At 41.4% G+C, this 55,745-nt stretch overlaps 1 protein-coding gene across 2 annotated transcripts; it reads right to left on the bottom strand.

Moving 5' to 3' along the window:
* Window positions 1-19,812: 19,812 nt before the first annotated feature.
* mdfi (MyoD family inhibitor) lies at window positions 19,813-47,252 on the bottom strand. 2 transcript variants are annotated; one of them, XM_080460649.1, is made up of 5 exons: window positions 46,684-47,252; window positions 45,479-45,671; window positions 33,777-33,920; window positions 24,510-24,881; window positions 19,813-23,772 (listed from the first exon to the last, which is right to left on the bottom strand). In XM_080460649.1, the coding sequence occupies exons 2-5, from the start codon at window positions 45,630-45,632 to the stop codon at window positions 23,516-23,518; spliced, it is 927 nt and encodes a 308-aa protein (XP_080316775.1). In that variant the 5' UTR covers window positions 45,633-45,671; window positions 46,684-47,252; the 3' UTR covers window positions 19,813-23,515. The 2 variants fall into 2 exon arrangements, with proteins under 2 accessions (XP_080316775.1, XP_080316776.1); XM_080460650.1 differs by having other exon boundaries at window positions 46,852-46,863.
* Between the last annotated feature and the right edge of the window lie 8,493 nt (window positions 47,253-55,745).

Genomic DNA, 55,745 nt, shown 5'->3' with positions numbered 1-55,745 from the left:
CCCTTGCGCCCACCTTGTTCTCCATTGTCCATACTTCATCAGTGAGGGAGGCTGCTGAGGGGCATTCTGACTGACAGGAGGCACACAGCACTCGGAGCAGGCCTCTGTGGGGACCAGCCCGGGCCAGCACAGGCTGATGGGACAGCTTTCTAATGTTCAGCAAGGGGGCAAAAGTAGAAGAAAGCATCTTTACGGCTGCTGAAGTCAGATCTCAGAACGAGTTTGTCCCCTGAGACGGGGAGATGCTGAGATGTGCTGTGACCTAGTGCCGCTTCGAGAATGCTTCGTGATTACAGCATTTCTCAGCTCTTAGGTGGTAAAACAGTGAAAACTGATCAACGTTGCTTGCGGCAAGATAAAAGTTGCTCGACGTGGTTTGACCTTCCTGAGTTGTGCTCCGTGTGAAAGAGACTGTCTGTGCGACCCTGCCTGGGGATGAGGGCTAAACCCTGGACAGAGACAGTGTTCAAAGCCCAATTTATCGTCTTAAAGAGCAAAGCATACATTTGCTTAGTAATCAGAAAGACAGGCTTTCCAATTACATTTCCTGTGCTATTAGATATTAATGACATGCTGGAGAATAGCCCTGGCCTCTAATCTGCAAGATTTAATCCCTGGAATGAAACCTGACACCCGTGGAGGCTAATGAAATCATCCTTTTAATCCAGGGAAATGTCCCCCATAAGCCCGCAGCTTTAGGAAACCACAGGATGCATGGCGGACTGCGCAGCGGACAACACGGAGCGGGATAAGTTCGGGATTGGAAGGGGAGACGCAGAGCTAAAAGTAGAAGCTGTTATGAATGTTAAAAAAATAGCAAGACAAACAGATTCGACATGAATGGAGTACGTGAAAAGGCGTGGAGCAGCCGGAGGTCGCAAAATTATAGTGTAGTTCTGGCTTGTGATTAAAGATGAACCAATCTTTTTGACATTTCTCCAGAACACAGAGATGCTTGCACACAATGCAGGAGCTCCCGCTCCCTCCCTTTTTCTTTTCTGTCTGTCTCTCTCGCTCTCTCTCTCTCTCCCTCTCTCGCTGTGGCTGTGTGGGATTGAGTTGTTAATTAGAATCGTGGCCAGGCCAAATGAATTCAGACCTTCTTCCTTCTGTAATGGTGCTGTAGACCCCAAGCTGTGGGCTTTAATTCTCCTCTCATCAGTCTGATGGAAAAATCACCTCACTGCCATTCAGCTCTGCCACTCATTAACCAAGCCAAGAAAAGGTGATAGGCACAATGGACAATTTTATTTATTTATTTATTTTTTCTTTGTCGTCTCTTTTTTGAAGGCACACACATATGCACATAAGTCACTGTATCAAAAATGTGTCCATATGTGTGTGATTTTAAAATGGAAAGGGAAATGGAAATATATGTAAAAAAAAAAATATATATATATATATATATATTTACATTCCATAGAGTCTTCCCCAAAAAGACTTTGGACTAAATAAATACAATGAACAAAACTGGATCAAAAAGTCGCTACTGTATATGTGTGAGTCCAAGTCCCTAAATACTTCTGAGGGTGGAGCTGCTCTGCTTGTGTGTATTAACAGGCCATGTGTGAGGCATGAGGGTCGAGTTGTGATATGCTTAACAGCCAATTTACAAAGGTCAGGTGAGTGGGATCAAACGGGTGGGAAGATCACACCTCACACTCCTAAATGAGAAACAATCATCCCTCCAAAGGTCACACAGACACAACCAAGGATTAGAATAATAGAGCAGGCCTTTTGCTCCTACTTCTCCCTCTCGTTTGCCTCTGCATCCTCTTCATCTGTACAAGGGACGAACGGAGAAATTGGAAGAAAGTATTTTTCTCTTTTGTGTTTTTCTTCAGTTCATCCTCATTTTACTACATTTTCCTATCGATCTATACCTATATTTGAATTTTTGACCATTTGAATGTAATGACTAAATGTTATGAGCTCTTTAAAAGTGAGTTTCATTCATAATGTAATACAATAAAACTTAAATAGAATGTGATTTTTCTATATACATTTTATTTGACCAAAGCATTATTATTATGTTGTTTCTACTTGTTGATTTATTAGACTTTTAGAAACATTTTGCATATTTTAAAAATGGATAAATGCAACACATTACACACTCTGCAGTGCAAGTGTATTCTTTATTCTAGTCCAATTTTACATATAAAAGTCAAAAAGAAACAACTAGCAAAATATGGTTGCTGAAAATACTGTCAGGGTTCATGCAATATAAATGTAAATGCAGTTTTATTAAAAAAAAAACCCAACATACTCGCGACATATCATTTTAATGATCAATTATTATCTAAATACTCACCAAACTCAACATAATCAGATTCAATTATTAGTCTGTTTGTTTTTTTTAAAGATTTTTTTCCACATTAAAATTGCTGTCAATCTAAAACAAATATTGATTGCTGACATCAAAGGTCCCGTTGCCTCGAGATATGAACCAGCATGAGCAGCTTGGTCCCGCTTGTACAGAAAAAACTGACAAGCAACAACAGGGGGCAGTGTTGGGTCATCCTAAACACCCAACTCCCTGTCCACTTCCCTCTTTCTGGTTCTCTCTCTTTCTATCCCTCTCTCTCTCTGGCCACAGTCCAGTCTCGCCACCTTTCAGGATTAATTACACTTTTTCAATTAATGTTCTAATGAGAGCTGCTGGTGCAGAAGTCTGATAAGCCAGTTAGGAAGTGAAGAAGACACACACACACACACACACACACACACACACACACACACACACACACACACACACACACACACACACACACACACACACACACACACACACACACACACACACACACACACACACACACACACACAGTGAGAGAAGTACAGTGATTGATTGGACATAACAGAAGCTGATGGAGTTGATACTGTGCAGTTAGTAGCAGGGATGCAAACTGGACCAAACCTGGACCAAGGTGGACAAATGCAATAGTGGCACTTGTGAGGGGGTCAAATACAACAGATTTTAAAACGCATACACATTCACACACACATACAGCACATTGAGGGATACTCGTTTTACTGACACAAACCTGCACATCTGCAAAGTAGGTTTCCATGGAAATGAGCTCAACACACACACACACACACGCACACACACACACACACACACACACACACACACACACACACACACACACACACACACACACACACACACACACACACACACACACACACACACACACACACACACACACACACGTGCGAACTTTGCTGGCACGCACCAGGGGACCTGTCAAGTATAAATTAGTGCCGTTGATGTGTCACAAGATGCCCCCGAAGGTCATTAATTGGTCAGTGATTGGAGGTTGGCATGTCATTTATATGAAGATAATTTGCATAAGGCAGTGGAATACTTTTCCCCTTAAAAGCATTCTAAAGATTCTATATGCTGAAGCTGACTAACTAGCGCTGCTTCTTCCTCTCCCCGTGAGACTGCCTACTCCTGAGTGGCTGCAGATTCATGTTTTAGACAGAGCCTACTACAGCGACATGCGGAACATTCCTTTCATTTATTCCCCTGTTCGAAATGTCATAAATTCAATCTGTGCGTTTATGATAATTCGGGGACATACATCCAACAGCCGTTAATTAGGAGTAAAAAAAATATTTTCATCCAAATGGAAACGTTTGTCTAAGTTTAGGAGGCTTTACAATTCTTCTCCTGTGCTCCGGACAATGCCATTTTGAATATGCATGGCTTTTTTGTAGTACAATACATTCATATTATCATTTTAAAATAAGTCACAAAAGGAATAAGTACATTTTCAATGGACGGAAATGAAAATCAATGGAGATCTGATGAATCTTAAAGGGGCCCATTGTTGAAGAACCAGAACCAGATTGAAGGTCAAAGGGAAAAAAAAATAAAAAGAGGAAAATCCCTGACTTTTTCGATGACATCCTTTTGAAACTGTGAAAGCTGACTGTTCTGGGAGGACAAAGGAGAAGATAATGTGTGTGTGTGTGCGTGTGTGCGTGTGTGTGTGTGTGTGTGTGTGTGTGTGTGTGTGTGTGTGTGTGTGTGTGTGTGTGTGTGTGTGTGTGTGTGAGAGAGAGAGAGAGAGAGAGAGAGAGAGAGGGAGAGAGAGCATGCATGAGTGAGGGAATAGAGAGCCGAAATATAGTTTTTAATTTAAAAACACTGAATGTGATTCTGACTTTCACTAATCAGAGCAAACCATTACATTACATTTTACACTTTTAAAGATAATAAGAATTAATAGTGTCTTGTCTGTATATGCATTACTCCGAATATGCATTAGTATTAGTTTGTCAAATTAGAATACCATTTTCTCTCATGTACTTACATAGTCTTCACCAAAGGAGAATATGAAAGTGTGAGTGTGAGAGATTACTTTTCTTGCCGCTGCTGCTCCCTCTCCTCCACACAGACACACAAACACACACTTCCTCACTTTCTTTCCTTCTCCCTCTGTTAATTTTCTCTCTCTCTCTCTCTCTCCCTCCCTCTCTCTCTCTCTCTCTCTCTCTCTCTCTCTCTCTCTCTCTCTCTCTCTCTCTCTCTCTTCGTCTCATTGCCCCATAACCACAGAGAGATGAGTTCAAGCCACCATTAAAGCGTTAAAAATTTAAATATATAAAAAAAAAAATCTTAACGCTCTTTTTAATTAAAAAGGATCCTAATAATCCACATCATATTATACGTCGCAGATTCATCGGTCAATTTAATAACAGTGAGGCTTTTGGATCTTAATATCTCTGCTACCAGGTTTCCTTCATAACTGAGAGCCCGTGTTAATTACAGCAGAGCCTAATGGTGGGGAATATTCAGGGCCTCTCCATGTTTTGATAAATGGCTTTCCACTAAGATTTATTCCTAATTATCTCATTTGTCTTTCTCCATTACTTTTTATAGCTTAAATTTATGAAGTCATTAAGACGTTAGTGGGCCTGATAATGATTAGGAGAAGGAATTGTATGAAAGTGAATTATATGAAAATGATTATGGCTAAAGGAGTGTTTAAAATGAGGGCTGCGGAAGCCTGGACGTGTGCTTGTCTGTGTGTGTGCGCGCGTGCGCGTGTGTGTGAGTGTGTGTGTGTGTGTGTGTGTGTGTGTGAGGTACATGGCTTTGTTTGAAGGTGGCGTGTGCCCTGTCCTGCCCAATGGATGCTACCACCACATTACACCAGTGGAAATAAGCATGATGAAACATCTTTGTCACCCGCTTCATCCCTCTGTGTCTGTCCTCTCCCTGCTGGCCCCCTTCAGCTCATATCTGGCCTCCATCTATCTGTCTGGTCCAACTGTATTAACGTGGGGCAATGTTCTCTCCCAGCCGTGAGAGATGATGTCTTTCTTCAACGCACGTCTACAGATACACACTGAAATTTTTTATTTTTTTTTATCAGTGCAATTGACTTGAGTTTAATTTCATTTGCCTTGGAAGGTAATGAAACATAAATACTGAGGGCCGCCTCTGCCTATGGGGGGATACAGTTTTATAGTGCAAGAATTTAGTTTGCTTGCTGCCGTCGTTGACACTGTGGGAAATGGCAGCTCTTATCTCTGGTTTGGTCTAAAAGGCACTTGTATGAAACATTCACAGTTTATAAAAAAAAAAAAAAAAGCCCATTTCTAGCAGAGCTCCCCTCTTGTCATTCTGGCCCGTCGTTGTGTCACAGCAGTCCGCCTGCACCCTCCTGAACCTCCACTTCCCACCGCGGCAGGCTTTGTGCTGGAGATCAGAAGAGGGAGAGCAAACCCCTGTTTAATGAATTAATTATTTGATTATTTAATCATCCAGATGAAGAGCGTCGTTAACACTGGTGTTAATTAGCCAACATCTGGGCGAGTCAGCGAACCAGCCACACAGAAACAAAGAGGAATACCAACACACACTCCATCTTCCCCTCTGTGTGAGGTGGCATAAACTACATCGTTTGAATCAATGTCTCAATGATCTTTTTGTTTTGTGTAAAAAGAGCAGAAACTGATTTTTTTTTTGTCTGTGGTTGTTAAGACACACTGAACAAGGAAAAGTTTCTATAAATATATATATATAAAAAAACCCTACATTAATAATACTTAGTCTTCAGATAGAATTCAATTTGGGTTTCTGCTTAATCTTTTTCCACCTTCACGTCTCACTCTTATGCAGTGCTGCTACTTGCCATTGGGAGGAGCAATGCCTTTTCTTTTGACCTCAGAAGACTGACTACTTGGTTTCTGTGCTTAACAGATCTGCCACCCAGTTGACCACTATACTATTACTGGCAGTGCAGACGAGCAATGTGAAAGCTTGCACCTTCAGTGATGGCAGCATTGGGCAAACAAAACATCTGGATTGTAGCACAGTTATGTCATGGATTGAGTCAGATCAACTTGAGAACAACATTGGGACATTCTATTTCATCATTTGATCTTAATTTCAGTTAAAAGTTTTGAATCAGATGTTTTCGCTGGAAGAAAACAAGCTTTGGACATTGAACATTACAAAATCACAAAGTTGATCTGTAAAGGGTATACACCTTTGTCCGTACTCAACTTAGGGTAGCTCCAGCCTCGCACAATTCAAACTGGATGAATGAACGATAAATTAGGATTTAACTGGTTGACTTGTTTGCAATATGGTGCACTTTAGAGGCTTGACCAGTCCTATAAGGCATTATCAAAAAAAGGAGTACAAACCATAGTGCCAGTAGTACTTACCATCAGGAGATACTGCCTCTGTTGTAGCAGTTTTATGATGGCAGAGCAGCTGCCACATCACAACTGAGCACTGATGTGATTTCCATACCATCACTGGACACCAATAAACTCTTCACTGTCTCTTGCACTCTTAACACTCTATATGGAAAAGTCTTGTATTTAATTTTGAATGTGCTTCCATTGTGGGAGTCCACATGAAGCATACCCGAAGGTCACACGATTCAGTTTTTTTTTTTCTTCTTCTTCTTCCTTAAGGCAAGTGCCTTGTGTGTTGAGAAAGAGAGGCATGGTCTATTGAAAGACAGCAAATAGCAGAGGAGGCGTGGAGGAGGAACAAGATATTTGTGACTCTCTAGGCTGATTAAGACCACTTCAGTGTGCTTGCTGCTACTTCACACCAGTAGCAGCAGTGTGTGTGTGTGTGAAGAGAGAGAGAAAGAGAGGGATAGGTAGAGGGGGTGAAAGAGGGATTCCCTTTAATTGCAATCATTCAGGCAGCACTGCAGGGATCTACATGCCATGTATACAATTAGGAAAGAGTAAGAAAGTAAAGGGTGTGCTTCTGTAGCCACCTTGCGTTATTGTAGTCTCACCGTGACGGACCTGAAACACATACAGAGTTGAATTACTCATAACCCGAGAGAAGCGATTGCTTGAAGGTTTGACTGAATTAGAGTGAGAGCGCTGTGTACTGATTTCAGTGTGTACGTGTTTGTGTGTATGCTTTCCGCTGCCGAGGTTAATTGAGACACACAGCTCATCCCTGCCCTGATGAGGGTCAGAGCACAGAGGCAGATCTGCATCCCATTAATCTCACCCCAATTTATGCTGCCACACACTGTCAGTCGCAAACCGACCCCCCACCATCCCCTCAGTCACACACATACACACTCTCATACCCATTAATTTAGGCCCAATTTGTGTTGTCCTCAGTTGCTGTGATGCATAACACACACTCTTCACACAGGCTTCATGATGACAAATGCACACAATATGGTTACACCAAAACTTTATTTTTTTTTTTAACACACAAAGGCTGCAGCAGCTCTAACAGTGTTAATATCATACAGATTTTTTTATTTTATTATCATCAGCACTGTGTGACCTGCTGGGTAAAGTGTGAAACCAAATGACCTGCAGAAAGCAAAAATCTCATCCATCACCTTACAAACACACACACTCACACAATTTCTTACATCCTCTATTATACTGGCATAAGTTCCTAGCACAACGCTGGCCTGACAGAAGCTAAACCCTGCAGCACCCAGAAAAGGAAAGGCAAATTAACCAGCTTCACTCTAACACTGAGGGACCATTAGAGTCGAAACGCCTGGTCTCCCTGGCTAGTTTTTCCTCTCCATCCTCTCCCTCGTTCCTCTCTCGTTTTCTCACTCTCCAGCAGGAAAGGTTAACTGTGAGAGGTTCTCAGAGACACTCCAGCAGACACACAAGTGATCTTTCCTTTAATTGGCTTTTCCACTCCCCTTCTCCTCCTCACTTCTCCCCAGCAGGTCAGTGCCGTAGACTGCAGGACCTGACTGAAGAAATGCACACACACACACACACACACACACACACACACACACACACACACACACACACACACACACACACACACACACACACACACACACACACACACACACACCTTGCCCTGTGCATCAAGTTCTCAGTTCAGCATCGCTGCCTCTGTGTGTGACTCTACGCACGTGAGTGCATGAGTGTGTGTGTGTGTGTGTGTGTGCGTGTGTGTGTGTGTGTGTGTGTGTGTGTGTGTGTGTGTGTGTGTGTGTGTGTGTGTGTGTGTGTGTGTGTGTGTGTGTGTGTGTGTGTGTGTGTGTGCACCTTTAAATATCTCCATCCCGCCAGTCAATCTGTCGTTAGTAGTACAGAAGGAGTGGAGCTGTGTAATTGAGCTATCTGGCTCTCGGGCCTCCACGATGTCCTCAACCATGAAGCAGCTGACACCATGACTCTGCTCCTCACTGTCACACCGGGAGGGCATACAGGAAAATTCAAAAGAGGAACACTGACGGGCATCAAGCCATTATCAGCCTTTTCTTTTTCATTCATTTTGCAGGATTGAGTCTTTAAACTCAGCTTTCCTCTTAAAAAGGGAATTACACATTAAAAAAGCATTTTCGAGCAGAAAATGAAGATGTGGAAGCCATTAGAGTCAGACTTGCTTGCTTCAGACTAGATTGTGAAAGAGATGCATGTATTTTGGCAACATTGACGGCAATTGTTTCAGGACTGGATCTGAGTCGAAGCTGAGTTTGTGCCATTGAAAACAAAGCAAAAGTTACCAAAATTCTATAACTTCTCGTCACATCTGGAAAAAATATCTAATTATGTTCTTCTAAACTCAATCTGGCAGCAAGCAGATCTTGATAGGAGAAAGAGAATCACAGTGTGAAATGAGCTACACGCTACACTGACTTACCTATGGTAGTCTAGAATTAGAGCAAGATGACTAGACAAGGCCATTCAGACGATCGCACCCCAGACTCAGTTATGCCGACTATTCGGTTTCATCTCGCTATATGTGCCAGGCCGCGACATAGCCATTATCCACAGGGTGCAATGTGTGAGAAGACATCATTACCAGCTGTCTGCAGAGTTGCCTCTTTCCCCTATCTCTGCAGACACCATCCCATCTAACGGCCCGGCATGAGGAGAACCGGAGCAGAGCCAGCAACTGAGAACAGCCTCATTCCCACCTGCCACAGAAACAGATAGGACACTGAGATAGCCGCAGCCTACTGGTGACTTACTAACCTTTGCTAGGCTGATAATAGAGTGAGGCTCATGAGTCATCAAGTCACCAGTTCAGATGTTCAGTCTCCATCTTAGCTGCTGGACTTACTGTGATAGATTAATCACAGCAGCGTTGAAAAAGGAAATTAAGTCAGCCCGTCACTAACAAAATTGTATGAAGGTAACACATAGCAATTTACTTTTGCAAACTATTAAACAAATCGATATAAAGCCGATAATTCCAGGCAACTATCTTAATTCGACAAGAGAGCCAAAAGGCTACAAGTGGCTCTGTCAACATGCCAACATTAAATAGGAATTATTTTCAGTGAGTGTAAAAGCTGATGAGTTAATGTACATCGGACTGGACCCAGGACTCGACCACCAACACTTTTTTTCCCAGACAAATCAATACTGTACTTCTAACCACACCCCTAATACATTTTTCATTATCAAACAAACTCCTTATAAAACAAAGGTATAGGCAATACATTTGAACTGAGTGGGTTATCCACAGTACATCCAAAACATCTACTGTTGTGGTGAAAAACTTTCAATTCGTAATGCGTCTCTGTTTGTGTCTTGCTTATTTTCTCACATGTCCTTAAACCTGCACGTTTGCTTTCCTTCATCTATCTATTTTGTTTACATACATTTGTAGGACATTGAAGTAAGTGTTCAAGGACTCTGGGTCATAATCAATGGCCATGTAAACTCTTCGCAGAAAAGTCTCTGAGTTCACAATCGATTAAGGGTTTTCTCTCTTCTCACTGTGTAGTGAGACAGCTCGGATGGATTCCGTAAAATCAACATTAATAGCTTTGTTTCAAATCATAAGTCAAAGTGAGTGAACATATATGTTTTTGAGCCTTTTATCACCAGCTTCCAGTAAATAGCAGTGACCTGTAAGTTATGGAGATCATTAATCTCCCCGTAGGATACTGCTGTTGTAAAATAAATAAGGTTTGGATTTCATGGTTCTCACTCCCCGTGTGAATTGAAACGTGTTTTGTGATCTTTCTGTAGAAAGCAGTGGTTACGATCAGCCTTGATGGAGACTTGTGATGTGGCGTGACTCTATTTGAAAGCTGTCCTTGCCCTAAGGTGGACACATGACAGCAGGTGGGCAACTACACAAGAGCAACAAGCAGGGAAAGGAAATGGAGTCTGGGGTTGTCAAGGCAGCGAGAGCGTTATGACCCAAACAGTCTGTGCTCTGTGGGATATTACCCCAACCCTGGCCGCCTTCTGACCCCCGACTCCCACCTCCCTTCAGTCTTGCAGAGGTGTAGGTCTTACATTGAAGTCAACCGGACCACATCTTGTTGAACGTGTGCCATGTCAGCCCCTGACAGTGCAGTTACTCGCTCTCCTTTGTTTGTAGTCATACATGCATGCACAGACAATGGTCAGAGGAGCTGCTTCAGACGAGGAACCGGAAACCAGTGTTTGTGTTGACAAGGCACCCCTTCCTGTGTGCTCCCTGAGGCTGACCACCCCCACCTAATCATCTGCGTGTATTTGCTTCTGGATTGAATCCCGCCCACCTTAAGACAAAAAAAATTCTCGCCATTTTTTTCATCATTCTCACTGTTTTTTTTAATAATCCGAGCTGTGTCACTCCCTCCTTCCTTTTCTCTGCTTTTACTGGCTATAGAAAACAATGGAGTGTTGTTAGTGGATTTCACCTTTATAGGCACATTCATTCTTTTCTCCAGATGACCTAGTAAATGTACTCAAATTGGGTTTTTTCAACTGGCAGCTCAGGGCTCCGGGTTTGCAGTGGGTCATTTGGTGAAATAGACAGTACTGTGTGTACCAAAGCCAAACAGAGACAGAGCAGAAACCAGAGAGGCTGTTTAGACCCGTGAGATGTTGACTTGTTACCATTGCATTTTGTGAATGTGTGTGTGTGTGTGTGTGTGTGTGCGTGCGTGCGTGCGTGCGTGCGTGCGTGCGTGCGTGCGTGCGTGCGTGCGTGCGTCCGTGCGTCCGTGCGTCCGTGCGTGCGTGTGCAAAAGGACAAGGCTCTGGTCTGTGCTCCCTGTTTGCTTAAGGTGGCATGAGTCAGCTTGACTCAAAAACAGGAGCCTGTTTTTGTGTGGCCTGCCAACTCCCTGTCTGACATTTAGCGAGCTTTTGCGTTCACACTTTTTGCACACACAACCACACACTCACTTAGCGGCAAGTCAACATCACCACTCAGAGCCAAACTGCCCCTCTTGGCTCTCCATCGACCCAGTGTTCACTTTTCAACTCTGTCATTTTCTGAGCTCCGATTTCCACCAAAGTAATAATGTGTCAATAAATTGTGTTTTTGTTCACATTTTTCATAAGGAACGGGGTACCTGAAAAAAAAGAATGGTCAGAATGAGACTTGATCGAGCCGAATGCAAAGATTAGTGGTCAGAAGCAAGTGATAAGAAGAGGTTATGATACTGTAGAGATTGAGGGTACATGTGATGGCCTGGGCAGCACAGAAGAGTTGAGACCTTAAGCTCATTACGAGGTTTGGATTGAGGAGGGAGGATATGCATGTGTCAGGACGACGGGTTTTCATATCTCCTCCTCTCCTGTGCCCCTCGAAGTAATGCTGCTGTGGTTATGAGGAGCTGGAAGGGTTTGGCTGTAGGCCAGAAGTTGCATAATCGTGTCTTTAAACCAGCAGGGTGCCATTCCTCAACTCAGCTCTCTTTTCCTCTACCGCTGTCACCTCAGCTCTTAATCTCCTTCTTTTGTGATATTTCTAGATTCTTTATTATAATAGTGCTCCTTTTTTTTTAATTTTTTTTATTTTCTGTGTGTCTCTCAGCTACCAATCTCTGTATTCATCATTGTCCTCAAACACAACCCAAAAGTATAGGCCACAATAAATCTACCAATTTATTATTTGTTAATTCTAACGTGAGGACTTGCTACAAATAGTCTATTGCTGAGATGTGACTGTACTGTCCAAGTCATTTGTTTCTCTACTCATCTATAGCCAAAGATTTCATTGACTCGCACTGTTGTGTGTTGGGACCAATTCCTGTTTTACAATAGATATCATCCCAATGGTATTTCAGTTATTATGGAAGTTACTAGGATCGCTCTGCACCTAATCCGGGACCAGTAAATCTGATCTGCTCTGTTTGCAGCAATACCAGCATAACCTGAAAAAGGGAACACTCTTCTACGTCTACAAGTAAACTACAGGTAAAGAAAGTTTTTTAATTAAACGCAGGACAAATTGCAGTGTCTGAGAAAAATCGCGATTAGATATTTTTGCCAATTCACAGATCTCTAAATAAATACATATTAGCTTACCTTTATAAAGCCTGTCTGCAGTTTATTTCAGCTGTTTTGATTCTGCATTTTGGAATCATTTTGTTTCCACTTGTTGTATTTCAAGGGCCGCTAACACCCACATTGTGAAGCATCTTCCTCCAACTAAATAACCTCCTGAACCAATGTGGTGAGCCAGCTTGAGTCTGTACTGCACCAGTGTTTGTGTATTTCACATTGACTCAAGTTGAAATCACAAGTGAAGGACTACATTCCTATCCCCCTCCTTCTTGTGCGCGTGTTGTGATCTCATCACATAGGTGACATAGTGATGACGGTTACGTGTCTGGTCGAGGCCTTGCTCCCTTATCATTCTGGCAGTAGTGCTGTATAAAACAGCATCCATGATGGTCTCCATAACATTGCGAGAAATCTCCTCATGAATCAACAGAAGCTCCCTCGTCTGTGCTTGTCAATACACTGCAGTGTACTTCCTTGTGGCCTGTGTGGGACTGATCATGCTCTCACTGTGAGGGGCTGAGATTGACAAGTTTCGGAGTGAATATGAGATAAGACTGACCCATTCAGTGTTGACAGTTCGGCGGTTGTGTTCTCCTACACTACAATAATAGATCTTTCTGCACACTGAAACAGACTTTAAACAAATTGAAGTTACTAAGTAACTATTTAGTTTTTTTTATATCAGATTAAGTTAAAGAAGTAACGACTAACTGTAATCAAATACGAATTTCAAATGTTTCCCTTATACTAGTGAATACAGAGTCTTTTTTCCACATTCAGTGAGTATTTCTTACAGCGTTCGGGACTCAACTGTTTAAGGATTTTACCCAGCCTGTTCTGTTTAATCAGCCTGTAGATTTCTGACTAGAGTTTGAAGATGTATGTCTTCAATAGTTACAAATGAGCTTAAGACTGAGTGCCATAGGAAGGGAACCATTTGGAACATGCTGAAAGATACACTAACACATTGTTGGTTCTAGTCTTGTCGTGGGATTTGTTAAGAACAAGGAAAATGTTCTCAGGCTCCCATTGGAAATATACTAAGGAAATATACTTTTAGATGTATCTAAAATGGGCACAAACTGAGCGATATGAATTCTGGAACTTGAATCACATTCTGTTGTCATTTAACAAAAAGTTTTTCGACTCTACATTTGTCTGGCCTCCTATTTTGCCCTCTGGGATCCATTGCAAGCAAATGGAAGTCCTGAAATGACTTCCTCTTGCTGCACGGTGTCACCGTGGCCATTTCGCTGTGGGCTATTGAAGCTTTTCTGTTGAATATGAAAACAAGCAGGATAAATTAGCAGTAATTAATAATCAATCAAATGAACAGCAATAATTATAATAGCAGCTGTGTGAGCTTTACTGTTTTTATAAGGCTATGGGGTGAGTCATCAGGCCAAAAACCCAAGACCTAAAGCTGCAGCCAAATGGGAGGAATACTTCGAGCTAACCAAGAGCCAACATTTAGCCAGTGTTTTATTGTAGTAGTGCCAATTCTGCGTATCTGGCACCTCCCACCCACACAGATGAAAGCCAACTCTTAAGTGGCAATGTCTGCTCTGAATGCACCTCCCCTGTCTGACACAGGAGCTCTACTCTCAGAACGAGACGGGTGCCAGAACTGCCATGGAGCTGATGTGTGTGTGTGTGTGTGTGAGTGTGTGTGTGTGTGTGCATTTCTCTGTTTGCTAACATGGCATTCATTATGTATTCAGTTTGGCGTTACAGTCTATCTCCTCCATCCTTTAATGTCTTGCTTTTTTATTGTTCACTTTTCTCTCCATTTATGCTGAATTCCCATGCAGCTGGGGTGGGTACGGCATTTCAATCATCCTCAACCGATTTCTGCATTTACTGTAAAACTTGCTTTCAAGTTGAGACAAGGGTAAAGTTACGGTTATGGCTGAAATTTGCACGGGCGGTTGTGGCTGGTGCAGTGGGAATAGTTTTTTGCCTCACATCCAGGAGTTCAGCTATGTACATTGTCCCAGCCGTGCAATGTGGTTTTCTTGTTTTCTTTCATTCAGTACGTCATGGCTCTGGTTTTTGTAGATCTCAGAGTTGATAGTATTGTATGGCTAATGATTTTATATATATATATATATATATATATATATATATATATATAGGAGAGAGAGAGAGAGAAAAACTATAATACAGGAGCAAATAAGTCTTTGTAGCCTCAACTCCTGCAAGGAAATGACCAGAATAACCCCAGGTCAGCATATCAGATTGAGCGAAAATATCCTTCTGCACTATAGGTATACATATCCATTAAACCAAATGACTTTTCTGTGTCTTAGTGAAATCTTTCAGATGATTCATCAGTGATTCATTATCTAACGGATGCTCTCACAGCAGAGGGATCTAGCTCACTAGATTAATCTATCTGTCATCGTCTTATAAGGAAGATATATGGTCATTGTTCAACAGAGCTGGGATGAAGTAAGGGGGTGGGTTTGTATCAGCACCGGACATAGACATTTGTAATGAGAACATCACTCCAAGCACATACTGGAAGTCAGGGGCTATTGTGTCTCGGTCTTATAGGAAAGACATTCAGGACTTTTCTTTTTTTCCCATATACAGCGCTGGCTGCCATAAAAAAAAACAACGACTTTTCCATTTCTCACACTGACTGACGTCAAAACATATATCAGATGGTCTGGGATAGTTTTTAAGGGTTACGCATGCAAATGGTCATCGCTGCTCTGCGCAGGCTGTGTTCCACCCACTCTCTGTGCACAGGCCTGCTGCTCCGATGCTTCCTTGAGACCGACGCAGAGACAATGCCTTTTTGAGAGTGTGTATGTGTGTGAGTTTGTATTCCCTGGAAGCCCACTGAGCTGTGGTTCCCTCAGTAGTCCTGCAGCAGCAGTAACTCGATACAGTACACACACATTTTTGTTGCTGATCCAAGCTTGTCAGCCTGCCATGATTTCAGTTCAACTTGTTGTAAAACACTGCTGAATGCCGTTAAAGAGGAGAACATGCAATCAGCATCTAATGAACACAGTGTGCTATGGTATGGAAGATGGTTATATACCCTTTAATGAAGTTACAATGGACTTGTGTTTGATTTAACAATTGAATACGTTTAAACCGCATGTTGATTTACTTTTTTCCTTCCTCTCTCAGTAAAAAAATTAAACCCAAACAAACAGAATATTTAATACAAAAACCACCTTATTTATCCAACTCAAACGTTGCATTATGATGTTTCTCTTCTGTACTTTTTTTTTTTGTGTGTTCTCATGTTGGAAGAAAACATGTTGCTTTTGTCGGAACATGTTGGCAAAACTTCCTCTGACTCACACAGCTGCACCCCAAAGAGCTCCCTCTGATTAACAGCCAGTAGGGGTATTACAAATTTCTCCTTATTTACTTTCACTCTCAGCCCATCTGTCTCAGCTTTGAGCTCTTTATACCTCTAGAAACATTGTTGGCAGCATGGGACAACGTAGTTTGTACCATTATTATTATGTGACAATTACAGTTTGAGGGCTCATTCAAGAAATGATGTTGCTGTACTAAAATGAAAAGAAAAAAAAGAAAAGAAAAGAAAAAAAAGGAGGCATCTTTTACAGCAAGTTTTCAATGGCCATAATAAAATCTGGTAACAGCTCTGGACTAAAGCTCTAACCAGAAATGTATTTTCCAAACGACCAATTACACTATTGCCTGCTTTCTAATCTAATCTTATGCAAATGACTTGTCCTCACACATAATTGTGTTTGTCTAAATGTGAAAATGTGGAGGAGACATAGAAGCTCTTGCTACTGAACTGTACAGTATATGGCATTGTTTTTCTCTATGTGATGGTGGAGGACATGTTCCAGATTCAGGTGTTTAAAGATCACCTATAAAGGGTCAGACCAAAGCTGCATAAATAATACTGTGTACCGAGTGCACCACTTTGAGCCTGGTTCTGCAGGTTTCCTCCTGTTAAAAGGAAATTTGTCCTTTTCACCGTCGCCTATGCTTGCTGATGTGGAATTGTTGTGTTTTTCTCTGTAAAAGTGCAGTGAGGTGACTGTGTTGTATTTGACGCTATGGAAATAAGATTAAATTGGACGAGAAAATAAACTATGTACAAATCAAATGACTTGACTGCAATTAGATACTGTAGAGATACCTGCATTCACTGGATTAAAGCCACTTTGAAGTGGAAAAAAGCAAATAAAAAAAACCCCCAAACATATTCTAAAAGCTTCTCTGTTGCTTTCTGCCCAGCCCCTCCTACCAGGTGAGAGCTCATCGGAGAGAGCTGTGCAAAACTGTGTGCCAGCACATGAGCTTGAAAAACCATTAATAATCTCTCAGAAGTGGACTTTGCCATGCGACTGAGGTGTCATTGAGAACATTGTCCATTTTATGCTTCATTGCTCCTTATGAAGATTTAAGAACTGTGCAGTTCCGAAAATGTCCTCCATCTATGCGACTTCCATGTGGCCTGATGAATATAAAAGGCTCTAACTTCACCTCACAAGGTTTTGACGTTAGAGGAGACACATTTATTAAAATGATTCGTCGGCCCTTGTGTGCATGGTTCTTCCTGGGCCTGTGTGGTTTCCCCCCAGGTACTCTGGCTTCCTCTCACAAACCAGATATGTTTGTTAGGTTAATTAGTGAGGCTGAATTTTCTTCTTTGGACGCTTGTGCTTGATTATTTGTTTCTCTGTGCTGGTCCTGTAATTACCTATTAATATGTCCGGGGTGTACTCTGCCATCCACAGAGTCACTTGAGGAAAGGGTCCAGCCCATATAACTCCAACGTGGATAAAGTGGGCAGAGGACAAATAACAGCTGATATTTATGATGTTTATGCCAGCATTGTCAGTGGAATTAGTTTGATCTACTAACTTAACCAGCATCGTTTTATCTGACTGACCATGTGTGATCTGATCTCATTTCTCAGTTTCAAATGCATACAATTTCTGTTTTTAAAGACCAAATTAAAATGAAATTGGGTTGTTTCTTGTCCACTTTGACAAGAAACCACTTTCCCTGGTTCTTGTTGCTTTTTCTTGTTGCATTGCGCTTGAGTATGACGTTGCCAGTCCATTAATGAGTTTACATGCTTCAACTCAGTTGTCATATAGTTATTTTTATGTCAAATAACTATGTAAATGTAAAAGCAAAGTGTAACTGTGTTTAGAGATGTGCTATTCAAATTAAGTTATTACTATTTAAGTAGGCTGTCTTTGAATGTGGCCCTGGATACAGTTGTGTATACAATTATTAAAAAGTGTGGCTGTATGTCAGCTGCACATCGTCTGAATGTTTACTGAGCAGTCGGATCTCAATGCATCTTGGCTGCGTTCGCATCCGTACTTAAAGCTGCCCACTTGTGATCGGATCACCCAAGATGCATCTTATTGCCTGGTGTGAAGAGGGCTGTAATAATAGAGGTCCTTTCAGAACACTTTAACAGTAACCCCTACAGATGTAGCCACACATAAAGGTTACATGGTTGTCGTCTTTTACAATCATCTCTTCAGAAAACTATCAGGAATATTGTATGAGTTCTGTGTCTGTTGTGGCATTCCTTTGACCCACTATTAATAATAAATCGAGTATTTTCTTCTCTAGGTGTCTCTGTGACTTCAGCGAAGGAAGGGAGAGCTGTGTTTGGTGGGATCCAAGGGCGAGTGGCTTGTCATGTCAGGGGTATTAATTTATGATTTCCATCCCAGCTTCTGACCTCATCACCTTCATTAGAATGCAGCTTTTGTAATTTCATGGTTAATATTCAATAGCCACTTGTCCCCTGTGTCTGCTTTGTGCATGTGAAATTTCTAGGGGGTGGGGGTGTGAATCATTTTTGATTTGTTCAGTTTGTGTTTGTGCATATGTGCGTTCATGGAAAAGGAAATGAGGGTCGACTGCTGAATGGCTTCCTGCAAAACAGTTGCAGATGTCCAGAGATGTCCTCTGTGCTTCTTCTCCCACTGAGGAGCTTGAATCGCCTCTCTGTCTGACCTGAGACGTTTCAATTGCCTCCTTTCTCTCCCTCCCTCTCACTCTCTCTCTCGCTCGCTCTCTCTCGCTCGCTCTCTCTCGCTCGCTCGCTCGCTCACACACACACACACACACACACACACACACACACACACACACACACACACACACACACACACACACACACACACACACACACACACACAGCATACAGTAACTGACCCCTTGATAGCCACTTGCCTCAGGCTCTAATTCTGTGCCTCTTATCAGTGAACTGTACAAGAGACAGAGACTGGCCAGCATCTAACACCCAGTGGACTTCACTCACGTGCGCACACACACGCACACACACACACACACACACGCACGCACACACGCACGCACGCACACTCGCACGCACGCACGCACGCACGCACGCACACGAATGGTTTTCATGAGGCATACAGTAATTTCTAACCACAAGAGATGAAATAAGGAGAGAATGAAAAGGGAGGGAAAGATTACGGTAGAAGAAAAAGAAAATCTCAAGCCATAAAAGTCCCCAGCATCTCTCCACACACTGATGTATTGGCCTGAACGCACATTCCTACTGAACGACTTTGGCAAACCTAAAAAAAAACACATTAAAGAGCTCTGTTCTGCTTAAGCCCCAATGTTGCTGTTTTTCCCCCCTTTTATTCATTGTTCTCACTCATCTTCCACTCATACACAGCTAATCTGGTGGAGTTATGCTGATGTTGAATAAGCTCTGATAAGGTATATAGGATTCTATGTGAATATATCTAATGAAAATGTTATGGATTCACAATACTCAAATGGAATATGCAAAAGTTTCAGTTGTGTGTAGCTTTTTCAGTGTTTAGGGATCAGCTACAAAGTACAGGCAGAAAAGCAAAATCATAAATTTAACAGTGAAACTTTTACGATATTTTACACTTTAGTTATATGTAAGTGTGGAAATAACTTCTTACTATATACCTACAATTGCAGCATCCATGCACAGACAATTTGAAGTTTTCACATCACCAGAGCATAGCAGGATAATTCATGTAACCAAAATGTGCTAATCCTGTAATGTGGTGTGAACATAAGAGAATGAAAAGTGCATGTAATTCACATTGTTTATTCAGTATTAAACAAAGAGATGTTAATGCAACTTCCAGGACAGCAACTCAAACTGACATTAAATGAAGGTCATGTAAACAAAATGACACTATAGTGGACTATAGTTGAGTAACAATTCAGCTGGGCTTTTATAACTCTTAAAATATTTGCAGAATTGGCCAGCCATCTGAATCAATTTCCAAACTAAATCTCATAACAATATAATAAATCCATAAAAGTCAGTCAGACATTTTCATCGTCAACGCAACTCTAACAAAACACTACAATACTGAATCGATGGGAAGTAAACTTGTATTTGCTTCCAGTATGGCTGTGCAAGCTTGACTAAATACATAGGAACTACTTTGAAATGAGATGATGACCTGTCCTGTACGGGTACAACCTCAGACCCAAAATAATCTCTATATTTAATAGATTGATCAAAGTGTGAGACCAAAGATTCACCTGGGAACTTGTTCTATCGAAGCAAAGTTCTCCGTCACCAGACCAAGTAAGCAGCTACAAGCTGCACACACCCTCCATAAATTGTGAGGCACTTCTCAGTATAACATGAATTGGTATGTAATGAGTGAAGTAATAAAAAGTATTTGAACGTCATTAAAATAAATTGCTTTACTGTTTTGCATTCAGGCTTTAATAGAATGTACCTTCACCTCACTTGTTTTCTATAACCAAGTTTGAGTGCTTCCCGTGGGCTTACCACAAGCAGGAAAGGTTCTTAATTGGTGCAATGTGATCTGGGTGACAGTGCTCAGACTGCCACCCCCGTGACCCGGAAACGGATAAGCGGGAGAAAATGGATTGATGGATGGATGGATGGATAGTTTGAGTGCTCACTATCTCTGCAGTACCTTCTTACGTCATGTTAAACTTGTGATTTTGACCATCCCAACAGAATAGGTGATGCTACGTCCTAAAAAGAAGACCTTCATTTGATAATATGCCATGTTACGTTCTTCTACTGCCAAATACCGCTGGTTCAAAACATTACTTTATATTGTGGTTGCTTCTTCAACTATTTTCTCCGGCAACACGTGCATCTTTTGCATCCTACTGGGTTGAAACAAAAGTTTGATTCAACTCCTCACAACACACGACACACCCCTGGAAAGTTCAGGTTGTCCTCTTTAAAATATAACAGGATTAAGTGGAGTAGCTCAAAGGAGTAAAGCAAGATGGCTGTGGACATCTCCACTACAGAGGAGAAAATAAAATGGGCCGTGTCCCAGGAGGAGATGATTCACATAACATAGTAGTGCTTTGTAAGGTTCCCATACTTGAACTGCATTTATGCTGTCATTTGAAGGGCTAAATAAATGATTACGCTTTCGGTCCAGGTTTGAGCCCAGAGAGCAGCTGCAGCCGAGTGTTACAAGTCTTGAAAGTTGAGTTACAGAGACGTTGTGGTTTTGCAGTCAGAAAAGTTAAGAAACAGCATGTTAACTATGCTGGGTTATAAAACAGGGAACCAATTGTTGTCGGCATAAAGTGACCCGGGATGACACTTGATCGCATGTTTTCATATTCTTGAACCACTCTGCTTAAATCTCTACGAGTAAACAGTTGGAATTTCCACTGCCGGTAATAAGGTACAATAGCAATCCAGTGGTGTAAGACTGATTATTTGTCCTCAGTTGTTTTTGTTTTGGTATCATATGCAGTGACCTGACACACACCACAGACATTTTCTGGCAAAGTTGACCCGGTGACAGAGAGCTCGTCCCAAAATGAACTGCCGTGATTACAATCTGTACTTTGAAAACTATTTCATACAAACAAATAATATTGTCAGAATTTCAATGCACATCCTAACACTGTATGATCAATTGTCCATCATAAATCTCTCTGCATACTAAAAAACATGATGATTTCTCGGTTGAGGGTGAACGTGTCCCCGAAATTTGAAACACACTCGGTCCAATATAGACACATAAACAGTCATTATGTCTTCTTAAGTTGCATAAGTTGAAATCTTTGCTATTGCATGTAAATGCAAGCTGCGAAATGCAACTATGCTTTGGTGTCATCGAGCTGATTACAGCGGTAGTAAAGTTTGATCATCCGTGTTGGCTTTCAGCCCTTAAAATAGGGTTTACTCAAACACAGCCACATTAGCATAGCACATCAGCAATTCTATGTACAAGTAATTATAGGTCTAGTAACTAAGGTCCAGTAAGAGCCCACTCTTTAGTATTTCTGAGGAAAAAAAAAAAACCTCTCTAACTGTATTCCATCAGAGAGGAGAGAGCGATTTGTATCAAGTCATTTTAAAATGCACAACAGATCTAGGTGACATCTCAAGAGGTATTGGGTTGGAAAAGGTATGCGCCGGAGCATATGAGAGTGCAGGCCTGTTATCAAAAGTGTACCATTCATGCTACGAGCATATGGATCTAACTTAGCATAATGTCATGAGATTTTCACTCGAGGAATTAAATTAGATGTTGAGCAGTTTCTGCTTTACACAGAGCCCAGCAAAACCCGATAACACAGAAATGTGATTTTCACATTAGAGGAAAAAAAATGCAAATATCTTAACTAAAATCTACAAAACAAGGATTAATAGAGATTTGGTGAAGGCGAGGAGCGCACTTGAAAATTCAGGCCTTAAGCTAAGCCAAGGCCATTTGTTCACATAGCAAGAACGACAGAGAAAAATGAAATGTATTAAAGTGGGGTGTGATGCCTTCCAGTCCTTTACCAGAAGACCAGGAATTCAATGAATCCAGTCAAAGCCCCTCAAATAAAATGTGAAAGTAAACAAGACGGGAGACATAAAGCGAGGAGAGATCTTTGATTAAGGATGCTCTCCCTTCACATGTTCGATTAGAGAATGTGTCCTTTACAGATGCTATCAGCCATTTGCAATGTGATGTCTGTTACTTACAGTACACATCTGCAGGCTCTCTTGATTTTTCTCTGAATAGATCAGTTAAAGAAGGATATTATTAATAAAAGAAATCTAATATTGCCACGAGCCACCATTTATGTTTTCTCTAGTCCGTACAATACAACAAGAATAAAAGACAGCGATGGATTCAACATCTCCCACTTGGACTATGTGTCACAAAGGCCGCTGTAAGTAATCAAAATGGAAGACTTTAACCTTGCCAAGGACAGACTATGTTTCTACAGAGATCTGAGCGACCATTTTCCCATTATGCAGCTGCTCTTATCTACAGAAACACTAAAATCCGGTTAAATGGAGCCATTTTCTCATTTGCCTTTTGGAGGTCATTTTTCATGCTTGGAGAACTCCAGTCATTCAGACGGGACAAGGGGCTGTATGGTAATAATAGCTTGTTCAGTGAGGGTTCCGAGGCCTGGTCCACGCAGCTCAGCAGACACTCCTAGACCACAGCTGGAATGCACTCTGCACTGTATGCCCAGCTGTGAAACAATGACCCAGCAGCAAAGACGAAGCAGGGAAGGTTACTGTCCCACTGTGTGATCAATAAGGGAAGGAAGAATAGACCAGTACTCGCTCTCTGCATTCGGTCACATCTTTTGCTTGGAAAAGCCTGTAGGAAAACATCGGACATATTGCAGAGCCAGCCAGGCCAACGGTCAGGTGACAAAGACTGGGTGTAGCACTTCTTTAGCAAAGCGCTGGTCAAAATTATTCCTGGTGTTGTGGGGGTGCACAGCAGCCATCTGCTCCGATTGGTGTTGAGGTGGCTGAGGGGGGGCCTCACGAAGAAAAGCACAGGCTGCAGCACTCCATGCAGATCTCGAGGCAGTCTGCAGACTCACAGCAGGCATCGATGATGCCACAGTCCATGTCGCAGGGCAGGTCACAGTCGCCACACTCCTCTGACGCACAGCAGCAGCAGAAACACGAGTCGTCCCCTGCGCAGGAGCCACAGGTGGCACAGTCCAGCACAATGTTGCACAGAGTCAGGAACTCACAGAAGAGGCACGCCAGAATACAGTGAACACAGCAGTCTGCTGAGAGAGAGAAAAAAAGACAAGTTCAGTTTCTCATGTCACACTTAGATTTGACTGTATAGCTAATAGCTAGGAAATATGCACATTTCTGGTCTCCTCAACAAACATCTTCTTATAGAAAGTCCGTTACATCTGTTCAATCATGCACACATTCTCCCCTGTTGATCTCCCAGTAATGGAAAGAGAGTTTACTAGATGTGACACGTCTGCAGTTTCAGGACTACTACTTGTTGGTTGAAGAAAATACAATCTGTTTAACCCCGGGTCACCTTGGTTTTAACGTGACAAATTGAAGTTTGTCTCCATTGAATTGTCTTTGCTTTGCAATCGTCATTCTTGAATGCTGCTTACTAAAACAGAAAAGTTCACACAACCAGTCAAGCTGTGATAAGGGGCATTTCAAAAGAGGCGATGGAGGAGTGTGGCTCAGGGGTGACTAAAGGAGTGACAGGGTTAATGCAGTGAGGTGTATACTCCGGGCTCATGAATTTCTTATTTGTTTTTCTTGATCATCGTTCAGTGATGTGAAGAAATACTAGATGAAGTTGTATGAACTTCAAATGCCTTTTATTAATGAAGATTTATCAAAAAAAAAAAAGTTTAGAGAAAGTATACCAAAAAAAAGCTGCACCTATCACCTACTCCGACCACACCAGTGAAAAGAATAGACCATATTATTGCTATAAATCCTTTCATCTCCTCCTGCTCTTGCCTCTCCATCAGAATTCATATCGTACCATCCTGTCCCTCTGTGGGAATCTGAGAGCTGTTGCTCTTGGAGCTGCTCTTGCTCCTCTTGCTGCTCTGGGACGTGATGGAAGGGTTGGACCGCAACTTCTTGGTATGTTTAGGCCCGGCTGAAGAGGATGAGGAGGTTGATGAGCCTCCTCTCTGGAGGGAACCCAGCTTAGGACGCTCATGAGGGCCTCCGTTCCTGACCCCGTTGGACTGGAGTGTATGTATGTGCGGCACATGCGTGTGTTGGGGACAGTGCGTGTTCGGGGAGTGTGCGTGCGCATGGCTCTTGATTCCATTGCGTAGTTGGCTGCCGGGCTGTGTCCGGCATGGCTGGGAGTGGTAAACAGGAGTGGATCTGGCTGCTGGTTGAGCTGGGAGGGGAGAAAAGAGCACGTATTAACAACAGGGTGATCACTATAAAGACTTTGGAATCAATACAGATTCAAAGGAGATCCTTTGTGATCAGTGATGGTTCGGTGGACTCCTTCAGTAGGTAAATGTCCGGGAACAAACGTACAAAAAATTAAACATTGATGAAACTATTTGACACATTTTCATCTTCTTTTCATACCAGACTAGATCGATTTGCATGTCGATTTGTACTGGATGTTTATGGGAGGATAAAGCTTCTTTTTGCATGTGAAACTTTGTAAGATTTACAATAGAATATAAATAAATAAAAATCTCAGTAAAAAGAAATTAACTGAGTGTAAAATTGACATTTGTTTTATTTAGAAGACACTTCTTAGCACTGAATGTAAAATAAATATAATAATAATGACAGATTAACATTATAAAAGAAGCAAGAAAAGGGCAACTGGAAGCCTGCGGACACAACTGGCCCCCAGCACCAGTCTTTGCACCCCTCAAAATAATATTCAAAAACCTCATTTTCAACTAAACATGAATTTGAATGATATTTTAAACAATGTAAAACAAAATAGGTTTTAATGACCAAATGGCTATATTTGTATTCAATTATTTAAATTATTCAAGTTCTTTGCTTGAAATTAGTAGCTACAATTCTTGTTTCATCTTTTAAATCTGCTACTTAGTGTAAAAATATGACTTATCTTAGAGGTATTGTTATATCTTTCACTCTCTTGAGAGTTGACAGGCCTGCTTCATCTGGATTTAAAAATACATTCACCGGGCTTGTTTTGTCCAGTGTGCAGGGGAACTAGCTGGGATTTATCTGAGATATAATTTATTCCTCCATGATAAAAATCATTCAGCACAGGGTTGACCGGATTAAGACACCTCACCATCCCCACCCGGAGGTGGATTACTGGTCACAAACAGACTAGAAATCATGGCGTGCGGAGTGTACTGAAGTTGTTCTATCCAATAATGGATTAATAATATGTATAATGTGGCTGTTTGAGTGTATGTCTGGACTGGTCAGTGAGTGTGTGTAATGTGAGTGTTATGCACCTGCTCTGTGTGTAGCTCACTGGCCTGTTTCAGTCTGTGCTGATGCGATGCCATACAGAGTACGACCGAGTCAACTCCCATTACAAAACCGACCACAAAACAATGCCTCATGGGAAGAGCGATGTAGTTAGTGAGCTGACCCACTGACTCTTACACAACTAGAAGGAACTGCAGGAAAAAAGACGGGATAGTTGAAAGAGTGTGACACAGGAGGAGGAGTCTTTGGACCTAAAAAAAACCACATCTTTTTTGTGCTTTTTTTCAAACACTGCATTTTTCATGGAACATACAGAATCTACAAACATGCATACATACTAGGGTAAATGGACAGAGTTAATCTTGGCGCTACTTTCTTCCAAGTACTGTTGAGTCCTAACAACTCAGAAAATCTCTGAGTCTATCTGCCAAGCCAAACACACACACACCCTGAAAAGAAGAATAAAATGGAAGCCTGGTTTTGATATATTATGCTACTATTTAATACCATCGTATGGAGGCCCACATTTTTTTTGGGGGGGGGGGGCTTAAAGCATATGGTGTGGAGAGGTGTGGTGAGATTTAACAGTGCGGAGTAGAGAACATCAGAGCCCATAAAAACACACACACACACACACACACACACACACACACACACACACACACACACACACACACACACACACACACACACACACACACACACACACACACACACACACACACACACACACACACACACACACACACACACACACACACACACATTACCACTCAGAAATTGAGCAAGCATAATCAATGATCTACTGCTATGATTCTAGACTGGATGTAAAAGTGTATGCTTGATAACCACTCGTAGACAGATAACCCAACCAAGCGTGTTTGGATTGGCTGACGGTCGCGGTCGCACAACCAGTCCAGTGTTATTATAGATTCTTTCATTCAGCGTTTTCTAACTTCGCTCCAGATGTTTGGCAGGCTGCAGGCTGCAGGGCGAGTGTGTGAGTGTGTAGATGTACATGTACTGTATGTCAGAGCTGGTGAGGAAAAGCCACACTTTCTTCCCTAAAAGTATGTGTTATGTCTTTCTCTCTTCCTCCCAAGGTCCATCTCCTCCCTTTTGTGTCTAGCCTTTTTTCCCTTTCAGCCTGCCTTTAGCACTTTCCGCAATGCTCTATTTTACCACTTTGAGCTGGTCAGGATGTAGGTCAGTACAAGAAGAAAGGGATTAGACAGAGGGGAGGAATACTGTGCACAATTCCCTTAAGTGTTGCATTGTCCTCTGGGGGGACTTAAGTTGGTGAGAAATTCAGAAATGTTCTCCTCTGAACTGACAGACGGATAGAGCAAGACAAGGAGTCACACACAAACACAAACGTATGCATGCATGAACACGTGTCAACACACACGCGTGTGCACGCACAGAAAAGACAAGGTCCCTTTGTCTACGATCAAGAAAGTATGAGAGGAAGATGGAGTAAAAAAGAGAGAGGAGAAAAGTTTAAGAAATGGGTTGCTGCTTGTGCATTTTTGCAACAGGAGGATACATGGGTGTGACTCATAAACACAATGATTCAGCAGTGGGAGCCGGTTAAAAATAACAGCAAATAAAGATCCAAATCACTGCGGGATTAACATGATGAGACTGGGAAACCGCAGAGCGTGCATGTGTGGCGTTAACACTGGACATCTCGCTATCTTTCAGTACAATTCGTATTTGCACATGCATGTCTGTGCAGGTGTGTGCAGCCAGTAAGTCAGTGTGGGTGAATCACAATCCAGGAGCACATTGCCAGCCACACACCCTTCACCTCTTTCACCTCTCCTGGAGGTTTTCAGCCACCCTGTACTTACACACTTCCCCCAGAAGAGAAAATTACTCTCTCTCGACTTTTACTCGGCTGGAATGAGTCAACACACTGACAGTGAAATCTGTCTGTGTCTGCGCCAACTTCGTTATCTCACTGTCTGATCTGTAGTTTGCCTATATGGACCAAAGGTTAGTGGGCAAAAGACAGCCTATTTCATCAAATTCATCTCCAGACAGGAATACATTTGACACAAATAGTCAGTTTTGCAACATTGCAAATATACTCTCAAACTATTTTGTTATGTCTATAATTCCTTCCAGATCCACGATCACATCATGATTCTTTTATGGGTTGTTCTTGAACTGCTGCATTGTTTTGAGCTGCGGACCCCAGTGTTGAAGTTGTAAAGCCCAATGATGATTTTGCTGTAACTTACAGTTTAGAACTTTCTGGTTATTTACAACTTGGCTGCTGTGTTGAGCCGCAAGTAACTTCACAGACTTGAAGCCTGATCTACTTCAAGGGTTGCACATTTACAAACGTGCCCAAATGTGATACTGCGTGCACACTCGTATGGAAGCTGGGCCAATACCAGAATGCACTCAGGATCACATCAGACAGATGCACAAATTTAAACAAAATGTCCATGGAATGCCTTCAGCATTATGGAGTACCTGGCATGTCTCCCAGATCATGTGTTGTTTATGATTTTGTTTGTTTTAACTTTATTTCCGAAAAGGCCTTGCAAACCAGCTGTCATTGTTTCCTCAACTGGCTGTCCACGAATTTAGTTTGAGGACTTTATTTTAATAAGATATTTGATGTGATTTTGTGACATTTCATTTCCCAGAGTGCAATTTTTTTTCCGTTTTTCTCTAATAAATCTTTAGACTTTATCTGCTGTAACATTCCGAAATGTTTGATAAATTCCTCCAACAACGGCTCCAAGTCCACATTTTTGTGCTTGTGGAGGCTCAGCCCATCACTTCATGGTGACTGCAAGCAAACCAACAGAAGCGATGAATTTCCAGCTGATCGTCCCCGGTTGTAAGAGATCTAAAGCAAGCAAAACTCACCTAAATTCTCCTCTTTGATGGCACTCTTGGTATTATTCTGCATCAATCACCTGCAAAGTGCATGCAAACTAGAAGTGCAGGAACTCAGTAAATCAGAGCTTGGTGAAGTGTGTCTTTCTACACCCTATGTCACACCGAAAAGCCAAGCTCTGTAATTTAAATCTCTTGGTACCAAGAAAAGTCGAATGCCTGGGTGAAATTCAGTCAGGTGAGTAAATCGTTGAAATCAAGAAACCATTTTGTTCAGAGAAATACAATTGAAAAGATTGAAAAATACATGATTATTAGCTTAAAAATTATGCATTGAATGAAGTCTATCATTGTGATTATTACTGCACATTTGCTGAAGACTTTTGTCTGGAGAAATAATGTTTTAAATGACAAGTGAGTATTTTGAGGGGCACATTTTGTGGTAAAATTTTAAATTAAAAAGAACATGCACTTGTTTGGTTTTCAAAACATAACAAACGCCTGTATAATTAAAAAAAAAAAGACCTTCAAGAACAACACAGAACAAGTACTGCTGGTCTGAGATATTGCATGAGGTCAATTACGGGCCAATTTAACTTTAACTGAGCTTGACAGGTAAAATTATACCGTAATAATTTATAATTAACAATAACTTCAAGGTTTTTCTTAGGTTTTTTTTCAATATTACATTTTAAAAATGTCCATTTGTGATGCATATTACCATCAAATTCCTTATAACAACCAGTTTTCTTTAAAGAACAAAAGCCAAAATGATATACTACTTACTAAAATCTCTTTAAACTAAAGTAGGAATAAACTTATCAGTTCTTAAAACACAGGCTGTCTGCAGCCTATAATGTGCATGTTATGACACACCCTCAAGGTATGGCTCTGATGCAAACGCCATTCCCCTAATGAGACCATAGTCTGATTTGACCAATACATTACTGAATACTTGACTACAAGTTTGCATCTGCTGTTTAGTTTTGGCAGTATGACCCAGTGAACAAACTAAAAACAACAATAAGTTAATATCTGCTCTGTATTTTTGCGGTCATCATGTATGATGTGTGGGCCTTCGAATATGATCAATGAGAGGTGTAAAATTTAGTGGAAGTCTGCTGGTGAGTGAGAGCGAGCTGAGCCGGAGGTGGGGTGGGGGTGGGGGGGGACTGTTATATGGGCAGCAAAAGAAGAAAGACAGCGGTTTCAGCCTGGTGTCTAGTCTCTAATTAAACTCAGCATCACAGTGCTGCTATGTGCCCTAACAAAAACACACTGCACACAATTTTCCTCCGTTGGCAACAGAATAAACTACTCCGTTGCACACCTTCACTGAAAAGGTGAATTAAACAAAGTGGAAGTATAAGAAATGCTGCTACTGTAATCCTAAATGATTACATGTGCTACTTATTCCTGTCTAAAATAGCGTAAGCAGTTAAACGTGTAAACATACGCATCCTGCTGTGGTTATGACCTCAAAGACGGCATTGTGACCATGACATCACTCAGTAGTTTGTGCGTGCGTGTGTGTATATATACGTGTGCGTTTCACTCACACCACAGCAGACAATCACATATGGTCATAGATCTCAACTTGTCATGGGCTCGACCCCAGACACATACTGCAGCCGTGATGTCATCACCGTGAGATAGGAATTTAGTGTTTATGCTTCTGTTTCCTCGCTCTCACACTCGCAAACACCCTCATGCTCATTCCTGCACACATTCACAGATGTCATACAGCCATGACCTCACTGCAGGCTTGAGTCACAGCCCATTTTTAGTCGACACATTCATTAAAAAGACTGATACGCAGATGATTGACTGATTGGTTGCAGATGACACACATTCCATATATAATCTTTTACACACTGATAATGGCTCTGAGAAAACACACAAACCATCTCATGCTCAAACAACGCTGGCGGATGCGAGAGTCACCAGGACACACTTATAATTTTACATGGACAAGTAGACGTCAGATGTCATCTGAGAAAGAAATTTTAGAAAAAGTTTTGTTTGTGGTTGACGTTTGGAGAAACACGTGTGCAATTGTGTAAGTCGTAGAGGAGAAGCTTCGGATGAAGGGAGGAGGCACGTGAAGGCTTAACCAACACCAATGAAGGCTGGTGTGCATGGCAGTACATTTTGTTCGAGCGTACTGTCGTTGCATAACTCTCGCTGCTCAGCATATGGAGCTGGTAGGTTTCATAGGTTTTACTAGGATGTAAAAAAAAAAAAGTTGAGAGAGAAGACGGAGGGAGAGAGGGAGAGAGGCGAGGCAGAAAAAAAAAAAAAAAACACACCCAAACTTTTTGGTCTTCCAGCCTGGACCTGAAAATAGACGCAGGCAGCAGACAGAACAGGTAGAGACAGGAGACATTCACACACCTACTCACTTCAGACCGCACTGCATTCACCTACTTACCCATTTCCTGCCTGAGATACTGGCTTTTTAGTTACCACAAACTAGCTATTATCATGGGGCAGGTTCCTGTGTTGGGATGTGTCACAATGGCTGGCCCTGGATTCTGGGAAAAACCCTTCTACTTTTTTAACACATACTCATATACATACTTTTTTCAACTTTCTTTTCATCCCCAGATTCCTCTTTTCATTCATCGCTCATTCACAGTCACGAGCCCTCATTTTCTGGGAATGACAGGAGGACAGATTTAAACCAACGTCTAAATTAGTTTCCCAGCTCTTTTGGGGTTGGCGGCCATGCTTTGCAATGAGTGTGAATATTGTGGTTGTTAAAAATTGGAAATTTGAACTTCTCAAGGAAGAAGTGATATCCTCCGAGAAATGCATAAAGGATCTTTTCATATAAACGTGTCATGTGGTGGATTAATGTATCACAGCCTTGCATAATGTTTGACTTTGACGCAGAAATTTGGAGTGACTCGTCATCGCTTGAGGGGTCACCGCTGCTCGTCTAACACGAACCCAGGGAATACTGTGCATTTGACCAAATCTGCACTGATGCAGGATTTTAGCAACTCAACAGTTTTCAGAGTTTCAGAGTTTTTTCCCATGATGCACTACATTCTATTGCTAGACAGTTTGGACTGCTGGCAGGCCAGTTCAGCACATGTTGTTGTGATGGACTTTTTGGTTGTTTGTGTTAACACGTGGCTTTCATTCTGTCTCATCTGAATTTGTACTCGTAGATTGCACCTTCATCAGAGTATTCCTCAGCTCACGAAATCGTTTCCTGTATAGACTCTAGTCCTGTTTTCCAATATATTTTTAAATAAGGGTTTGACAATTTCGCTAAATTATTTCTACACGTTTCCCCGATATACTGCAGATTGTGATAACTTAAAAATGATTGTTATTTTGAGACACGTAAACTCTTTCTTGCGTATATCCTTGCAGAATATGTGAACAGTTTTCAGCAGATTGGTGAACCAAATGGACCCCTGTTCTACTGACTCATTGTGATGAACTGTTGTTAATAAACCTCACTGGCTGTGAAATGTTGGTTTCACTGCTTTTAATCAGTTGCACTCACTTTTGTCTTTCATGTCCCACCTTTTTTGTCCCCATTATCAAAATCCAAAATCATCTAAAATTCATCATGGAATAATAAAATGTCTTGCTTTCAGCATTTTATTTAAAGTAAGAGTTTTATGAGCGTTCCGTATGTTTTCTGTTTCTACTTAGAATACACACACGGTGCTAACCTTTTGGAAACGGGAGTGTGTAAAAGGGAGAAACAGGTGGTGGTAGTCGCTTGAAATGACTTCAGAATGACAACATCCAGGTGTCGAGATGTTTCTCCTCAGCAAACTGAAACCGAGAGCTGCTGATGTGCGGTGTTATGACTGGACAGCTGGGGATTTAGGGAAGTAGTTTAGACCTGTGTAAATAAATCATACACAATATGAGCCAACATAGCCATCTCCAGTCCTGTAAATTATATTACTGTAATGGCAGTGGCAAAACCAAATTTTAATTTGATTGTGGAGCAGTGAGAAATGGCAACCAGCTCCTCTGATAGAATAAACAACGACATCAAGGAAACTGAAACACCACAATTAAGTTGCGTTGATATTTGAATGACTATGTCTTGTTCTTTTTAATTGTATTTGTATTTTTATCCCATTCAACTAAAGCCACTAGGCCAGTGGTGGAAAGCTGCTGCAGGTGTATGTGCCACTAATCACGGCTTTACAGCGTGGCCCTTCTAAAATGTGCGCTGCGCCTGACCACAGTTAAGTCTCAATTCACACGGTATAAAACATCAGTGGTATAATAAATAGCACCCTGAGGTGGTGTTTACTTGGTCTGGCTGAAATGACTCACTTTCTATTGCTTCGGTGTGTGATTCATATTCCAGCTCAAACTAATGATAGCATGTGATCTGTGCCATAAACAGAAGCTGCGAGTACTTTATGAAGCGGCTTCGACTGATGAAATCTCACAGTATTGTGGAATCAGTGCATAACGTGACACATACGGGAGTGATTTAGGCAGAAACGGTGTATTTGTGTGTTTGTGAAACTACTGGAACAAGCTCTTGGAGTATCTATTTTGGTATGGCTCATTAAGATAAAGCCAATATACTTCATAGAGCCAGGTGCAAGGGGGTAAAACTCACAGTGTCAGTCACACCCACCTTTCGTGGGAGACTGACAGAGAGAGAGAGAGCGAGAAAAAAAAGTCAGGGAAAAAGAAGAAAGTGAAAGAAGAGCGGAAAGAAAGGTGTTTCATTTCAAGTGTGTCGATTTGGGTGCAGACTTGGTTGTAGTCAGAAATCAAAAACTTAACCTACTTAGCTGACAATGTAGATATTTCTGTCTGTGTGTGTATGATTACCTGACCTATTTCTTCAGGGTGTGCAAATGTATTTGTTAAAGGTCAGGACAATGTGACTCATCAGACCAGCGATCAGCAATGGAAATTAAACTCTCACTAGTCTCTCTGAGTGTGTTTCGGTGTGTGAATGTGTGCATGTGTTTGTGTTTGTGTGTGACGGTCCTTTACTTACACGTGATGCTCTTGTTGGGTGTTGTGAGCACTGAATGTGAGAGGGTGCTGTTGAAATGGCAGCTGTCGCCATTTTCACCTAGCAGCCTTTCTTGGGTGCCGTTTGACCTCAATATGAGGGGCTCAGTATAGGTGTGGGCCACATCTACAAAGAAGAAACAGACACACAAATTAGACACACAGTTTAATAAAAAAACAAACAAACATTGAAATCACCATAATGTTTTATAATTCTGAGCTGAGAAGGCGAGAACCCTTCGATTCCGAGCTTTCTTTCTGATTATCTGAAATAAACAACCACTCATTTCCTCACATGTTGTAAACTCTTCCATTTCCATGTCATTTCCCATCAGCAAACACCTAATTAATTTGAACGGAGCTATTCTGCTGACTACAACAAAGCAGAAGATTTTGTCTATGTGTTGGTGTGTGCTCTGTCCTAAACCTGCATCTGGAAGCAGTTAAATCCAACCCCTTGTGACTGTTTAGGGGTCTATGTGCATGCTTGTGAAACCTGAAAGATGTGTGGCGCATTGTGTGTGTGTGTGTGTGTGTGTGTGTGTGTGTGTGTGTGTGTGTGTGTGTGTGTGTGTGTGTGTGTGTGTGTGTGTGTGTGTGTGTGTGTGTGTGTGTGTGTGTGTGTGTGTGTGTGTGTTTAAAATGAACACATAGGAGAACATACTCAGAATATACATGCAGTAAATACATGTCTGGGAGTTTTATGTGTTTAACGGTACCACGCAGTCCTCTAATGAAGCTGTTATTACACACACACACACACACACACACACACACACACACACACACACACACACACACACACACACACACACACACACACACACACACACACACACACACACACACACACACACACACACGCACACACACACACACACAGGCCTTCAAAGTGAGGTAGGCGCAGGCCTCTCTGAGAGGTGCAGACTCATTCCTGGGCAAATGGGAGCCAGCTGGGCTTGATAAACAGACACGCACACGCACACACACAAACCAAACCGCGTCCTGTACGTGGACTCAACACTTCCCGGCTCTGTTTATTTACACTGTCCACTTTCCCTCAGTTCTCTATCTGTCCTTTCTTTCCTGTCCCTTGCTTCTCCTCATACTCTTCATCTTCAGCATACGACATCAACTCTGAGCAATTAATTATTTTGCATATTTGTAATACCTATACAGATTGATTCATACTTTATAAGTACGCATCTATACTTCTACGAAGTCGCTATATTGATATCTATAAATAAGTACTTTATGAGGCGTAGTAGAGGCAAAAAAATAATATTTTATCAGTATGGAAATGTGTTGATATTCTATTGTTGTTCTGGCAAAAAACAACTACTATAGGACCAACAAAAAAACACATATCTATTAAAAAATAATAGATTAAAGCACTTTAAAACCTCTGGAGTCTCAGATATCTATATGTAAGTATGAGAGCATTAAACATGATCATGTGACATTTTTTGATCAAGTTTTAATGTTTGTTTTTAACTGTTAGTGACCTTCATAATCATTTCCCTGTTGTTGCTGTTGCTTTGGCCAGACCTACCTTTATAAATATATCTTCAATTTCAGTTACCTGGTAAATAAGGGCTCATTACATAATTTGTTTACTTCAATGAAGTTTTGAAGTTTGACATCTGACGAAGCCAAGCCATTATATTAAAATAACATGTATGGTTGTTGTTTCTGTTATGTGAACTTCAAAATGTAGATAATGTTGATATTTTGTAATAATAAAAATAGTCCTTTTATAAAAAATCCATTCCAAGAGTTATTTATTGGTAATTGGGTTTGTGATGTTGCGGTATGTAAAAAGTAAACACAGGATTAATATTACGTGCCGCTGGATGTCCAGAGGTCCACTCACCCTCAGCCTGCCTGAACAAACAGTAACTGTAACTCCAAGAACATTGAGTTCATCAAAGCTGCTGGTCTGAATCACTCGATTGTGTAAGTTGGTCAAACCTTGATGAAAAGCCACAGTGACTTAAGCAATGTTGGATTTGTGCTTGCTTTCATAACTCTGTGTGTGTGTGTGTGTGTGTGTGTGTGTGTGTGTGTGTGTGTGTGTGTGTGTGTGTGTGTGTGTGTGTGTGTGTGTGTGTGTGTGTGTGTGTGTGTGTGTGTGTGTGTGTGTGTGTGTGTGTGGTGGTCTTTTGTCCTGTTAGACAGTGGTCTATAAAACCCCTGACACGCGCACGCACTACATATAGTTCTAGTATATCCTTATTCTTTCGAGTACCAGCTCTCTCATCACCCTCACTTTTGTCTCCTGCATGTGAAAGCCATTTATAAGGTCCATGTTGTATCCATTAGATCTAATCAGCCGGCCTCAGATACAAAAGCCACTCGCGAGAATGTCTAGTTTAAGATGTGTGTGCAATGTATGTTATGTATGTCACTGACTATGTCATTACATCCTTTCACCAGTCCTTATTCATACATGTCTGGGATAGTGCTTAATGTTTTTGATGAAAATGTGGACAAAAAGATCATATGTTTGGTAGTAACCTGCAAGCCATATGCTCAGATTATTGTAAACAACCATGGGAATATATTGTGTCACGTAGTCATACAGTCAATGACTCAGTTATTAAATAGCCTCATCTCTTACCTCCACTCGAATCGTTCATTGTTTTGTGCAGCTGGCATCCATTTGATCAAAAATATTGAGGATGGATCATAAAAAAATATATAAAAAATTACACTATTTGCTAGCGGGTAACAATTGAGTATAATGAGACAGTTGGCATGTTTTTCAAAATATTGACATCAGTAATATAATTGTAACAAAAAGAGCCTCAGGTGACCTTCATCCTCCTCCTCATCCCACATGCATTGTTGTGCTCTCATTCTCTGGAAGTGGCTTTGGGGGGGGGGGGGGATTATGATGCTACCAAAGCCACATTAAAGACCAGTGTAATCAAACTTGGGGAAAGAAAAGGGCAGGCCTCTTCAGTGTAAGGTCCCATTACTTCACAATAACAGTTTCAAGACATTTCCACTATTTCTTCATCTGAGAAATGTAGATTTAACTAAAGCCAAAGCAGCTGTGTGACAAACGTCAAACAAGGTTTCACTCTCAATGCTGCAAAATGAAATATTTTCAATGTAGGGGAAATACAATGATGCTTAGAGTACATAGGATACGGGGAGAATGCTCTCTGCTCACAACTTTCTGCTCTGAACTTTGACTGCTTGTGAGCTGACTGGCATTTCCATTCACACTTCCCCATACTTCCTGTCTGGTCGAACTCCAGCTATCCAGAAGAGTGCTACAGGGATAATGTACATTTGTAGAGCCAAACTGGAAGTTCAAATCACTTTGGTTGCCTTGATAATTCAATTGGGTTTTGTTTTTTTATTGCATTTGAATTACTGGCAAAACTAAGATATGACAAACAGGTTTTGTTCTGTGAGATAACGACACTACCGACTTCAAGAAAGACTTACATCAATTAAATGTCAACACAATTACAGTTGCATCTTGTGACTTGCTTACCTCACTACACAACCTTTGTGTAAAAGTGCATGTGGTTTTTTTTCATCATCCTTTTTGTCGTAGGGTGAATACCAGCTGGAGTACCCAGAGAAAACTTACAAACTCCACAGTGTCCTTAAAGTTCTGAACATTGTTCGTCATAATCATCAACATATTCACCTCCTCACACACACCAACAGTCATGGCTGCCATAATAGGTGCTTATTCCATTCATTGGGGGCGATTTGAATGTCTTGCTCAAGGACATATAGACGGGGAGGGATGGGGGGTGAAATAGTTTTTCCACTCACTAGACTTCTGATCAAGTCTTGTCTTAGTCCGGCGACATGAATAGAGGATGAGATGAGAATCTCTGTCATAGTTGAGTGACTGATTGAGCTTTGACGTCAGTATGGCCTACGAAACTGTGCCATAGGACTTAATGTGAAAAAGCTCCTCTTTGCACCATTAAAAACAGCAGTTTCTGTTCTGCTTTGTCCACCAGGTTATGTCAGGTGAACCAGATGGGTAGCGCGGTTTGAGGCACAAAGAAAGTGGTTGAGTGTGTACAAAACACAAAACAAAAGCTGTGCAGGCTGTGTCTTCAACAAGTCTGCACAGCACACAACCAAACTGGCTTCAAAATGAAGAAATTTGAATTTCACAAAAGCTAACATATTTTAGAATGCATGACTCCATCTCTATGTTGTGAAACTGTCTAAAAATTGCAATAAACGTGTGGATTATGTCTGGAACATAATGTATGTTTGTACTCCCACTGCTTCACTATCAGTATATTGCTTCAGCTGGGATGCTTTGGGTTAAGAGTGTATTCCTGTGACCGAGCAAGTCGAATTCTTCCCTCTGTAAACCGCGATTGTTGGACCTAAACGCATTCCCACCAAAGCCATAGTGCCATCCAAGCAGGCCTTCAACCAATTGTGTGCTGGCACCAGCATCAAACCACCAAACCGCTCGACCTCAGAGCCATTTCTGAGATCTGAGAAAGATGAGCCTCTAATTAAAATCAGACCAGCGCAATCAAGAGCTGCTGAGCAGATCAGGCTGTGTGTTTACACGTGTGGGTGGGTGTGTGTGTGTATTTGTTTTTGAATGCTTGACTGTGTGTGTGTGTATTTGTTTTTGAATGCTTGACTGTGTGTGTGTGTATTTGTTTTTGAATGCTTGACTGTGTGTGTGTGTGTGTGTGTGCGATCCATATGTTTTTGCTTTAATAGTTAACTGTTTGTTTACTAGGAGACTGAAATTCCGATGAATCGCCTCCTCTGAGCTGCTGACACGTGTACACGTACTGCACACGCACACACGCGCACACACGCGCACACACACACACACACACACACACACACACACACACACACACACACACACACACACACACACACACACACACACACACACACACACACACACACACACACACACGGCAGGCAAACAATGTGACATATCCTGAATCACCTGGAGGAAAGCGCATCCAGCTGTTCCTGAGGGTTCAATCTAAATAGGAAGTGTTGCTTCATAGACAACAGAGGGCTGAACTGAGCTTCCTTTTAAACTTCCTAAACCCTGTTTCTACCTACACTTTCACTCCCACATCTTCCTGAACACACAATGTACACACACAGGAAACTCTCCCAGCTCTATACAGTACATCCCTCTGACAAAAGACATATATATGTGTGTGTGTATATATATATTTTGTGCATATCTGTTTTTTTTTCTCACAAAAAACTAACAGAAATAAACTGGTATGAACAAATACAGCCCATGAGGTTATAAAATAAAACTTTCTCTTCTGAGTTCTGAATGAACTCTAGTCTTCTTCGTGATCATAAACTCTCATCAGACTAATGAGGAGTTCAATTGTTGAAAGCGGTTATAACTTCCTTTACATGTTTACTTTGGCCTGTAGTGGGTGTATTTATTTTCACTCGAGAAACTGAAGGCAGAAAGTCATAAATAATGGAGTGATACATTAAAACGAGGGAAATAAGTTAGTTCAAACGCTGTTTTCTCAGTGGTTCCCAACATGAGGTCCAGGACACTTTGACTAGATTTTGTAGCATTTGAGCTTCTCTCTAATGTTTTGTCCAATCAGAGATCCGAGAGAGGGACCTTATTTACAGTATCAGAATGCTGTAGGTTAACCTGGAAACAGCATCAACTTCAAACTACTATCATTTTAAATTGCATTATTCATTAGGCCAACGACTGTTGTTTTTACAGAAATCGCTCCGAGTATTTTTGTTGGCTAAACCTCGTCATGTGACAGTAATTTCTTTTTGAACATGGACCAAGCGATGCCACAAAACATTATTTCTGAATCAGAACTATGAACTGTATTCTTTAAACTGCCTCCAACACTAATCGATTAGCTACCTCTAGTTACCCAGAATACTCTACATACATCGTAAAAGAATGGCCGCGGTGCAATATGTTTCCATGCACTGTGCCTTCAAGTTCTGCACGTCAACATGTTTGGCCAATCAGATGAAGCCCTACTGCCCTAGATTTTGTTGACAGTGGATCATCTTTCAATTCAGTACTTTAAAATGTTGCCAGAAGTCAGGGGCACAAAAGCACGAAAATCAAGGAAAAATGACTCGAAACCACAAAATCAACAAGTGCTCTTCTCCTGTCACTGGAAACTGCAGATATACAGGGGATCACAAAAAAACGGAAAAACAAATGCGGTTACAATCGAGTCCAAGAAGAGAAAGGGCGCTGTTATTTGGAAGCACCAAGCAATTAACTTCAACATAATATAACTGAGTTCCTGTTTATGTGTAGCAAATATTCAATCCTAAAAAAACATCATCAAATAACACATGTTTAACTAATGTCATGCAGCCCGAGCACACCATTGGCTAGAGCTGGACACACACACACACACACACACACACACACACACACACACACACACACACACACACACACACACACACACACACACACACACACACACACAGCGCAGCATTGAAATACGTCCAAAATCAGTGATTATAGTTACTGTGAAAGAATAAAGACGTGTAATCTCCTTAAAGACAAAAACTGTCTGCTGTTGATCAGGATTAAGAGGGAATTTTAATTGTGTTACATGGTTTCACAGATTCTTCTCGCTCATGGGAAAATCAAGCTGCTTTGCATCAAACACAAGGAGCCTGAAACAGAAACACAACCAGATGCAATTGCGCTCGCCTTACAACAAATGTAAATCAAAGACAAGGAGAATCAGTCACGTAGCGTAAAAAGAAAAAACTGAATAATTGTTTTTTTTATCAATCCTATTTAGAGTTAACATTTTCCAGCTGTGCCATTTTTGCGTTAACAAGTTGTTGTTCTATACTAAAACTTAAATATGAGTTCATTTTTTACCAAAATTCCAGACTTCAAACCAAAAAGGAAAACAACCTGCACACCTGAAAGCTTCATAAAAAATAACCAATAGCAAGCTGCTGATCCAAGTGTTTAATGAGTTTGGGCTATCACATCATGCTGACAGCGTCTGCTCACAGTTTATGACTGGAGATATGAAGATTTGGAGGCTCTACTAGGAAGCCATTGCTGAGTGAGAGAGAGAAGAAGAGAGACCACCACAGCAACAGCAGCAAGAAATTCTCAAATGTTTGTGAGGTGGCAAAAAAAAAAAAAAAAAAAAAGCACCCTCATTTTTGTCGTTCAAATATGCTATAAAAATGTCTCAAACTGCCCCTAGTTTATTTCAATCTCTGAGAAACCAAATTAGACACAAGCTTCAACAAACCTCAGTGGCTAAAAGGAGAAAAGTAGTAAAATAGCTGCTTCTATGCACTGGTGCAAAGAAGTCAAATATTGGAAGTTTGGACGATGACATAGAGGATTAACATTACGATGGGGAAGTAAAACATGCAGAGAGACGACATTCACTTATGACATTAGGCGCAGCCGTGAGTTGTTCAGATAACTTTTTTGTTTTTCGAACATTTTTTGCTTAGTAAGCCAATTGCTACTGCTAACATAGACTTTGATCAACCTCTGTTTTAAATAATGATATGATGTCCTCAATATCTTCACTGGGAAATTCAGCAGCTCATTTCGATAACAGCATTCCAGGTCAAAATGATCTACATTCAATAAATAACAATAATTATGAAGGCACGCATCTTTAATCATACATGTTTACTGAGATAACACGGTAAAACAAAAATCTGGCCGGTTTGCTGACTTTCTGAAAATAAAAGGAAAATAGTTGAATATCGTAACAACATAGTAGTGACGCCTTCAAAAGCCAGCCAACAGTCACCATGGAGACCAGAAGTTTGGAAACACCGGCTCCGTCACACCTCCACCATGCACCTTTACTGTTTACAAGTAATATCTCCAATTCAGACACACACCATAGGTAGTTTCACAAATCAGTTAATGAGCTTGTTGTCAACAGACTTGATGTTTAAGCCATTCAGACTGATTGTCAATCAGATGATTGGATAATGTTATGAATGGAACGTGATCCTTTGTGATCTCCCAATCGAAAGCCATCAATGTATCGGGCCGCCATGAGCTGGAGAAAAAGTCAAGCTCCTCCTTCCCTTGGTGTTTTTGGAGCCAAATAACTAACTTCTATCTGCATATATTTTGGCGCGTTCAGATCTGTGTAAATAATGTTTGACATTGCGAGTTCTGCTTGTAATCAAACAACACAAATCACGACAGAAAGGCAGACAATCCCAGAAAGGAGAAGGTCAGTGAGAAAACAAAAACCGACGAAAGCGAGGAGAAAAGTTCTCGTGCTGGAAGAGTGAGTGGGAGTGTAGCATGTGGTGGTGCAGGGCTCACGCACTCACACACACACACACACACACACACACACACACACACACACACACACACACACACACACACACACACACACACACACACACACACACACACACACACACACACACACACACACACACACACACCATCATTTTATGACCTTGTAATGACTGAGGGAAGGTTGATTCACTTACAGCAGAAAAATTCGACTGGTTAAATATGGGGAGGTTAAAGTTTTACACTACGGAGCGATTGGATCGTTATGATCACCGAACCACCTCGCAGACTGCCACACAAACTGATCACAATCAAAGAGAAATGTGTACACCAACTACAGTTGCAGCCATGTAGTTCACAAATACTACAATGAAATACCTATATAACATAGTGTTCATGCGGCAACATTATAAAAGATGTTCCTGCAAAACTTTTCACCTGAAACTTTGACTTAAAAAAATGGAAAAAAAAGTCTATTTTGTGTGTATTCTCTGGAGATTTAAAAGAATAATAAGTCACAAAGGTTTAATATTCTTTAAAAACTTGCTGAAAGTGGTCAGACGTGAATCTAGTTCAAGACCTCAGAATGAATACCCACATTTCATCGAAGGTCAGAGAAATAACCAACCACTCAGAGCCCAAATGAGAAGAGAATACAGACAGTGTGTCCTTTCAAAAGTTATTTGTGAAAGTTTAGGGTTGAGAGCTTGTAACCTGAAGTTTGTTGGTTTTAATCCCACTGTTGTGAGTTTGTTAAGCAAGGCTCTTAAGCCCCAACTGCTCAGGTTGCACTTGCCAAATCAACCATGCGGATACCTTGATCCACTGTGGTGACCCTGGAAGGGAACAGACAAATGCACTTTGTCCATCTACAAAGTCATTGTCAATAAAATGCAAAATTTCACCAGAACCTGTTTACAGAAAAAAGAAATGATCATTTCAAAAATCTTTGCAACAATACTGCACCACTCCCTCAGAAGAAATGTTTAAGCAGACGGTACAGAACACTGCAAGGCCTGCACAGGTTCAGGTACGGTGCTGAGTTTAGGTTACCTTCAGGTTCAATGTGCACAGAACTCTGAAGCTTAGAAGCTTCCTGAACAGGACTGGAAAAAAACGAGTTAAAACATGCTTTAGATTGCAGTTCCAAAGAAGAAGCAAAAAACTTAAACAAGTTGAAATTAAGAGTTAAATTTGAATTTATGCAACATCAAAACAACTGGTATGAACCAACGAACAGGCATCCAGTGAAAATCTCTTTAAACTTATATTTTTTCATTATTTGTTCAATCGCGTGGTTGGATTGTACCAGTGTGCTTGAATCAGGGGCAATATTGAAAAGATAAAAGCAACTGTGATTCGAAACAATTCACAGAATTTCATAAAACTGTTCAGATGAATTCCTCTCAGAAGCTTGGACTCAGCTCCATTGTGATGCTCGAAGGAACGACTGCTATAAATCAAGAACACATGGGCAAATCTGTCAGAACACAAATCCACATTTGTTGTCATTTGTGCTGACTCTGCATGCAGCTTTCATATTGGAACATGGCTTCTCTGTCTTATGGCATGCCAGCTACCAGATAATTCTTTGAAGGCTCAGTTCGATCTGTAGTTGAATCTGTTTTCTTGTTCCAAAGCCCCAAGGCTCTTCGTGCAGAGGAATGGGTGGGGGTGAATCTCAGCTGAAAGCAGGGCCTTGTTGCCCTCAGCAGTGGCCTGACCAATCCTCTGCTCTCTTCTCCACCCCCTGGATCACCAACTTAACCTTACCCTGCACACACACGCGCACACACACACACACACACACACACACACACACACACACACACACACACACACACACACACACACACACACACACACACACACACACACACACACACACACACACACACACACACACACACACACAGCGACCACACAGCTGAAAGATGTCTAACTTTAGTAGGAGAAACCACAGTTCTACTTGGTGTTGGCCTCCCGAGGAGCAAACACAGGTAAAGCCAGCAGAGCCAGGGGAGCATGTTGGGCATGTTTGGGCACAAATCTCCTGTTTAATAACATTAAGAATCTCCAGGAATTATCATCAAATATACTCGACCGCAATGTAGCGAAGAACAGAGATATGCGATTGTTGGATTCCATGATTTTGCAACTTCAAAACGTTAATTGTGAAAGACTGGGTGGAGACCTGCCTTCCAAAGATAAAGCAAAACATAAATTGTAGAAAATAGAAGTTCATCAACAACCGCATATTTTTGAGGTGGGTTCTCATGGCATCTGGCCACGTTTGTCTCTGCACACTACCCTGTTGGCCACACCTAACCTAGTTACCACACAGGACCTGCACTCTGATCCAGTCAGTGCTCTTGTTTTCTCACTGAAGCTTCAGGGAGCTTGAATCATTTTGGCTTCTTTTGGATGAGTCACTCAGACACAAAATACACAGAACTGAGTCCACGGCCTTCCATTCCCGCCCGGGTGCCCGTCAACACCTTCCCTAACCAATCCCACAAAGAGAGAGAGAGAGAGGGGTGGTGGTGGTGGTGGTGGTGAGGGGGGTGGAGGGGGGGGGGGGGGGGGGGGGGGGGGGGGGGGGGGGGCATTCTCAAACTCCCAGAAGCCCTATTGTGGCATTTAAGCATTCCACGATGCTGAGTTGGTGCTGACCTGTCCGATAATCCAAGGCGGCGTGTTCCCCACAAGAACCCGTCTCAAATCACCTGAGTACACAACTGCTCTGTCTGTCACGGAGATGACCTCTGACCTAATGAATCACAATGACATCCAGCAAAAACACTCACAAAAACCGCAACGCAGTCAAAGTTACCGGAGCACAGCCTCTGACTCAACCTTTACCAATTATTAATGACCAGTGTTAAAGTTTAAACACAACAAGGCCCCATAACTGCTCAACTTCAGCAAAACATACATCAACTCTTACACTTTTTACCAGAAGTGAAGGGATTGATTATTATTTTTTCCAGTGTTACAGCCGGTGAAGACTGGAAAACATATTACATACGGCTATTACTATACATTCACACCCACACACTGACCCAATGCCTATCATGAGTTTCACATGCATGAGAGAAAACGGCTTCAGTTCAAGCACTACTCCAGCAGCTCCTCTTTCTCATAATACAGGGCGTAATCTCAAGTAACGTTTTATTCCACTGTTCTTCTCAGACAGTCATATAAAAACAAGAATAAAGGCCGAATGGAAAGAGGGTATTATTGACTGTAAACATTGTCCGGAGGCACGTTCCAACTCATCACCGAGCCCTTTTGTTTATCCTTTCCAAACAGAGAAACAGTAACAGCCACACGCTGGAGTGAAGCACATGTTTCAGGGTTTCCTGCTGCAAACAACTTCTTACCTGCTGGAGGACAGGGCTGCGGGCTCGGGCAGGTGCTTTCTGTCTCTCTTTTGGTGGAGGCTTTATGTGAATTTGGTTGTGGATCTGGTAGACCAGGGTCTCCATCATCCGGTGGCTCTGAGGAGATGGCAGCGGCACTTCTCTCCTCATCCATGGGCGTGGGCCTGGCTCTTATGGGAGGAGGTGAATGAGCCTGAAGGGGAGAAAAGGGAGACAGCCAAAATGTTATCAAAGCAATGACTGCATGGGTGTAATGAACTATTAATTCTTCTGTCTTTTCAATGAGCAACACGGTGACAGATTGTTGCACAGGGAGAGGTCTCTTCAGGCACAACTTGAACCAGCATGAATCCCTTTCAGCTATTTGAAAGTAAGTATAGGAAGTGTCAGATTGCTTTCAGAAAACAGTGCTGACAAAACAGAAACGTCTAAGAATAACTTATGAATGGAATTACCTCTGCAATATATAATATAACTTTGAATTACCGACTGAATGGTGCTGGTGTGAGTAAATCAACAAAATACAATTAATAACAGGCTGCACAAAAGTGTAGATTTGATCTTAGTAATTGCGAAATGAACAATTAATTCAGATCACAGTTCCTCAAATACCTGAAGTAAAACACCTTATGTTTTAATAAAGCGTCAAACAGCCAATCAGACCCGTGCACGAGGCACTTTCTCTAACTTATTATTACCATGAGACGAGCTCGCTGTACACCTCACGTTCCAGCATGTGCTTTGCGCGCGCCCGCCCATGCGAGAGAGCAGCTGGGCAGCTGTTTGCGCGCACCCGCGGCGCGCTCTGCACCCGCTGCCCTCCAAACGTTTTGACAACTTATCGTTAAAGTTTTTGTCGGGAGAATAAGGCTTGACGAGGCCAAGTTGACTGAGTCCACATCCGCTCCATAAACATTGGGAGCTTGTTTAAACTCCTGCTGCACTTTTTTTTATCTTATTTTAAGGTCCTGACACGACGCGGAGTTTCGCGAAAGGAGAAAAAAGTTATCGCGACGCGCCACCGCTCATCAAAGTGTCAAAAAAAAAAAAGTTTTACGCACAAAGTGTGTGTGCTCTCACGAAGGTTTTTTTTTTTTTTAACAGTGATCTGGAATTCACATTTCGGAGGAAATGCACTAAAGCTTACAACAGAAAGACACTAAAAACAACTATCTGTTAGTTAATAACGGGCGTATTCTGTTTACCTTTACTGCATGTCTGCGCTCTGCTTCCCCACAACGAGTCCCTGCACGCTCAGCCAGAACTCTGCTCCAGACACGGGATCCTTTTCTCTTTTTTAATTTTGCTCTGGATTCGTGCAGCAGAAAGTCTCACTTTGATGTGCAACAACAGCCCAGCAAGCTGCTTCTCACCTTCTCTCTGGCTGGGACTCAGTGCAGCCCAGAGTTGGACTAATTCATCCTCTGGTCACTCCAGGTGGACTTGTAGCCCTCCGAGGAAACTTTCCCAGCGCTCTTGTCACCGACTCTCTCCCGGGCTCGCGCAGGTGACCTGGATCCCCGGTTCAGTGCATTATTCTCCAGCGGTGGAGAGTTTTCTCTCCGCCTCCTGTGCTGTGCGGCTCGCCCCCCCCTCCAGCGCACCAGATGTTGGCCAAGTTTCACTCGTGCAGGCTGGGATCTCTTTGTCTCCTCTGCAGGCTCCCTCACTTTGCGTTGCGCTTCTGCAGTTTCCAAACGCACTGAAGTTTCCAAACTCACCAAGTTGCGCTCGAAACCCCCGTGAGTGAGAAGCGTTCGTCCTATACATTGGTGTCGCCTCTCTCCTCACCCTCACCGGAGCCTGTTCGCCTCAGACCTCTGAGCTGCAGCTATTGGACAGGAAACTGCAGTCAGCAGTGATTGTGCTTCCTCCAGGCTACAGAGGAGTTGGCCTGAACTCCACTGTCACATAATTATCCCTTAACCCGAACCAGACACCAACACAGCCGAGCTTTTCTTCTAGAGTTCCAGGAGTCCTATATTTAGTCCTCAACTGCAGGGAAACAGTTTGTGTAGGTAACTGCAGAGACACTTTTGCATGTATCCAAAATCATCCTAACCTACCAGATAGTGTTTTATCTATAGCTGTCTGCAAAACATATGATGCTCAGAGACAGGTATGTGTCTGCTTGCACATTCAGTGGAAACACTTTGATAGTGCACTCTAACAAACACAATTCGATTTTATAGGAGGAATGAAACAAAGGAAAGAATTTAAAACCGAAGAACTGCAATACAGAAAAGAGTATTTCACAATCTCGGACATCTTCATAACGTTCAAATAATCTCCCTATGGCGGCAAACCCCTCAAGTCACCATGCACGAGATCTATCAAAGGCCACAGGTCCATCAGTGGAAATATTTATTTGCAAACGAAAACTAAAACATGTGTTCCAAAATTCTACAAAATTAGGACTTGAAACGTAGAAAATATTTATGAGTAAACATTACAAAATACTGAATTTTTAAAAAAAAAAATGTCTGTAAAGTAAACTTTAGCTTATTGAATCAGAAAATAAAAGAGGATATGGATGGAATTTAGTTCTAACGTTAAGCCAGGAGTTCCAAATTGAGTTTGTAAAAACAAACATGTTCTTTCAAACTCTTCCAATAGAAATAACAAACAGTTTGAGTGATGGAGCAAACTCAAACTTTTCACAAAAAACAAGAATCACATTTCAAATATTTCAACTGCCAAAGAAAATGGGTGGACTTGTATTTGAAGGAAGAACATTGTTTTACTGTTGCAACTCTGAGTATCAGTCGAGACGGAAAAACATTGACGGGACAGTTTCTTATGAGTCATAAAAGCGCGTTCTTTCTTTAAACAACTTTATTGAGCTTAAAAATACTTGTATTCACAGTAATCTTGCAATTTATTGTACAACAAGACACTCCAAGTTATCTCTTTTATATATGCTTATGGTTTTGTTTCACATATTTTAATGTTGATTGAGGGGAAGTTTATACATTTGTGTAATACCAAAATCTTTTATTATTATTATTATTATTCATCAATTCAGTTTAATTCGCTGTGTATGTGTGATTTATTGTAATCTAATAAAGTGGAAAATATTCCTGCTGGATCCTTCTATAGCTCCCTACTTTAATCCTATTGGGTCTTTTGCAAGTCGTATTCTAATTCTTTCTGAAAGCTCTGTAATAATGACCTTGGGTTTCAGGGGCACCTAAACAGCATTTCACCAATCCTACTGATCACCTTAAATAAAAGGACAGTTTTTTAAATATAATTTAGTGTCTGTGAAAAAGGCTTTAAACGTGGTTGTTTAATCTGTTTTATCTGAAGGCCTTCTTTTACAAAAGTGGTTTAAAAAGTAACTCAGACTGTGAGTACTTTTCACTTAACCTTGTACTTGTAACTGAGTACAATCTATGCAATGTATCAGAAGCTGTACAGATTTCCAGTAATCTGGCTCCATTATACACAGTCATGACATTGCCCACCCAAGTGTTCTATGGCCTCAATGCTGGTGACTTTTGGTTCCATGCATATAATTCAGGAGCTGCATATTGTGACATTTTGATCCACTCCAAGAAGGCTTTAACTCATAATTAGAGTGTAGTCATTTGAAGAAATCACCCAAAATGAATTCATTTTGAAAGGATCTATTGTTTGTTTTGATGGACACATAGTCCTCAGACAAAAGCTGACCAAGCCTCTGTCCTTCCTTTGCTGAGTCACTGTTTATGTGCTCCCGTGACTCACTGTGGGAATTTGCTTCATTCATTCTCGTGCATGCGAGAGCATTCAAGACCAAACTGGATCATTTTGTTGATGATTCATGCCTACTTTGGTAATTGTGTGCCAAAGGGAAATTACAAGAAAACCAGCACATCCAAACCTTATTCCCATTTACTGCTGATTTTAACTGGATTTATTCACACAGTTTTCAAATCCTGCCGCACCGAACACACTTATGACGCAGCCCATCATTCAGAAAATGGTTTCTCATCATAACCATCATTGCAAAGCGTGGACGTGTACGTTTTTTTTATTTTTTCTATTAATCCAACAGCACGTAATAACAGTCTCTCAGCAGACATAAAAAATGTTCTGTCATACTTAATAACCTCCTACAGACATGTGTATGAATATGTCATCGATGTGTTAGCGCACCTGTGGTGAATAATTCACTCTGCAACCAAATCTATGATGTACAGTCTGGGAAGTAAAATAAAGTATTTTTTTTCTATTTTCTTACAAATAGTGTCAAACACATTTTCGTTCAGGAGCCACATACGGCCCAATTTCATCTTGAGTGGGCCGGACTGGTAAAGTAGTGCAATGATAACTTTTCAAAAAATAGCTCGAATTGCCTCAAATCGCTACGATATGATGCATAGATACAGTTTCATACCCCTTGTTACACCATTTCAACAACTTTGATCGCAAATAATAACGCCACAAAACACGATTACTCTGTCGTGTTGTTTTATATCAATCCAACAGATATTTTCTGTCCTCACTTCATCCAACTTTGGGTAACAATTCCAGCAAAGATGAGGCAAAAGGCAGAGCACATCCTGCACAGGTCTCCAGAACAGACATACAACCACACAAACCCCACACATTTACAACTACTGCGAGTTTAAAGTCAACATTAATGTAAAAATAATCCTGGGTTGCAACAGAAAACCAGAGTAAACAGAGAAATTTCATGCACAAACAGGAGAAACATAAAAACTACACAGAAAGCTCCTCGAGGCCTGAATCAAACCAGTCTTCTACTAACCACTCCACCGCCGCCTGACCCGAATGTGTAGAGAATCATCTGACACACTGAACAGAGAGTGGCATAACACAAGATTTCACTCGATAAAAAAGATAAATCATGTTGCAATTTTTAGGAAAGCCAGTGACTCGAGAGCATTTCGTGAAACGAATGAGATCAGACTAATTAGTCATGTTTCTTGTGTCACAAACGATACAGAAGAAGTCCTGCCCATGTCAGACAGGCTTTGTCTGCGCTTGTCACGCTGACACCTGGAGGTGTGTGTTTTCAGTGATTGATGTCTGAAGGTGTGGCGGGGACACGGGGGTGATTCACAGCAGCAAATCTTCTCCGGCTTCTTAGACAGCCTTCATTTTTGCAAACAACTTGATAACCACCTGCTCAATTTGTGCAATCATTCATCTGACACGGCCTGGCTCTGACACTGGAATACTTGCAGGATTCCTGCTCTGTGGGAGTGCAGCGTCTGTCTGGGCACGAGGGTCACAGCTTGTGTGGGCAGTGGTGGTGTTAGAGAGGGCTTGTTTCAGACGCATTTTTTGGATCAGTTTGGGGTTTTTTTTGTTTGGGGGGGGGGGGGGGGGGGGGGGGGGGGGGGGGTGACATACTCCAGAGTCACTGTGGCTCACATTGAGTGCTTTTGTAAATAGAAGTGACTCACATTTCAACCTCGATTTCTTTGTTCTGTGTAATTCTTATAGATGTGGATTTGAGACCTCATTTAATGAAACTGACCCAATATGAAAGTCACTAATGGGGACTTCAACAATCTACCGATAGCAGCATTTTAAACTCCCTTTGAGCTAATTCATATCAACACATTTTGAGTGCATGCCCTCCCTGCTGCTTTGCATGCATAACTTACCAGTTTGTCATTTACTGCGGGGGATTTTTAACATGAGTGTGACATGAGCACTCCCAAAGTATAGCTTATTAGAATTCACTGTTAATTTTGGCTAATTCACCAGATCACATGGTGTTAATGAAGAAATTCTCATCTTGAAATCTACTATCAGCACTTCACTATCATAGAGCAATCAAATCAGAGGACCGGATACATAAGCCAATTACTAATTTCAAAAGACGTTGAAGTGTGGCAGCATGCGTACTCATGCAACATCAGGGCGACGCTGTACTGCAGAATAAGAAAGGCAACTACGTTTTTTTGTCATGCATGAGGAATCTTCTTTAAATGAACCCATTACTGTAAGCATTCACTGATAATTCAATAATGTTCTTGACTTATTAATGCAGTTACGAACGTGTTACAGGTTAAATTTGTTGTATATAAAAGTAGTTGTAGAGCTGAAAAAAAAAATACTGCACATTAATAGTTACAAGACCGAAACGGCATGCGTGCTTCCTTGTTCCACTTTCAACCCACTGACGTAACTTCATGAACTGAATGAGTGAAGTGATGATTGACCCACACGGTGCTGATCGCTCATGTGTCACAGCAGCTCTACAATAATACATCTACGCTCACATTCTCAAGACAGGACTGATCAGCTACTTCATAGTTTCAGTAGCTACTGAGAATAAATAGAAAGAGTGGATTCAAACCAAGGATAATCTGGCTGTGAGGCGAGAGTGCTTACCACTACCTAAATCTTAGAAATCTGCTGATTGCTTTGGCACTGATTTTTTAGCATTAAGAAGCGAGAGGCCTCACACTGCCCTCCTCCAAAGCTGGCATAGAATAAGATTCCCGTTATGAAAGAGAGGATGTTGGATCTTCAAGGATTATAAAAGTGAACTCGGCCATCAAAGTTCGTCACATTGCATCAAAAGAAGAGAAATAAGAATCCTGCATGAGGTGGATCACACTAACATATTAATATTTAAATGAAAAGATGAATATTGTGGATTTACAAAAAGCGCAGATTATGTTTAAGATCAAATAAGATCAAATACAATCACTATTCAAAGGTGTTTTTTGTGGTGAACTTGGTGATTTTCATCTTAGAGGAGATACTAACTTTAATATTCTCAGGGAACACTGAAGTGTTTTAATCCATGGCTTTAAAATTGTGGGATGTTCAAATATGATCTTTTTTTATAAGTATACAAAGATGTGATTTTTAATAATTAAGTGTATGAATATGTATGACTCAAGTTGTTTCCAATATTTTTGGAATTGTTGGAGTTGTTTCCTTGGTGTTTGCATGCATCATATGTTGGAGTTGCACAAATGTATCTTCGATCTTCTGCAATTTTTCCTGATAAACAATGTAAAAATGGTAAAGATTGAGGCCATATATTGCAATATATATTATAACGAGAAAGATAACTATTTCTATTCTATTGGAGAATGGGTGGAGTTTAATACATTTGCACCTCTGATTTCTTTTCCAATTCGTAAGTTATTAATGCATATTGATATTGGGTCTGTTTTATTGTATATTCCAAATAAATAAAGTTCATTCAGGCAATGCTGGTATCCAACAGATCAGTCCGGTGAAAACATCCAGGTGAAAGGCAGACAGAGGAACAGACACATCACAGGTCTAAAGCAAGGAACTAACTTACTGACAAACAGGAAACATACAACAAAGACGCAATGACAGACTGAGTCAGGACTTGGTGAGATGCAGGTGGAAATAATCAAGTGAGCAACAAGGCCGTGAAGAAAAGCAGGGAGACAGTGCACAGATAAAGACCAGCCTCATCATGAGACATGAACCAGGAACTGTTGGACCGCGAAAGACTGGACACAATGCAAAAACATCAAGACACAAATCAAGGCAAAGATACTAACAAAACACAAGTAAAGCATGTTTGTTTTTGATCTTTTCAGTTCAGGCAAACTGATCAGACTCTTCAGGTGACATGACGGCGGTAATGATACTTCTGTATTTCTCACTCAAGAAAGCAAATAGGCACTTTCCTGAATTTGCTTAGTCCAGCTTTTGTTGATTTGGAAATAAATATGCGGAAATGTATCATTGTGAGCTCATGCTGTATGGATTCATTGTTGGCTGAGAGCAGTTTTAACTGAAAGGAAGAAATAAAGAGCAATAATACTGTTGTTGGAAGGATGGAGGTGACCTCATATGAACATTAAACGTAAGGAGTTGCAAACATTGCATTAAAGTACAACCACACTGTGTTTAAGTACAACACTTCCTTTTATGTTACTGCTGGCTGGAGGTTGTTTTTTTTTGAGTCACCACTGTCGCCCAATGCTTGAATTCTAAAGGATTGCCTCAGGAGAACTTTTGTGCCCTATCCCAGACTGAACCTGAGGCAAATTGTCCAAAGACAATTTTAGCAATGCAGAGAGTACTACTTTCTTTCTCACAGCTCACAAACATGATCTTTGTTGGGCTGAGGCCTCTGAGGCTTTACAGGCTTTCCACTCCGCTGATAGCCAGCGGAGAAACAACAAGTTGCTTTTTGCCACAGTGCTGCAAGACTCGGCTGAGCGCGGCTCCACTTCTCCGAGAGGTTGTGGTCAGACAGCGTGATATCTCCAGCTGGCCGCAGGAGGCTGGAGCTCTATTGGTAGAAAATGTTCAAGCTGAGGAATCAACGACAGTCCAGACAGAGACACAGAGTGAGACGCGTGTTTGTGTGTGTAGGGGTGTGTTCACAGAGAAGTGAAACTGGACACACGCACGCACGCACGCACGCACGCACGCACGCACACACACAGTATGAGTGTCCATCTACTAGTATTATTATAAACTTTTGATTGTTTCAACAGTGTGGTGGAAAGGAGAGTGAGAGTGAGAGTGAGAGAGAGAGAGAGAGAGAGAGAGAGAGAGAGAGAGAGAGAGAGAGAGAGAGAGAGAGCGGGCCTCAGCTCCAGAACAAAAGCATCTTTGTGAATGATTGGAACCACATTTTCACCCTCCCGTCTCTCTCTCTCTCTCTCTCTCTCTCTCTCTCTCTCTCTCTCTCTCTCTCTCTCTCTCTCTCTCTCTCTCTCTCTCTCTCTCTGCCAGCTATGGCACTTCATCCTCTTTCTCATCATCTTCATGGCTCCTTGAAGGAACAACCAATTGAGCCATGATGCACTAACAGTTGGGAACCTGTTTGAAAAGAAAAGAATAAGTGTGTCACCTCTCAATTTAAACAACAGTGCTCTCTAAATGTTGTTCACGATATGCGGTCATATCGTTTCAATATTATTTAGTGCACTCTGCATCTTCTCTATCTTCGTCTGATATGTATCAGTGAGTACCATAAAAAGTCGGCCATCAACAATTTTGTGACACAATTTAACAATGTTTTAGCTATTTAAACAGTATTACTGTGTCTGTATATATTTTCAATCATTTGAATATGTTTTCATTTCAGAAATCAAGCCACCGTGATGCTTTCTTTTGTTGTTCTTTAAAATTGTTGGACATTTTATTTTATTTTATTTAAAAAAAAACTGAACAGGAGCAAAGAAAGTCTAAACTGTACCAAAACATTTGTTTCCCTGTTTTTTCCCCCTAGTGTCACGATTTAAAGGAAGAAAAACTGTGCTTGTGTGCTTGTGTGTGCGTGTGTGTGCGTGTGTGCGTGTGTGTGTGTGTGTGCGTGTGTGTGTTAAATGTTAGAATGAAGCCCTCCCCTGCCTGGCCACACTTCACCTCCTAATCGGATGGAGTGTACATAATCTCAGATTGATACCACTGAGAAAAAAAAATGGATGAAGAAAATTAAAAATAAACAAATGTATGCATTAAATAAAGTATAATTTGTTGTTTTTCTCTGAAGAATTCCATCAAAAATTACTTGACACTTTTATTTCTTCTTCTTGTCATTTGTAAAACAGTACTACATTGACAGCTGTTCAAACTCAGCAGAGCATTAACGTATCTCAGCGTTGCTGTTTGCTGTGCATGCAGCACAGTTTGAACGTAGATAAAAAAGAAGAAAAAAGAAGAGCGAGTTGAAGCTCATTAGCCTGAATGAGCAGATCCGAGTTGATGCACGCAGCAGCAGATACACAGCATGTTGTGCTGTTTTCAGTGAGTCAGTCCACCGTCTGGAGGACGGCCTACTGCCTCAGCCACAGACACGGAGAGGAAGAAGGGAAAAGGGAGGAAGACAGAGCGAGGGAACGAGGGGAGAAACAGAGAAAGATGTCAGTATGGCTCTTAGTAAATGTATTTTGTGACTCACAGGGTCTGCCTGGACCTCAGTGCTCTCCATGCTGTTGGGACTCGCGGCCTTCACGCCCACCCATGCAGCCCATGAGACACGTGCACATCGATTTATCCTTGCGAATCTACGCACATGGACTGAGAAGCAAAGGCATTAGTGTACAAATCAAGACTGAAACACTCAAACAAACAAATGCTCAAACAAGCACTCATATGCCTGTACCTAACGCTGACTCTGTCCAAATGAGCTGAAATATGTATAAATATGTTCAGAGGTTCAGACTCAGGTTTGTGCTAAACACTAGTTTGCCCTGCCAAGAATAACCTCTTTGTGTGTCGCTCTGCACCCTGGCTCACCTTGCACAAGTATATGGTACTAAGTTTCTGCTTAGTATTCATGATGTATCCCTGC

Source organism: Lipophrys pholis (assembly GCF_963383615.2).
Source record: "Lipophrys pholis genome assembly, chromosome: 4".
In the NCBI taxonomy this organism is placed as follows: domain Eukaryota; kingdom Metazoa; phylum Chordata; class Actinopteri; order Blenniiformes; family Blenniidae; genus Lipophrys; species Lipophrys pholis.
Note: the sequence above shows the minus strand (reverse complement) of the source record. Positions and strands in the feature narration are given on the sequence as shown.

Excerpts from the sequence above, each read along its gene's own strand:
- mdfi (XM_080460649.1), bottom strand. The coding sequence starts at position 45,632 with ATGGATGAGGAGAGAAGTGCCGCTGCCATCTCCTCAGAGCCACCGGAT. Across the intron at positions 33,921-45,478 it reads GCAGCCCTGTCCTCCAGCAG|ATGTGGCCCACACCTATACT; the intron begins GTAAGAAGTTGT and ends TCTTCTTTGTAG. Across the intron at positions 23,773-24,509 it reads TCCCACAGAGGGACAGGATG|CAGACTGCTGTGTTCACTGT; the intron begins GTACGATATGAA and ends TCTCTCTCTCAG.